Source organism: Eschrichtius robustus, chromosome 18 (assembly GCF_028021215.1).
Source record: "Eschrichtius robustus isolate mEscRob2 chromosome 18, mEscRob2.pri, whole genome shotgun sequence".
Classification (NCBI taxonomy): Eukaryota; Metazoa; Chordata; class Mammalia; order Artiodactyla; family Eschrichtiidae; genus Eschrichtius; species Eschrichtius robustus.
The window spans coordinates 49762708-49834796 of record NC_090841.1 but is presented as its reverse complement, the minus strand read 5'-3'; positions in this window follow the sequence as shown (position 1 = coordinate 49834796).

The window sequence follows — 72089 nt, the reverse complement described above, 5'->3', positions numbered from 1 at the left end:
TTATTTGTAGTGAGTTGGATGGACCTACAGTCTGTCATACAGGGTGAAGTAAGTTAGAAAGAGAAAAACAAATACCGTATGCTAACTCATATATATGGATCTAAAAAAAAAAAAAAAAGTGGTTCTGCTGAACCTAGTGGCAGGACAGGCATAAAGACGCAGACGTACAGAATGGACTTGAGGACACGAGGAGGGCTAAGGGTAAGCTGGGATGACATGAGAGAATGGCATGGACATATATACACTAACAAATGTAAAATAGATAGCTAGTGGGAAGCAGCCGCGTAGCACAGGGAGATCAGCTTGGTACTTTGTGACCACCTAGAAGGGTGGGATAAGGAGGGTGGGAGGGAGATGCAAGAGGGAGGGGATATGGGGATATATGTATACATATAGCTGATTCACTTTGTTATACGGCAGAAATTAACACAACATTGTAAAGCAATTATACTGCAATAAAGATGTTAAGAAATAAAAAAAGATAAATGATAAAAACCTAAAATGTATTGAGTACTTACTCTGTGTCAGTCACGGCGCTAAGTGCTTTGCAGGCATTATCTCCTTTTAACTTCATCACAGACTAATAATGTAGATGTTGTTTTACGTCTATATCGCAGCTGAGGAGCTGAGAGCTACTGAGTCCTGAGGCATTAACCTAGACCCCCCAAGCTTAGCTTTCCTCTTCCCCAAGAAAATTCCTCTCCACGTGCTCTTATCTTAGCACTTATTCTTCAACATATGTCATGGCCTGTATCCAAACCCCCAATGGCAGATTTCCAAAACCTGCTACTATAACTAGTTAACGTAACCTAATTCATTTGTCCACAATCTTAATGTAGCCAGTAGTCTTTTGCATTACCCTTGCTCACCATCTTCCCTTGTGAAAGGTTTATCTTCTTTTTTGTTAATGACAATACATTTTATTTTATTTTATTTTTATTTTTTTGTTAGTAATACAAGGGGTTTTTTAAATTGAAGTATAGTTGATTTACCATGTGTTAATTTCTGCTGTACAGCAAAGTGATTCAGTTATACATATATATACATTCTTTTTTCATATTCTTTTCCATTATGGTTTATCATAGGATTTTAATTATAGTTCCCTGTGCTATACATTAGGACCTTGTTGTTCATCCATCCTATATATAAAAGCTGACATCTGCCAACCCCAATCTCCCACTCCTTCCCTCCCTCTGGTATCTTCTGATAATATAGGAACCACTATCAAACATGATCTCAGTCCTAGAAATTTAACTCAGCCTTCTCTTCCCTAATTGAAATGAAACTCCAATGTCTTATTTAACTTTGTCCTTTGTCATAATACAAGCAACCTGCCCATCCCATCTTCAGAACTAAGCTCCAGGTGTTAATCCAATCTGCTGGACTCACATCCTCATCTTTGTCTCCCACAATGGACCCTTGTGGTATCGCCTGGTCCCTAGTGCCCCCTCTCCCAGGGACCCAGTGAGGTTGGTTCTCCCCCTCTGCTCACTCAGCTTCCGTCCTCACAGAGAAGATAGTCACTGCCTCAGTCTGGCAGGGTTTCCTTCTCCCCCAAGAAATAAACTCTCAGAAATCTGTCTGGCTCCAAACCCGATATGGATTATACTTTCAAACTCACTATTCATTTAGCAGAGGTATTATTCTCGAATGGAAGTATGAGTTTGTGCCCCAAATTGTAATATAATTAAAACTATCTTTCAGCATCCTTTGGTGTCCCCCAAATAGATTACATCTAATGAATCAAGCCAGCAGGGTCATCCTTAGGTATGTAGAGCCGTGGGGAGACGTGAACTCAAATTCCTCAGGTTTCCCCTTTTTCACTTTCTTCCTCTATTACATTCCCTCTCCACAAAAGAAAAGTCCAACTGCTGCCAAACTTGGCACCTGAATCAGGTCTGCCCTCCTTGGGCTCTATACTATCACGTAAACTTACTTTCACTTCTTTATTTCACTCAAACAAGCAAACAAATGAGTCCTAACTTTTTCTCACTCAGCCTCCTTTGACAAACACATTCCAGTGGCAATTACTTACAACAGCTTCATGTTCCATCCTCCTTGATAACAACTGTATATTTAATGTGCACATTTGGAAAGCAAACCCAACCACATAACCCAAAAGAATATATTGCTGGTTCTGAAGTTTCAGGAAATGTGATAAAAGATAAGTTCAAGTCAGGGAGATTTTCTTTATGTGTCTAAATAAGACCAACTGGAAACAGCTCTGTTGTTCGACCTTGGAGTTATGCTTCCAAATTTCGTGAAAAGATACACCATCTTTAGAGAAGAGAAATGATATTTCTTGAGCACTCACTCTATGCCTAAGTATTATGAGTTTTGCATACACAATTTCATTTAATCCCTAATAGCAGTCATTCAACAGGTATTATTATCCCCCATTTTACCGTTGAAGAAATTGGGGCTCGACAAGATTAGTTAGGTCCCACATTTTTCTCCATTAAGTAATAGACCCAGAATTGGAACCCAGGTGTGCCTACCTCCTAACAATGGTCTTTATTCACGCTGCTCAATTTAACCCTGTCCATTGATGGGTATGTTACCTAAATGATTGCTATGTAATCATCACAGATATATCACTGTGTAATATGTTACTTTACGTGGTAAAAGGGACTTTGCAGATGTGATTAAGTGTATGGACCTGGAGATGGGGAGATTATCCTAGATTATCCAGGTGGACCCGGTTTAATCACATGAATCTTAAAAGTGAAGAGCCTTTCCAGGATTTGTTCTGAGGGACAGATGAAGACAAAAGAAGTGTTTAAGGGAGATGCAACACGTCTGGCTTTGAATCTGAAGGAAGATGGGAGTCTAAAGCCAAGGAATGCAGTGGCCTCAAGAAGCTGGAAGGAGGACTTCCCTGGTGGTGCTGTGGTTAAGAATCCTCCTGCCAATGCAGAGGACACAGGTTCTACCCCTGGTCCGGGAAGATCTCACGGGCTGCGGAGCAATTAAGCCCATGCGCCACAACCATTGAGCCCACGTACTGCAACTACTGAAGCCAGCATGCTGCAACTACTGAGGCCTAGGCGCCTAGAGCCCGTACTCTGCAACAAGAGAAGAAGCCACCGCAATGAGAAGCCCATGCACCACAACGAAGAGTAGCCCCTGCTTGCCACAACTAGAGAAAGCCCATGCACAGCAACGAAGGCCCAACACAGCCAAAAAAAAGAAGAAGAAGAAGCTGGAAGAAACAAGGAAGTATATTCTCCCCTAGGGTCTCCAGAAAGGAACATAGTCTTGCTGACACCTTGATTTTAGCTCAGTGTGACCTGTGTCTGACTCCTGAATTATTGAACTGTAAGATCACATTTTTATGCTGTTTTAAGCCTGTACATTTGTGGCAATTTGTTACAGCAGCAATACAAAACTAATATAGTGGCTTAATATTTGTAGAACCAATAAATGAATTAATCCACAGGCTGACCTTGTTTTTATAAACTGGACACCCATGTCAAGGATCAAAAGTGCAAAGATTTAACTCTCCATAGTCTTTTGTGAGTAGCCAGCTTTCCATGGAATTTGCTAAATTGGGAGTTTATGACTCAGTGAGATTTACATCTATTTAATTTTGTTCTACATTGTATATTTCAAACAATGCCCAAAATATATTTGCCTTTGGGTGGATCTAATCAAAGGATCACAGAGGCCCATGTACTGAGAACTATGAGCTTAATTACACTTGTTTTTGCTCTACTTGATCTCACGGTCATGTAAAATCAAGCTTCAGACCAGGCTGATTGCCTTTGTCCTAAAAGAGGAAACACATTTGTTCTTTAATGGTGTCTAAATGAGTCTAAACACAAGAATAAGCTAGAGAGATAGGAGTATTGAAGACTCTTGACAACACACTCCAGTGGACACAATGATCCTCAGATACAATACACCAGTATCTTACATGCCCTAGAAATGAGAGCTCTTTCCTTGCTGTAAAAGGATAGTCTTTTCTAGACTTGGAAGAGTTTGTTGTCACTTTTGCACATTTATTTCTATTTAACCAGAACACTCTAAGTGAAATAATCATTAAAATTTATTCTGGGGTTCTTAAATATGACTAAAAAGAGTTTTAAAATGCACCATTCTTTAAAACCAAAGGAGCACTTATTTGGCAAGTGCAAAACAACTAAAAATGTAAGAAATCTTATCTGAATTCTCAAAGTCAAAGATCAACAGAGAATAAGAAGGAATAGAACAGAAGAATTTAAAGGAAAAAGTAAAAATCATCCAAGAGACTAAGGGGTATTTTAAAGCACTGTATGAGCTTATTTTTTAAAAAGTCCAAGAACGTTTATCTTCTGGAATTCCAGGGTCAGAAGTTTAGAAAGAAAGGAAGAAAAGAAAGAAGGTACAGAGAAGGAAGGAAGAGAAGGAAAAGGAAGTGAAGGGAAGGAGAAGGAAGGAAACAAAAAGGAGGGGAAGAGAAGGAGGAAGGATTTAGGCAGTTGTATTAAGTAAAATAAAAGATGTCTTACATACTTTTTTTAAAAATCTACCTGGGGCAATTTTCTTCAGGAGAATTGCTACAAAGGCTTTTCGATTCACTGTGCTTTAGCGAGTTTAGCACAAAACCTTAATTTATTCTAAAGTTTAACGCCCAATCTTTTTAATACTTCAGCATTTACCACTCTGTATCTATATGACCTATTATCAAGCTGTCTGTAATAATATCGGCTCTATTTAGAGATGATTTCCTTCTTTATTATCCAAAGTGTCGATACCACGCATACATTCCCCCAAATAGGCAGAACCGAATGATTAAGGTCATTGAGGTTTCTCCCGTGGATACTAGAAGGTTACACTGAATGAAAATAAAGGTGATGTTTTTAAGTACAAAGTGGGTACATGGGGAATGATTAAAAAGGAAAGGAGAGTTAACTTTCCTGTGACTAGGACATGGGTAAGGTAGGCAAGTGGCTGTGGTTCTACAAGTGGTGAGAGCCTACACCGAAGTTAAGAATCTCTGATGAGATAGTATGGCACCTGGGTGCTGAAGGACTGATCACAAAAAGCTGAAGCCTTGGAAAGGATGAAGACCCCCAGGTTCTAAAGAAAGGAGCGACCATATTGGATCCTGATGGCTATGACTACAGACAAGCTGCAACTCTGCTGAGCCCAAAGGCAGTGCGCAACTCCACCCCAGAGTTCGACATCTTACTCTTGGTTATTCATCCATTGTTCTCAGTTGGGGTCTTTTTTTTTTAAACATCTTTATTGGAGTATAACTGCTTTACAATGGTGTGTTAGTTTCTGCTTTATAACAAAGTGAATCAGCTATACATATACATATATCCCCATATTCCCTCCCTCTTGAGCCTCCCTCCCACCCTCCCTATCCCACCCCTCTAGGTGGTCACAAAGCACCGAGCTTATCTCCCTGTGCTATGCGGCTGCTTCATTGGGGTCTTCTTGAAGAATATTTCTTAAACCTCAAAATGTCAGTGGTTAAGGATGCTGCTTAATCACCACCCCCACCCCAACAATCGCTAGCTGAGTCAGGACTCTGCAACCCCAAGCTTGAGAGCTCCCAGAAGTGTTACTCCAAGTCCAAACCTCTTCTCCCATCTCCAGTGCTGCCACCCAGGTAACAGTGAAACCCAATGTCAGGGAACCGGAGCATGACCACGGTGCCACTGCAAGATTTCCACAGCATCATGCTCCAGCCATCACATGTTACAGACCTTTATTACACACACACACCTTTCTCTCAGGATGCATGATGCGTCACGGTGGCTGGACTGGAATGGACTTCCCAATCACCTGCCTTGCACTAACACCCAAAACATTTCTCTCCGACACTCAGGTTTGTTGTTCAGTCTAGCTTACTGCATTTAATGCCGTCTTCATTTAACTCTTAGTGGCTTCCATTTTTTTTCTCCCTGAAATTGCATTTCCACTAGGTTCACCCCGACCCATTAGCCAAAACTGCATACGTCCAAACATCAGAGTTCAACGGTGGTGCGGGGTAGTTTCCAGATAGATCCTCAGCCTCCGTGTAAATCAGTGGGTATGTCAGCAGGGTTGGGGGGAGTCCTAAAGTGAAGGTTCATAGAGGTAAAAAAGAGGATCTTGTGGTTCCAGAAGAGTGAATATTAAAAGAAAATAATAGGATTCGAGTGGGTTGCTGAGAGAATGAGTAAGGACAAATTGAAGACAATAAGTGTAGTAACTCATAAGGAGGTTTGCTGCAAAAGGGAGCTGAGAAAACTTTTGATGAGGCTCTGTTTGCCCCCCTGGATCGCTTTCCCTGATGTGCTGATTTACGTACTGGATTTGCTTTATCAGTTTTTACTATTTCGAGGGACTGGAGGTTATGGTGATCGTTAGTGCAATTTACTAAATATTTCTGGTTCTCCTTCAGAGCACACGGTAGGATTGAGCTTGCTTTCTCCCCATGTGACCTGTTGGAGTGATGTGTGTCACCTCCAGTTGGAAGCTTTAAGAATTAGTACAGGGACTTCCCTGGCGGTCCAGGGGTTAAGACTCCATGCTTCCATTGCAGGGGGCATGGGTTCAATCCCTGGTTGGGAAACTAAGATCCCGCATGCCGCATGAAGTGGCCCCCCAAAAAAGAATTAGAGCAGAATTCACTACACTTTTTTCCCACCAAAGAACGGCAAACGACAACCTTCAAAACAGGGTCTGCTCCTTCAGCCTGGGTCCTGGAGTGAGGACGCATGAACCAGGGTCTTCAATCGAGTCCTGACTGGCAAGTCGCGTGCATAAGAAATAAATCTTTGTGGCTGAAAGCCAATAAGATCTCGGATTGTCTTTTACCAGAGCATGACCTAGACTAACTCAACTGACACAAGAACGTATCAAATTTACTTATATTTTTAACAATATATAGAAAACAAAATTTAAAGACTCGATCTGCATTTGTTATCTAAATAAGTCACCTAAAATGAGGTTAACACCATATCTATCCTACCTATTGTAATAAATTACAAATATTACATTCAAATGTTATCTCCTAAAGCTGTGTCATGTTTTATGGATGTTGTATTTCATTAACCTGATTGAATGTAACCCCCATTTAAGTGGCAGTTTTAGGAAAAAAATCATGTTAGTTTCAAAGTACATAATCTTAAGTAAGGATAAGAGTAAAATATCACAGTTGGAAATTCCCTGGCGGCCCAGTGGTTAGGACTCGGTGCTTTCACTGCTAGGGCCCGGGTTCAGTCCCTGTTCGGGGAACTGAGATCCCGCAAGCTGCACAAAATGGCTATATACATATATATGTATGTATATGTATGTATATATGTGTGTGTGCATGTGTGTGTGTGTGTGTGTGTGTGTGTGTGTGTGTATCATAGATTCTGTGTTTTTTTAGCTCCTTTCAGGAACCCCAAGAACACTTGAAAGCCTCTTCTGCCTAAAAAAGACAAGTGGAGTGATCTGTCATGTTTATAATCAGTCACCGAACTGTCACCTTAATCAGAACAGATTCAGATTATGACAATATAAAACTTCCCTGAACCCAGCTTTAAAAAAAAGAAAAAAAGACAATATTGAACATTTTTAGATCATCTTTTAAACACACAGACACAGCCATAATCCTTCACACTGAATAAGAGAAAAATTTTGTCTTTCAGCATGTTATCCATGGACTCATCCTTAATTATGTCAAAGAATGCACACACAGAGACACACACATATCCTTACAAGAATTTCAATAGATTTTCCATTCTCAGCAATGAAATGATGCTCTTCGTGTTTTGTGGTGCCCTTTGATGCGGCATCGAGTTTCTTTAAATCATTCCTTGGCTGGTGTGAAATCATTTCCTTTTATCATTTTTGCATCAAGGATAAAGATGCTCAGTCATCACAACCCCTTTGGGTTTTAAAAACAGTTTCCGTTTATGGTATGAAGCAAGCAGATTCACACCATAGGGGTCTGCTGCTTTTTAGAATCTGAGGGCCTTTGGCGTGGAATGGTGTCCGTTTGCAAATCGTCCGCTTTGTGCTAACTTTCTATCTGCTTAGTTTGTAGAAATTTTCCACTAGGAGACCCAAAAGGCCACAGAACCCTCATATTCTCTCTGGGCGGGCAGCAGACAGAGGAGGGAAGCTGAGCGTGTTTTGGCAGGAAGCCACGTGAAGAGACAGTTCTTGGCTACATTGAGAGCTGCTCTGTATTTATCTGTGATTGAAAGGTGTGTAAATCCTAGATCCCTCAGAAGTGCTTGCACACAGTAGTCGCCTTGTAAAAATGAGTGATTCTCTAGCTTTTATTTGACATTGTTCTTATAGAGACATATGACCAAACTCTAGTGAAAATCCCAACTTAAAACACAGCTGTGACACTTGCTTTTATGCTCTTGGAAAAATCATCTCATTGCTTATCTGACAACTCACTTCCAAGGCATGTGTCTTTATTTTTCTTTCAAGTTTCTCTTTCCTTTAGTTTTATCTTCCACTTTTAAAACTGGAGATCTAGTAGAGAAGAATAATATTCCTTTCTCCCAGGCATGAGATTGTGTTCCTAAGTGTCTGAATGGTGTTTCTTGTTATTATTATTATACTATTGAGATTATAATAGAACAGATAGAGCGTGAACTCTAGACCAAGATTGTCTGGGATCTCTTATTCTCTGTTACTCTCTGGTGGTACAATTTTATCAATTATCTTTACCTCATCTCCTTATGTGTTCCTGTGAAGACAAAACTATTTAATAAATGTAAAGATTTTAGAAAAGATTCTGGCACATAGTTAACTGCCACTTATATGTTTTCCATTGTTACTCATAGAAAAAGTAACAACTCATAGCAGAATATCTACTTCTAACACAATTGGTTGCAAGAAAAGGTAATTATAGTGGTAAGGTTATACTGAGGACCCCTAAATTCCCTAGAATAAAAGGTTCAATTACAAACCAGCTGAGAGAGAGCCACTACTTCAACAGAGAAGTTAAATAGCACTCCTCCACCCTTATAAATCTTTCCTTATCTAGCTAATAAACACTGATCTTTAATGTCCAGATCAGCTTTCACCACAGTCCTCTGGACATAAGGCCAGTGAAGCTCACTGAAATAAAGCCTATATCTGCATAGCCCCATCTAATCACAATTCTCACAGTGTATGTGAAAGGAGGTCCATAACCACCTCTAAGGACCTGTACACACTTGGCAATGCAACAACTCACAGAGTAAAATCAGCAGTTTCTGTGAAGGAAAATGGCATATCAAGTCATTATGGCTGAGCCCTTCAGAGGCCACAGTAAAAAGCAGAATATTGTCATCTTTGGTTCTAAACATCAACCCATTTTATTAAGTTATTTATTCATTTATTAAATTACTCAACTAAAAATAAATTAATCAAAGACAAATGTTGAGACTTCCATTTTCAGTAGGGAAGAACTCAGTAATTATAATAATCTCTCTCATTGAGGAAACTAAAAATTCTGGATAAAATATTTTTTTAATTTCTCCAAAACAACAAAATCTAACAAGATGGTGAAGAATTTTCTGATCAAAACCCACAGAATTGAGAAACAGAAAGATAAGCTAGGCACGCAAAGTTTCTTTAACCTAAGGTTATTTGTTAATTTGGTGGGGTGGGGGAGGGGGAGATCATCAGAACAGAGTTGCACTTTTGCAGGCTATTGGAGCTGTCAAAGCCTAGGGCCCCAAATCTGGACCTCTGATAAACCAGGCCCCAATTTCAACCCCAAAAATCTGAAATTGAGAACTGAATGGAGAGATTTTGCATAGGTTAGACATAGCTGAAGAGAGAATCCATGAACTGAATGGAGAGATTTTGCATAGGTTAGACATAGCTGAAGAGAGAATTCATGAACTGAAAAATAGATAATAAAGAATTATTCAGAAAGTAAACAAATAGACAATGTAGTGAGCAGAAGGATAGGTCTGAGAGAATGAAATAAAGGCATTATTGAAAGATATACTTAATTCCCAGAACTAAGGAGAAACATCAGTTCACAGAGCCAAGAATCCCAAGAAATCACCCACAGGGTAAATGAAAAGATATCCATATTTAGATACATCATAGTAAAACTGCAGAAAAACAGAGATAATTAACGTCATCTCATCTAATAAGGCAATTACAACATAAGAAGTTACGGGTGAGAGTAGGGTATGTAAGAGACATGTTGCCAGCCTTGTTTTATGGTCTGGTTTTGTTCTGATATTGCACAATTAAACTTTACACACAAACCACTTCTCCTCTGTTTGCTTAAATGCAAAAGAACACTTCCACTTTTACTTAGCTCAGGATACAATAGTGAATCCACAGGGCAAGTCCAGCTTCCCTGGTCTCCCTCAGTTCCACAGGGACACTCAGAGCAGCAAATACAAATCTGAGAAATCTAAGAAGGCCTCATCAGTTCTCAACAATGCAAAAGTATCTCACAGCCCATTTTCATGTCAGCATTGAGAAGGGGGAATCTACAAAAAGACCCCACACACATATAATCATTTCTGAGGGAGACACACAGGTGGCATTTCTACTTAACAAGTAACATCCAATGCATTTCTCTTAACAGGACACATTCAACTTAATAAAGAATACATTCAAAATGCATATAATATTGTTACTCCCAAATAGAAAATGAAAACTAAGTCTTGTAATTCCTTACGTATTAGTACCCAGAAGAATGTTCTACACACAAGAAGCTGATTTATAGTGTAGTTATTGTAGTATAGTATGAAGTTTATCATTCTTCTCCAAAACCAATGATTTAATAGGGAGCATCATGTAATGGGCCCAGACAGACTCGAGTTCCAGTGTCAGTCCTGCCATTTATTAGCAGTGTGGTCTTACAAGATTTCATTACCCTCCTCTCTGGGCCTCCATTTCCTTGTCAAGATATTGGTGCAGTAGACAACAGTGGGACTGAGTCTATGACATATACCCCTGACCTACAACCTCAAGGTAATATCTTTCCCCAATTCTATATAATGTTTTCAGTTACTACCATGTCATGTAATAGACTCTGGAACCAGAATGCTTGGGTCAAAATCCTGGTATTTACACTTATGTGATCATGGGCAAGTTAGTTAAACTCCCTGTGCTTTAGTTTCCTCATCTATAAAATGAAGATGATTATAGCATCTAAATTGTAAGGTTGTTGCAAATGTAAATGAGTAAATATCTGTAAAGTGCTTAGAACAATGCTCGGCACATAGTAGGCACTCAATTATATTACTATTACTATTAACTATAATTATTAGATTGAATGATGAAATTGCCATTCTTTCTTAAGCAAATACTGGCAATTTCATATAGTTCAACATTATATTGTATGACCCTGCCACATGTCTCTTGTGGGTACCTAGCCAAAGCTGAGCTAATGACTCTCTTCCTGGGCATTTTTTTTTTGAGTTGGGACCAAGAGAAGAGTAGTTATGCTGAAAGATGTAAAACTCAGGAGCCATTAGCAATAATATTTCCTATCATGTAGAGAAAACCAGTAATAAACAGGAGAGAGAGAGAGAAACTAAAAGTCCACAAGCAGAGCAGCAACGATAGACAGTATCCTGATGGCCTAGAGATCTCATTCTATCCAGCTGTCTGCAAAGCTCAGCTGCAGTCTCACAGCTGGTTTATTCTGAGATGACCCAGCATACTTCCCCCTACAAATTAAGCTTTTGCTTAAACATTTTCAAATAAGGTTTCTCTTTCTTGGAACTAAAGAGCTCCTACAAATATATTGTGTATATAAGCTTAAAATAATCACATCTATCCTGAAGGATTTTGAACTTATTAAAGGAATGGATATAATGTATATGATGATTCACTCAAAGTATCTGACAAGAGAGAAAACATGAATAAATGGTGGCTTTTATTAATTCTATCACTGTAATCTAAATTATCAGGTACACATGTTGTCAAAGACATAGGCCAATACAGAGGGTTAGATTATACCATATGAGATGTAGATGTGATTCAAGACAGTTGGAATAAAATGTTTTGCCTGGCCATTATTTTGTAGAATTTCCAAGAAAGCACATCTCCCAGTTCTAGCTCCGTGTAAGTTTTCCAACTTCAAGCTTTCCCAAGCAGATTAATCACATTTTTATTATGAAATGAAATTCATCCAACCCCAAATTGTGTTTATGTTAAGGCTTTGTTCCAACTCATCTAATCTCCTTTCTTTTTTAAGAGACTTCCTGAGATGGCTGACCTGTTACTTACTTCTGGTCTTTGCCTTCATGTTTCATGTTGCCTTCCCCATTGGCCTGACTCCTAACCACTGGCATTCCCTTGGAATTAATAATTGCATTTAGCAAGGTCACTAGATACAAGGCCAATATTATGTTTCAAAGCAATTTTATGTTTCTATAACAGCAACAAATAAGTATAAAATAAACTTAAGAAATCACATTTATGATAGCAACATGACACATAAAACGTGATAATAAATGTAATTTCAAAAACTAGCACAATCTCTACACAAAGACTACATAACATTTTTAGGAGAAATTAAACAAGACCTAAATAACTTTTCACAATTTGGAACACTGAATCCTCTCCAAATTGATCACTTCAACCCATCTCCAAAAAGAAAGTCCTCAGATTATATTTTATGGAAATGTATAAGCTTCATCTAAATGACCAAGAATAACTGAGATAATCTTAAAGAAGAAAAATGATGGAGGATTTTAAAGGTTTTACAATAAAGCTGTGCTAATTAAGACAGTGTAGTATTAGTGCAAGGATAGAGAAGGTCCAGAAGAGAAATTTCAGAAATAGAACAAAAGAGAAAATCCAGAAACAAACCCAGACATACAAGGACACTTGACATAACAAAAATGGTACTGCAAAAAATGATACTGGGAAAGGATGGACTTTTCAGTAAATGATCCTGAGTTAACTGGGTAATCATATGGAATCAACTGAACATTGACTCCTAAATAAGACCATATGCAAAAGTCAATTCCAGATGGATTATTGATCTAAGTGTTAATGGTGAAACCATAAGGCTTCTAGAAACTAATGCAAGAGAATGTCTTCAAAACTTTGCAATAGGCAAAGATTTCCTAAACAGAACTAAAAACTTATTAACATAAATTGAAACTAAGAAATTCTGTTTATCAAAAGAAACCTTCAAGAGATTTTAAGAGATTAGCCACAGATTGGGAGAAAATAGTGTCGGAAACGCTTATAAACGAGTGACACTTATGCCAAATATATAAAGAACTCCTCAATAGAAACATGAGCAAAAGTCTAAGACACTTCATGAAAGAGGATATACAAATGGCCAGTAAACATAGAACAACATGCTATTCTCATTAGTCACCAAGAAATGAAAAATAAAAGATGAGATAACACTACACTTTCCAAATAAAACCAAATTTAAAGAGCCAAAATTAAGAAGCTTAACAAAACTAAGCGGTACTGAAGATATGGAAGAACTGGAAATTTTGTATACTGCTGGAGGGAATGCAAATTGGAAAACAAATGTTTTGGAAAACTGTATGACAATAGAGGGAAGTAGGAGGAAACTTTTGAAGTACTGGGACTATGCTGTTTCTTGATCTGTGTGGTGGTTATTCATCAAGCTATAGTCTTGTGATTTGTGCAAATATCACAATGTGCAGTATGTATGTTATACTGCATTGAATATATTTTTTGTTTAGTTTTTTTTTTAAAACTGGCCAAGTTCTTTTCACACATTGATTAGGTATTTTACGGTAAGTTGATGGTAAATTGGATTTTATTTCTTATTTTCAATGACAGTATAATCTCAATGATGAAAATTTGATCTTAAAAAGATACTACAGCCAAATTAGAAAAAAAATGCATATACCAACCATTATAATAGATAATATTACTGCATTTTAACTTCAGCAATGTAATCATCCTCAAAAACTACTTCTACAGGGAACCTCTGAGCAAAGGTAAAAACAGTGAACCAAACATGCTCTCTGATCTCTGAGATAGATCAGTCAACAAATATTTATTGGCTCTTTATCATATATAACATGAGATACTATAAAGAACTCAAAGAAACTTGGACTTGATCTCTTCCTAGGAGGTTTGAAATGTGATGGGGAACAAATTGCACTTAAGTACTTGAAAAAAAGCATTTATTAATCCAATGCATTAAACGATTATACTAAATTGTACAAGTTGCCAAGAGAAAGAAAGCCTTGTAGATGGGTCTGGTCAAGGAATACTCTCTGGAGGAGGTAGTTTTAGCAAGATTATGATGAATATATTAAGGGTGCATTGAGTGCTGAAGGCTAATGATTAGATAAGGTTGGAATGCTTAAAATTAAGTCATCATTGAATAAATGAATGTTGGATATAGATTGTGTAAGCCTAAGGAGAGTAGGGAACCACTGAAGGCTTTGAGCCAAGAAATGATATGATTTGCTCCTCAAGAAGAAGTTAATCACTCGTTCCTCCCATAACATGTATCTTAATCTAATTCTGATATGAACTATAGTTTATTCTTCCTATGCTTAATTTGCTCATTAGGTAGTAACTAACCCTCTCAAAGTCAAGCATCAATTAACAGTCATCTCTCTTTATCCTAGAACATCCAGATTAGAGCCTTACACATGGTTAGCACTCTATAGTTGTGTGTTGAGTAAGTTAATCAGTCAATAAATCAGTCAATACTACAGGTAAAATAAAGATACCCATCAACAAACATATAATAAATCTAGAGTAGTGGCTTTAATGAGTTAATTGTGAGGTTATAAAAATGAAAAGAGGTGATTGGAAAAATGAGAAAAAAGCAAAATAGGTTCCTAGTGAACCTAGGAGAAAAGAAGACTCTGAGTTGTCTGGGGGGAATCTGCTAGAGAGCTTAGAAGCTGTCAAGAGAGTCACTGCTTGAAGACTTCCTGGCTCCTGAATTGGTAGTGAGTATGAAATGCTTTGTATATTGGGCACCAGCTCCTTTAGCACCAAGTAGGTTGGTATTTATGTACTCTTACCATAACTGTATTTACTTTCTTTTGGAAATTAATAGATAAATCTAGTATCGTAATTAGTTTGGGAAGTCATGAGATGAAACATGCTCTGTATGAAGAAGCAAATTATATACGTTCAACCACTTAGCTGTTTTCAGCTTCTAATCATTACTACTGAAAATATTCAAAAATAGGCAATAAAAAGAGAAGCATTCATTTTCCTTATAGCTTTTAACCGACTTAATGATCTTTAAAGTGGCTTTTGTTGTATTTAAATGGAGAAGTGTTACTGTGTAGATTTAGCAAAACAGACCTGAGTAAACCTGTCTCCTCGACGATGATCAACTTGCATTTCCTTTTTACTTATCAGTGTCGAAAAGAGCATTAAGTGCGCTAAAGCACAGCACCTAGTATATAGCTAGATCATAGTAGGTATTCAATAAATGTTCATTTTCCTTCAATTATGCTAAACCAGGTAAAACACAAGTTAATACACTATGGATCAGGTAAAGATTTTTTTCCATGCAGATGTTTTGCTTTCAAATAGCTCTGACCCTACTAAGCAAATATTATTGTGTATGTCATTAAATTATTATAATAATTAAATTATATTTGTTAATGAAATTAAATAATAATTCAGTTAACTTATTATGACAACTGAATTATCTTTCATAACTTGACATCCAATCCTTCTCATCTTTATCATCTTTAACTTCTTGGAATCTCATATTAAATACATTCCAAATAGATGTACTCTTTTTGGAAAGTCAAATGCATCATCCTTCATTACCAACATCAAAGCAACTACTACAGAAACCTAGTCAGTCTTATAGAACTAAATTAGCATGGAGAAACCATATAGCTTTGCACCAGGGTTCAAAACTATACCAGATATAATAGGAATCTGATGCAACTCTAGTATCTGTATTACCGTGTAGATAGAATACTGAATCAAATATAAACTTTGTCTTAGTATAATAAAGTTGAGTATGACCAGTTGACTATTGCAGCCAATGTCTAACTGCAGTTACCAAAAAGGGAATCACAGGATATAGTTCCAGCAGAAAACAAACTCTTTCTAGGTTATTGCTTTGGCTCCCGTGGGGCTCAGTGCATTTCTTATAGTCAGTAACTATAAAGTCATAATTGTACAGACTTCTAAATGTCGTAAGTCTAATCTGTACCTCATCTAATTAGCCATCCTGTTAAACTACTTTGCTCATTGGTGTTTTGGTATAACTAAATAAATAAACAAACAAACAAATGAGTTATTAGGACAATAAGCTAACATACCTCCTGGTAAATTCTGAGATCATGTATATGCCGTGTTTTCTTCCAGGTCAAGCATTTCTTTGATGTGTTTATTTATAATATGTATAGCAAGAGCTGCATTTATTATGTTCATTAAACAAGATAGGCCATAGTCTATTAATATATAGCTTTAAATTACAGATTATTTCTAGTTATTAGTAGGGAAAAGGAGTGTTAGCACTACACTTCCTGCCTGTGTTTATATTAGTGCCTTCTAATATGACTGTCTAATGCTGCATGAGCTTTGTCTGAGCAGACTGTCAGTTATGTGGGAGGTTTCTTTTTTTTCCACCTCCTCTCTCTCTTTCCTTGATGACTGTTGTTTGATGGATGCTGTGTGAGGGAGAATGTGGTGTTTGGTTGATGTGTGGTGGGCAAGGAAAGTACTGCATTCTCAAATAAATGACAGAAATTCCTTCCTGACAGAAGAAGTGAACATTAGAAATGAACTCTCTGAATATATCTGCAGTTGATAAACAGACCACATCATATAAGTAATGCCTTGATTTCTCTATGACCACAAGTGTCCGTTAGTTACCAGTGAGAGATAATCCCGAGGTAAGAACAAATCTCGATTTTATGTGCATCCCTGCTGCTACTGAAACTCAAAGCTCAGAGGATGCTTTCTTCTCTCATGCGTGTTGGACCTACAGCTGAAAATAAAATACATGTGTAGTTAACCATATCTGAAAGGTACAACTGTACAGTTTGTGGCACGGTTAGGGAAGCAGGCAAACCTTTCTGGGAAACCTGTGGACTTAGTCCGTAAATAATGCCTGCTTTGAAATATTCATCCTAAAATTAAGGATCATAAGACTTCCTCTACAGGGCATGAATGCCAAGTCAGACTCACAGAGCAAATTTAAATTGCGATGATTGAGTGTCTAAAACATCTTGAGTAATTTTCAATAATACGTAGTGTGGCATATATATAACTTTATGAATTACATGATCCCAGAAAGATTAAACGATCATTCATCTGATTCCAAGGTGAGAGGAGAAATTGCAGAAGATGATATTTGGGAATTAACTGCGAAGGGTCTCAAGATCCAGCCTTCCTTGAATTCAAAAAGGAACCTCCTCTTTTCCCCAAGTTCTTTTTCGGTACATTCCAAAGCACCTGGAACCTTCTAAGATTACGTTTTTTTAACTTTCAAAAACCATGTTTGCCATAGGACAGAGGTGATAGAGTAGTGAAAAAGACAGGAAAGCACTCCCACATTCATACTTGTGTATGAAAGCAGTGGAGGTGGCTGGACGACTGGTATCACTGTTCTTTACTAGCCTGGAACTTTCATTCAGAAAACAGAATTTTCATTCAGAAAAGTAAGGTTGGCATACTCAATATTCAGAAAAAAATTAAATTCGTGATATTTAGAAAAATCATTTTCCTTTTCAATCAGAAAGATGTTTTGCAGCAATGGGAAAAAATATTTAAGTTGGATTTTTAATAAACTAAACTTTTCAGTCCTAAGGTTGTTTCTTTACTTTTGTTCCAGTTTCAGAATTTTAAATGAAATTGCATAGAGCTCTTAATTCTCTTTCATCAATTAAAAAATCTACCTTGTTTTGTTTTTCCATTAAATAGAACCTTGGTAATCCAGACATCTCCTTGGGTTGATAATTGCCCTTTCTCTTTTCTTCTTTTCCCCAACCTCTTTCTTTTGGGGCTTTTAAAGCATGTACATTCTTGGCCTAATAAGAAGGTTTGTACTTAGAAATTGCCATAAATGCTATGCCTCAGAAATTATCTTTGAACTGCTCAATATCCGTTACAGTTGGAGCCAAGAAACACTGGTTACTAATGTCTTGTGAGTGTTTTCAGATTTTTCTAACTATGTTAGGTTACCTAGAATCTAATTGAAGAATTTTCAGAGAACCTTATTTTACATGACATTACCCTACCTTTGAGATATAATCTAGTGATGTGATCTTCAGTTTTTATTTACTTCTTCAAAGATCCTTTGGCATTTATTAAATTTCAAACCGCTTTTTATTTTGTATAACTAAATTTATTCCTTCCATATTTACACAATCAATGCTTCTGTAACCTCGATTTTTCCTCACTTTAAAAAAATAGATTATTTTGATCTATGTGTAATAACTTATTCCAATGGTTTCTAATCACACTTGAGTTTTGACAATGATTATATTTGGTTAATCAATGCATTCCATTGCTTTCCCACCTATATGTGTTTGAATTAAGTCAAATACAATTAATCTTGTTTTGAGACTTTCCACAATACATTTTGACATACCCAGACACCCTTGCATGCAAAAGCAGTTCTTCAGAATTTACTGTTTCCAGTGCTAGCCATGCTGTAGCCTGGGTAATATCTTCCAGATTCAAAAATTATATCTGGATCAGAGTTGACTCCCTGTGCATCCCTAGAATTCTTGGAAAACAAAGGTTATGGGCACATAAGAGTTTAGATTGAGAAGAGATTGTACCAAACCCCTCATCTTTCAGAGGAGCAAACTGAGCCCTAGGCAGTAAAAGGACATGTCCAAGGTCCAGGTTCCCGTTCACAGGACCAGGAGCCAGAGATTTGGGTAGTGTTCCTTGCCCTGTTTCTGAGTTGAAGACTAACAAGTTAGTCAACTTGTACCATAGCCTCTTTACTTTAAAATGACTGGTTCGTGCCTCTTAGGGAACATGTGTCTCATGAGGAAACTTTAAAACAACTTCATTCGCTTAGAGAAAGAAATAACTGAATATGTGCTAATGTGAAGGGTAGGAAAAATGGCAGCTAATTCTTTCTTGCCAATGGTTTGCTCATCTTTTGCTAATTATATAGTTTTGGAGCCTCTGTTTCCTCTTTAGAGAAATGAGACTAACAAGTAATACCTGATTTGTTTTTTGCTGGCATTTACCAGCTATGAAAATAAGTGCACTGTAAAAACATAAAAGCACAAGCTAAACCTGTGATACCAACCATATACAGAATTAAATGATCACATATAAAACTATTCCATATTTCATAATTCCATATGAAAAAATAAACTATCCTATGTGAACTTCTGTAGAATTTTCATTCTAGACTATTCCACATGAATTTCCATATCAACTATATTCACCTTCAAACACACTTCTCCAGAGGCAAAAATATATATGTATGTGAGAGTGGTTGGTAGATAGATAGATAGATAGATAAACAGATAGATAGATGATAGATAAACATAGATAGATACGCATACATACATATACAGAAAGGGAGACTCTTCAACTTGACCTACACAAACTGTCCTACAAAAAAATTGTGGAATGTTTAGCTGATCTCCAAGATTTGTAGACAAGTATCTTGCATGTTTTATAGATAAATATGATAATTATACTACTACCAGTCATTATGCTTTTTCTCCTAGCCTCGTTTTGCAAATTCAGTATAACTCCCACTGGAACATGATTCAAAAAGTTCATTCACAAAATGTAGGGTTGCATTATTGTGAGGGTAAGAGTTGTTGGGTTACCTCCATTCTGGTGATATTCACTCGCCCTCCATTTCAGCAGCTCACTCCCCTAACCCACACTCTGCCTAGGAATTATGGACTGAATTGTATCCCTCCAAAATTTGTATGCTGAAGCTTTAACCCCCAATGTGACTATATTTGGGGATAGGGCTTAAGGAGGTAATTAAGGTTAAATGAGGTCATAAGGGTGGATCCTAATCCAGTAGGACTGGTGTCTTTATAAGAAAAGGAAGAGACACCAAAAATGCCAGCCTACAAAGCAAAGGCCATGGGAGGACTTAGAGGGAAGGTGGCATCTGTAAGCCAAGGAGACAGGTCTCGGGAGAAACCAACCCTGCGTGAATCTTAGACAGCACCTTGATCTTGGACTTCTAGCCTCCAGAACTATGAGAAATAAATTTCTGTTGTTTAAGCCACGTAGTTGGTACACTTGGCGTGACCTTTAAAACCATAAAGTTCAAACTGTTCTTTTACCACAACTACCCATCCTTCCACCTTACTACTTTACAACCCCAATACTCATCTCTCTAAGCTCAGTGAGAACTCCAGTCCCCAAACACTGATTTTCATCTCATGTTAATCTCTCTAGAGCTGTTCATAAGCTAGGTCCAGTCAGTAGGAAGCACCTTTATCCATCAGGTGACAGTTCACAACACATGTTAGTATGTGAACCCCTGTACTAAACTTGTTCTTTCCAGCATTACTAATGATCTCCATATTACATTCAAACTCATGGGTATTGGTATGATCCTTACTTCACTTGACATCTCTCCAGAATTATCCTCTAGATCACTCCTTCTTCTGGAAGCTCTTCTCTTCCCCATATTTTGTAACACTACTCTTCTCTACGTTTTATTTTTCTTCCGTCTGAACATTTTTTTTCTCTCTTTTCCTTTCTGGACCCCTCCACTCCAGCTGCCCCTTAAATGTCAGTGTTCCCCAGGCTCCCAGTCAGCTCCCTTCTCTTCACATTATTAAATTCACTCTTTCATTGGATGATCTCACCCACGTTCATGGCCTCAACAACAATGCAGATACCCACATCTTCCAGTGTGCAGCCCCATCTTTTATCCTTGATTTCTCTTCTGACCTTTAGATGGAGGTATAATTGTCTTTTCTGTCTAGATATTTCAGGAGCATTCAAATGTAACTTTTGCTAGACTAAACCTAGCATATATCCATGAAATCTTTTTCATCAATCAACAAACAACAATTCATCCATTTATCGGGATCAGAAAGCAATCCACAAATTGCCCTACCTAGAGGTTTCCATTTTCCCTTTGCTCACACTCTCAATCTCTCTCTCTCTCTCTCACACACACACACACACACACACACACAGACAGACACTTACCCCTTGCCAGTACTGTTGAGTCTATCTCCTTAAAATTTCTCATATCTATTTACTTTTCCCCAGCCCCACTACCTGAGTTCAGGTCTCGGTTGTTTCTGTCCTGGACTATTATGCTAGCCAGCCATGCTGGGTACATTTTTTTCCCATCATCTTCCCACCTCAAGATACTTTCTCTCCATTTCTCTACCCTCCTCTATGCCTCAAGAGGCTAACCTCTACTTACTGCAACTCCCAGCTTTCCTCCTCTGCGGCTTCCCATTGGGTTCAGCTTCTGGTAATAGGAATAAGTCAGGAACAGCTTCCTACCATTGTGGTTCCCTGGGTGCTTCACCATCCTTTGTTAATTCCCTTAACCCTGCTCACACCCCTGTAAACAGTCCCTCAGTAATCTCTCTACAGTTAAGACCTTTGAAAGTGCCATCTCTTTCCTGCCAAGATTCTAACTGAAACTTGGGCTAACTCATATCCCCGGTTCCAGTCTGTTCCCACCCATCCTATGCTACCACTAGACTAATAGAGCTTAGTCACAAATCTGATGATAGTTCCTCAATGACCTATAGTGGTGTTCAAGTTAAAGTCCATATCCCTTGGCTTAGCCCACAAAGCCCTCCATGATTTGATCGTATCTATGATCTAGCCTTATCTTCCACACTGCTCTTTCCTTCCATAATGGAAAACTATATGCTTTTCCTCAAACAAACCATGCTAGTCATTCCTCCTTTTCTTTCCTTTCTGTTTTCTTTTAATAGAATTCTTTCTCTCTCTTCAGCTAGCTAAATTCTATTTTGTAAAAATTCAGCTCAAATGCCCCCTGGGATCTTCCAGTCTCGTTGAGATGCCCACCAATGTGTATATATATATTATATATATATATATATATATATATATATATAATATATATATATATATAATATATATATATCATATTTTTATCTGACTTCAGTAGTAATTATGGATTAATGTTGTCTCCCCCTCCTGAGTATGAAACATCTTGAGGGCAGGGTACGTGACTTCTTTTACCTTGTAGATCCTAGAAAGATTTGATCCAGAAACTTACCTATAACTCAGGCATGTGCCCAGTGACCACACACTCGGTGTTGAAACTCTTGAATGGTATGTCCCTCCCCTTAGCAGAGACAAAATAAGAAAGGGTTCTCTCTCCTTTCTCTCTCTCTCCTTTCTGATCACTGTTAAAAATGCTCCTAAATCTCTCAAAACTCTAATCTAGGGCCTTGAATCCTCAGTATTACTCTACATAATGGGAAAATGATCACTAGTTATTCTTCCCAGACCAGAGTCTGAGAAATAATAATAAAGGAATCTCTCTGGAGATCATATTCTCAGCAGCCACTCCTGCTCTTGCAATGGATCGATTAGCCTCCTTCCAAGGAACATGGCTAAGAATGGGAGTCTGGGAGGACTCGGAGGACAATCCCAGCTGAGCAGGCTTTGCACTAGACATGGATTTCCCAGTTCCTCCCTATGGGAATTTATAGGGTATTTTTGTGTGTGTGGATTTGCTTGTCTTTAAGAGACCAGAGAGTCAAGTTCTTCGGAGAGCTGACACGAGATTCTTAAAAAGACAATCATGGGACTTCCCTGGTGGCGCAGTGTATAGGACTCCGGGCTCCCAATGCAGGGGGCTCGGGTTCGATCCCTGGTCAAGGAACTAGATCCCACATACATGCCGAGGCTGGGAGTTCGCATGCCGCAACTGGGAAGCCTGCCTGCCGCAACTAAGACCCGGTGCAACCAAATGGATAAATAAATATTAGAAAAAAATAAAAATAAAAAAGACAGTCACACCTGTCATCATCCTGGTCCTTGTTTGTAGTCCTAAATTTAAGAGAAGGAGATAGAGAGACACAGACAGACAAACTGACAGACGAAGAAAGGCAGACAGACAGAGAGGTTGACACTCATTAGTAATGTGATATTATTGTCATTTCCTGAATGACAAATCTAATCGTGAAAACGTTCCTCTTTTTACAAAAACATAACCTTCCCCTACATCAAAAGTTTCTGTCTCAGGCAGTAGAAATGGACGCAGAGGGGGTGCAGGAACTCTAAACATCGCCCTATTACTTTTTCTCAGTCACCGAAATCTCCTCACATCCTCAAATTACACACTTGATTTTGGTTTATAAATCACCATGGTAATAAGCACGACACAAATAACTCTTAGAGTTCAATCAGAAAAACACTAATAATGAAAATGAATGATGAAGTAAGGGCTTTGTGCACTAGTTCCAACTACACTGCTCAGAATAAATAAAGCACTTGTGCTTTCTTGAATCTGTGGGTGCTGGCCCTTTTTGCCTAGAGAGAATAAGGACAGAAGAAGTAATAGAGAGAAAAATGGATTTACTGAGTCAAACATAGTTTAAAAATAAGAAAGATAAAAAAATAAATAAATAAATAAGAAAGATAGCCTGAAGAGTTAACAGGGGAAATAAGAGCACCTTCAATAAAAATAAGCTAAAGAAAAACAAAAAAAAATTTTTTTTAATTTTTAAAAGAAAAACATCTCCCAACAGGTTAGAGTTAAATATAAAATGAGTGACTAAAGTGGAGCCAAACAAGCCTAAGAAATGGTTAATAATGTTTTGTAAGTTGAGTCATGATAGCATTAACTAGGAAAAGTCTGTCTTTCAATATTTTGGCAAAAGCCTGAAAAAGAACCAACAGGGGTTTTCACTCAGCACCTTAAAAGCCTGTCTTTTCCTTGGGGTTTCTGCAGCCAATGAAAGTTTGTCATGATGATGTAATGCTCCTGAGTTGTGTTTCAGCACCGAGTGTGTGGTCACCGGATACCATGCCTGAGATATAGGTAAGTTTCTGGATCAAATCTTTCTTTCCAGCCTGTTCCCCTGCTTAAACTAATTTCAGCAGAGATCATTTGTTTCTCTTCTATTTTGCTATCTCTGAACAATTTTTTTAATGTGGGCTAGGGTGATTATAGGATTGTAAAGACAGCTGGTAAACAAAATGATGGGATCTTTGAGTCAATTTTCCTCTGTTATTAGTATGAAGGTTTTTACCCCTCAGCAATTTATCATCACCTCAGAGGGAAAGAGCAGCAAACAGCGTTATGTTTTATTTGTTAAGGGAATCCTAGTCATTTAACAAACGTGTTTTACTAGAAAGATGTTTTCAGGGAGATGGAAAAGATTTCTTTTTAAGGATCCAAACTTAATTTGACTTATATTATTAAGTGAGCCCCATAGAACTGTAAGCAAAGAATAAAGTTTCAATGTTTATTATAAGTAGAGAATATATAGGTCCTGCCCTCCCAAAGTTTAAACCCGAGAGAGAGAGAGAGAGAGAGAGAGGCAGCACACTATTTTTTCTCAATTTTTAATTTTAAAACAATTTAAAAAGAAAAAAAAGCTGAAGATGAGTGACCTGTAATAGTCTAATAGTTATATGAAGTTAAATGGAGAAAAGTTAACTCTAAGTAAATAAGCCAATTCCAATACCTGACTGTGCAGATACTTTTATATGTTAGCACCATTTTAAAATTTGGAATATTTCAAAAATTTGAACTGGGTAACCAGCACAACCAATGAAAATGTAGTTCTTTATTTTCTTTCCATGATACCCTCTGTAAATGTGGAGATTTTAAAAGAACTCTTACTGATACCAGTCAAGCTACGTATGTTCAAGTAACGTGAATTACAGAAAACAGTTATCCAGATAATTCAAGATTTAAAAAAAAAATTCAAGAGTGCTACTGGGGAAAAAGAGAATGAGTCGGGGGAGAAAGCCCCAGGGAGGGTAGGAGTTTAACAGTGTGTTACAAGAGACACTGATTGAATTATCCAGATAATTAGTCATCTTTCACCTTAACTCTGATCATATAGACACAGACTCTGAGAAGAGCCTCTAAAATAAAAGTGTGGAAAAGAATTATCCTCAGCCATGAGGAATGGCAGAAAATGTTAAGTGTTGTAGAATTTCTAACGGGAAAAATATTTTTTCTTGTTTTGTAGAAACTGATGTCTGATGGGTACTGTTGCATGTTTTCTTTTATTAAAAACTTCTCAACTTTCTACTCTGAAAGCTACTCTACTTTCAGCTGAGTTTATCAATTACACATCACTTTCCACTGAATTTTCATTCACTTTTCTTCTAAAGAACTTGTCATCTCTCTACCATACTTCCTAAATTGTTAAGAGAGACTCACCCCTTACATTAAATTATCCTCTTCTCTTTTCTTCCATGGTTAATTCATTTTTCTCTCAACTTAATAACTGAAATCCCAAATATTTGTTATTATAAAGTAAACCTTATATAAATTTTAAAAAGTATTAATCAGCATAGTGTTAAATGACTCATTTTCCTTTTTTAACCATAATTTTCCGTATTATTGCTCTGGTACAGTACTTGGTACTGACACGTGGGACTTAATAGATGAAATTCCATACATCAGTAGCATCTTATGCTTTGTTTTCTGCACCATCCGTTCTGAACAGGGAGCCAATATGGCAGCAAGAAGGGGTACAGAGTCCCGCTCTAGAATTGAGAGAATGAGAGGTGCTTTAGAAGGACTGATAGAAGGAGAAAACATTTCCAAGAAAGAGAAACAGAATGGATAAGGTGGAGAATAATGAGAACAACAGGAGATGACCTGGCTTCTGATACAGAATTTATTTGGTTTGGGGGCCTTGCTCTATGCTGAAATCCCAGGCCTTTATCACAGAGCTTTGGTGTGGCAGGCTTAGCTCATCTGACTTGGGCTCCCAAGTCTCCCAGCACCCAGCTGGAAGCAGAAAGGGCATCCATGTGGAGTAAAGCAGGCTCATTAGTTGTCAAGTGGGCCTTTGGAGAGGCCCAGAAGGAATCTACTGGAGTTCTGCTTGATCTAGGGAAACCCTTTGATCCTTACTCTGAGATGTAACCATGCAGAAAAAATCAAGAATTTTTAAACTCTGTCTCATAAGGAAGATATTGCTTCAGGGAAGACTTGAGGATGTGATCTGAGCACAGACAGGGACCAAGAACATGCCCTTGTGATTCATTTTGAGGACAGAGTGGACCTTGGAAAAGACTATCCAGGGTAGATCTCTTTGTGCTCATAAGGTCAGAAGGTTTCAGTCCAATTCCAGCATTCCTGGAATCAGAACGTTTTATCTATTTGAAAGACAGCCTAGAGGATTTGTAAGTTCCCAAAGTCCGGTAACTCAGAAAGGAAGTTTTGTTGGGAAAAACCACTAAAACTACCATAGTACTCCACAGTATATAACAAAGTAGGTGCCATTTGATTTTAAGAACTATCTTTTAAAAATACCTTACTTTCTATTTCACCCTAAACGCATTATTTTTATTTATTTATTTATTTAAATTAATAGCTACTTTATTTATTTATTTTTGGCTGTGTTGGGTCTTTGTTTTGTGCGAGGGCTTTCTTTAGTTGCGGCAAGCAGGGGCCACTCTTCATCGCGGTGCGTGGGCCTTTCACTATCGCGGCCCCTCCCGTTGCGGAGCACAGCCTCCAGACGCGCAGGCTCAGTAGTTGTGGCTCACGGGCCCAGTTGCTCCGCGGCATGTGGGATCTTCCCAGACCAGGGCTCGAACCCGTGCCCCCTGCATTAGCAGGCAGATTCTCAACCACTGCGCCACCAGGGAAGCCCCCAAAAGCATTACTGCATTAAGTAATAGCATCTTCCATAAATAGAAATGGTCTAGGCTTATTTAGTTTTTTACCTTACCCATCTGTACAATGGGGAGGGAGGCACATTGGTGCCACTGTCAGAAGAAAAGAATGATGATAAGCAAGGAGAAAAGGAGTTAGCTATACCTTCCCCGTATGAATATTGGGAGCTAGGGCACTTCCTAAATACATGGAAAATTTAAATGTGGGAGCGTATGTGAGGAGGAAGGATAAAGAATTTAATAGTCATGCTCAATTATAATTACACAGTGAAGGTCCACGGGGCACCTACCATGTGCCAAGCATGAAATTAGATGCTGAGTACACAAAGAAGACACCTTTTCTATACTCCAAGAGCTTTCAGTTTTCCTTGAATTGTTAAGTGTTAAAGAATAAAATCGTTTTTCATCAAGCACAGAAAAGTAGAAGTGTGTGATAACATGAGGATGGCCATACATCCCAGTTTGCCAAAGATGGTCCCAGTGTATGCCTCTTGTTCTGGCATAATTATCAACCACACTTCTGTGCATTTTCAAATGTTCCCTGACTTGTCACTAACAGATGAGGAACCATTAAGAGATTTAAAATATGAGTTAAAGGAGGGGGACCATTAACCCAGGTGAGATATTCGGAGGCCCTGACCCAGGGCAGTGGTCATGGTGATGGAGGGGAGCAAACAGCATCCATTTCTCCTTCTTTTAGAAGCAGCCTCCCCACCTCCTTTGGGAGACTGTCTCCTGTCCCTTTATGTAAATTAAGGGCACTCTGCTTTCTCCAAGCCAAGGGGTGGCATGAGACCAGTGAGCCAATGGGACACTCTCTCCTGGAACTCTGCCCCTTGAGCAGAATGAGGAGATGAGAGAAGACCAGAGGTGAGGGGGAGCTTGGAGAGCGTGCAATCTCGCAGCAGTGCACTGACTCAGTCTCCCCATGTGGTTCCTGCTGCAGAGACCCCCAGAATGGCATGGGCCCTGTGGTCTGGGAGTCAGTTTCTTCAGCCTTTCTTTCATTCTGTGAGTTTCCTCATAGCCTTCCAATCAATATCTTTTTGGTTTAAAGTAGCCAGAGTTCGGTCTCTGCTACTCACAACAAATGAATCCACACCCATCCCGGTGTTGTCAAGAGGCCGTACTTACAGTTGGAGGGGAAGAGGGAAGGAAAAGTGATACACTCACTAGCCAGCACTTTTCTTTTTCACTCTGTATCTTAACCATTATGTTTGTAAGTGAATGCCATGCCATAATCTCCCTCTATCACTGTATCACTGTAAAATGCTCTATCTACTTCATTGCTCATTTTCTATTATCTACGTATATGTGCACAAATGGGGTGTGCTTCTTAAAAAAGATAATTGTTAGTACTGAATCTGAAGATCTTGCCTCTGCCACTGAGGGTCCGCTAGCCCAGGACTTGTTTCCTTCCCTCCTGTGATGGTTCCAGTACTTCCGCAGGGGCTGCAAAAACAAAACGCTAGGATTTCACTTAAAACAAACAAAACTTACTTCTCAAACAGACCTCTTCCTGGAGGTTATTTGTCAATGAAACGAATGCGCATGGGTGACCTGAAGGAAATTTTTATTTTGGCACTGTTCTCCTTTAAACCATTCGAGGCACGGAGTGTTGCCTCTGCGGTTCTAACGTGGCTGGAGGGTGCTGAGCCGTGATCTAACACGGGCAGCACACACTTGCTTCAGGTAGGGGAACAAATGAAAATTGGGGAGGGCAAGACTACACACTGCGATTGGTTGGATTTTGATGCAGCAAACACGCTAACGTCCTGAAATATGGGATGCAGGATGTCTCCACAGAGGCACTGTGCTACAGTTCTTGAAAGGCAGGAACAAATTTAAACTGGGTTTTGTAAAAACAAATGACATCATTTCTGCATACTCTGAAACGCTGCAGCCCCAGTGGAACATTTTCTCATTTTCCCCTTTGCTCCGTATGTGTCTTGACTGCAGGGCTTCAGGTTTTGATGCTGCACGTTTCACTGGCTAAATCTTGCAAGGAATAACCTTTCATCACTTGCCTCTAAAAATAATCAAATCCAAGAAGAAAATATAGAGGCATGTAAAAGTTCATTTAAACTCACATTTAATCTCCATGCACTGTTATCTAGAGACATGACAGCACATGGGAAGAATTCTAGGGATTTGAAGGAAACAATAACAAAATGCTGTTTGGGGGACTGTCATCATGGAAATTATGGCACCGATTTATCTTGGATGGCCTTCGTCGTACAGCGTGTGGTGTGGGGACTTGGAGGAGTAGGATTTCCATGTAGGGATTATTCTGAGTTTGCACTGTTAGCTGCAAAAGTAATCAGGGATCTGTTATAGTTACGGTAGTCGGTTAAGAGCTATACTGAAATACTGTTCCTCGTTGTAGAGTTCTACAAAAAAATAAAAGACGTGCAAGTTCAAAAGTTTTTTTTAAAACACAGCAGAGTTAGCTGACTTTCAGAGCGTGGTTTTTTTTCATCTTCAGAAGCTAGACACCTAGAAATGTAATAGTGAATCATCAACATATCAAAATGCGATGGAAATTTTCTCACCAAGAAAACATTTGTTTCATCACTGTCTTTAGCCAAAGGATGTCCCAGGAAGCTCCCTATTTGTCAATGTCAGTCCTGTAGGAGCAAGTGAATGGGCAAGAACAGTGAGAACCCACCAAGGCTTGAAGCCTACCTGGTTTTCTCAGTTCCATCCCAAAACCCAGACCCTACTGTTCACCTTCCTAAAACCAGTTCCCACAGCTAATTCTGGAAACTGCTTTTCTTTGTTGAGCAGACTATTAAAATCTTTTTAGTTCAATTTTCTTCAATATTATGATGAAATGGAAAACAAGAAATGAATTTCAAGGTACAAAGATGAATTTTATGTTAAAAATTACATTTAGTGACTTCCGAACTGAGGTTTGACACCATATACCCTCAAACTTAACGGTGATTTTTTTAGGAAGTAGGGGCAATATGATGGTTGCCTTTCTCTCTGAAATGAAACCAGCCTAGGGAGAATCTTCAGGAGAAATGTAGAAACAAGTCCATACATACACCCCTGTCCTCCCCCTTGAATATTAATTTTAATCTCTGTTCTCGGTTCTGCATATACTCCCTTTGACCTTCAAAGCCTAGAGGTCATCTTTGAGAACCCCACTCTTATTTATGCCATTATGAATCAAATGATGGCTACTGTGTAGACCCAAATAAAGTCGTATACCAGCAATCAGAAACAATCTCTAACTAGAGTTACATTCACTAGTGAGGAAATGCAATAGACTATCTGATTAAATAAACATTTCTTTATTATTAAGGATGATACCATTTATTTATTTCCATTGCCCTCCTCTTCAAAATTTCCCTCTCATTCTGAAAGAAATTTTTAAAAATATTTTTCTGCATCGGTTTTTCCATTCAACTGAAATTGTTTCCACTTTAGAAAGAAACCCAACTAGGTCTTCTTATGGAACTAAACGTGACTTCCTCTTGCTGTAATTATTTTTCCTACTAGAGATACTTTGTACATATAGGAATTCTGCTTTATTCTTCCCAGTCTGGGAAAAGGAAAAGAAAGAGCTTTCTAGCATTTCTCTCTCTCTTTCTGACCTTCTAGTACCTCTCTTCCTCTTTCTTATTTTGTCTTTCTTTCACCTCCCCTGAACTGCTGGAGCTGAAAACACAGAGCTAGAAACTTAGAGCCATAGTGACTGCTCTTGCCTAAAGTCACCAGAGCCTCAAAATTTTTTAAAAAACATTTTTTTTTTAAAGAAGAAGTAGAAAATAGGAAGGACACGACAATTTCTAAGTTCTACTCTCTCTGCTTTGAAGTCCCTCCCTGGCATGCACATGCTATTGGAATTTCCTTTCAAAATATATCTTACTAGCACTTAAAACTGAGAGTTTATAAAAAGGGAGGAAGTATTAGGAGATGTGAAGAAACTTAAATTTAATTTGCTTTTGCTGATAATTTTTGTGTAACCTAAGACAAGTTGATGGTATTTAGAATACAATGGAAATTCTACCACTAATTAAATTTACCCAAATTTTTATAGAAAAGAACCCCATGATGCTGACATCATCATGTATATGTTCTACTCCAGTGTATAAGGCAAGTGAATAAAAAGGTATTGTGAGAGGCATATATGGGGTGCAAGGACAGAAAATCACCAGAGAAGCGCTAGTCAGATGCTATGGCTCTTCTGTTCAGAACTTTCCACGGCTTCCCATCTCTTTCTGAAAAAGCCCAGTGCCCTTGCGAAGGCCTTGATTTCCTTCTGCACTCTGCCCCTCCTTCCTGTCTGACCTCAACTTCTCCCCTCTCCTTCTCATTCCTCAATTCCAGCCACACTAAACTTCTTGTTGTTTATTGGACAGTCCAAACATATGTCAGCTTCAGGACCTTTGTATAAACTAATTCCTGTGCCTGGAGCAATGTTTGTCCAGACAGCCAAGCGCTAGCTCCTGCGTTTCCTTCAGATCTCTGCTCCAATGCCATCTTTTCCATTAGACTTTCCCCGACCACATTATCCGTCAACAGTACTTGCTACTTCCAGTATCTTGATCCCCTGTAGCCTTCTTTGTTTTTCCAGAGCACATATAAACATCTGACATTCTGTGTATTTGTTGATTTGTTTATGATCTACCCTACCCCTTTGGAAAGCAAGCTCCATTAGAGCACGGACTTGGCTTTGCTCTCTGGTGTTGACAATCATGCCCAGCACAGAGAAGGGACTTAGCAAATATTTGTTGAATAAATGAATGAAGAATGAATGAACTTCCAACTTTGAAATACTGAGATAATATAATATTTCTAAGACCTCTTTATTTTTGTGTCTTGGCAGCAAAATCATACTTATCTTTGTTGCTGAAGCTTAAATCAGTGATGTTGGAATCAGACATGTTTAACATTAAAATATAAACTCAGTTTTTTTTCATATTTAAAATTATACATTGAAGTTAGTGACATTTCTTTCTAATATAATCCGCTTTTGTTCCTTCACTGTTATACATATTGCCTTTTCTCTTCTTTCGTTGCTTAAAAACTAAGACAGTATTGCTCGCTGGTCTTTCCAGTAAATTCTCACGCAGTAATTTCCTTGATTATGTGTTTCATTGGGCTCCGGCTCAGAAAGCTCTCCTCCACCTTCTTTTCATTCCTAACGTTCCCTCCATTCCTGTCCGTGTCTCTGAAGCCCTCGAAACTGTGAACTATGAAACTATTCTCTCTCAATTAATTTTTTAAATTTCCTTCTACCTTGGTCCTCGCCTTACCCGCTACATTGCCTTGTCTTTCCCTGCTGGGAACTCTGCTCTTTGGGGTTCCTCTGACTATAATCTTTGGGCAAATACAGTGGACTGAGAGCTCTCATGGAATTGAATTCTCATGAAGCTTTTGAGGAAAGTAATCCCTGATTTCAATGAGTCATGTAAAAGATGGGCTTCAAAACAAGCTGGCTTGTTCCTTTCCTTAATAGTAATAAGTTGAGAAGGAGAAATACGTTAAATAAACAGCTGAAAGTTAACGTAATTTTTATCCTGTGTTTCCGCATTTCTTTTTTTTGCTTTTTTTAACTCATCAGCATAAAAATGTTTTTTTCTATTTACTGTCCTCTGAATATTTTAATTTCTTGTTTTTAAAATTTTTTAAATTGACGTATAACTGACATACAAAATTATATTAGTTTCATGTGTACAACATAATGATTTCATACTTGTGTAGATTGTGAAACGATCACCACAATAGTCTAGGTAACATTGTCACCGTACATAATTACAAAAATTTTTTTTTCTTATGTTGAGAACTTTCTTAAGCAACTTTCAAACATGCAATACAGTATTATTAACTATAGTCACCATGCTGTATATTACATCCCCAGGACTTATTCATCTTATAACTGGAAGTTTGTACCTTTTGACCCCCTCATCCATTCCTCCCAGCCCCCAACCCAACCTCTGCAATCATTAATCTCTTCTCTGTATCTATGAGCTTAGTATAAAACTCTTTATAGTGTTCTAAACTGCAAAAGAATTTAGGACATTATACTTTTCCATCTTACATAACTTCACAAAGTAACACTTGCCAATAAAATCCTGCCATTTTAGCCTCTCTTCTTTTTCCCTACGCCCAACTCTCACATGGATCTGAATTTGTGTAAAAATATTGCTGAACTTTCTGCAATGATGGAAACGTTCTATATCTGCAGTGTTCGATACACTAACCGCTAGCCACATGTGGCTAGAGCATTTAAACATGGCCAGTGCAACTGGGGAACTGAGTTTTTAACTTCCAGAGGCATCTTTAATGAAGATAAATTTCACCACCAAACACGGATATAGTGGATGACACGCAGCCAATTTACAATCTACGTCTCTAGTCACCTGCAAACCCCATATCCTTATCTTCTCTCGGTCACGGTCACACACTTTATTACTCCCAATAGTTTTCAGGCAAATTTCTTGGGAAAAATAAAACTGCCAAACTACTTTGACAGTCAACCCTCAGGTATCTGTAATGAGAGAGTACATTTATCAATAATAAAATGAAGCCAGGACTTCACATTAACTTTGGGTTTAAAAATCTTGTGCATTGACTCTGCTACTGCAATTGTAGACTATAGTTAATTTCATTCCTGTTGACCACACTGTACGGGTAGTTATAGGCCATGATTTCCAGATGGCAAAATTCAGAACAGAAAGAGAAAGTGACATCAAGACCTCGAAACGAGACTTCTGAAATATCACAGATGTTTGATTATATATAACATTTAAATTCTCCCATTTTTGTCAATTCACTATTATTACCTATGATATTTTGACATGAGTTGAAAATGAACAGTGTTCTTCGCAATACCGTGGTTTTAAAACATAAAATTTCAGGCTTATCCAAGTGAACTCATTCAACTTAAAATGTGTTTATGATACTCTAGAGGATTCATTTGATTCTTAAATTTTCAATCTTTATAATTAGAGAACCCTTCTATATCATGGGTCATACCAAAGTTCTCTTTACCTTTGCCTCTTTGTGTTTTTACACGGGATATCTTTTTTATTACTCTCTAGACATCAAGTCTGCACTGAGATGCTACAATGGTGCCACACCAGTGAGTAGGAGCTTAGCCCTCAGTCACACAAAATATATTGAAAGTCCAGGGGCAAAAAACACTTCCCCAAGTGCCACAGTGCCTACTCTGCAGATCAGTATTTTTTAGATAACCCCTAAACAAAACAAATCAAAAAGACAGCAACTGTACTATCCCAGGAGAGCCATGATAAACATTGACATAAAGATTCTGGAAAGTCCAGTAGCAAAGAAACCTATAGACTTTTTTTCAAACTCAGTGCTTTTCTGTGACTTTAACCTTTGAACACTTTATCTTCTCACCTGACATCTCTTAATAGCCTATGGAACTAATGTTCCAGGGAATACACTAGGCCTTAAGGTATTTCTAAGTATCAATTTCCTGTTTCCAAATATTCTGGCTTATTCTAGATCTATATGCATTCAACAGGTTCAGAAACCCTATCAATTCAACAGAATGCCAGGTTAAGAGGTTTCCAAGAGATCGATAAGACCATTAGATAAATAAATAAACTAATAAATAAATAAATAACTTCCACTGGGTATTCCTCTAGTCCACACCGAGAACTTCTCTGACAGTTCACAGTTGCTTTGCCAAGAGGCTTCAAACATATCTGGGATCACAATTGCTCTTCAAGCTACAGATTTGTCATTAATTGTAGATGCAATTGACTGCATGATTATTGCCTATAAGCAGGCTCTTGTAGACAAGATTTCCTCTATTGAAAATACCTAGAGGGTCTGTTACAAATAGCAGTTCCCCAGACCAGATAACACACAGTAGTTTTTTATGACTTGCCTTAGTTTTAGCTTGATTTCTTTGAGACAGCAGGAAGGAACTCTCGTACATAATTTAGTTTAGAAAATTATCTGTGTGAGGACTGCCTATGAAACTACTATGTGGTGAAAATGAAAAGTATCTTTGAAAGTCAAAAAGGCATCATTAAAATGGTTTTCCCTCAGGAATAAGACTGCTTAACGGCTTCTTCAAAACAAATAATAAGTGAAAAGGAAAGGATTTACAAGGTGTCCAGATTTTAGAATTTTACAGTTCTGAGCTATGTTTTATCTACCTAATAATTACTATCTCCAAACCACTTTAAATATGTGACTCTTGCAGAGAGTGCCTTTATCTGTGTCTAAATTCTTCTCTAGGAAAAATTTCTATCCATGCTTTTAATCTATATTTGAGAAGAAGTTGAAACCAGGCTATGGAAGCAGATTGCATGAGATAGTACTGTGTAGAAGACAAACTGAAGTCAGAAAGACATAGGTTCAAATCCCTACTCTAACAATTGTAAACTGTGTAACCATGCAGGATATTTACCTTTTCTGAATGTCAATTTCTCTATCTGTGAAATGGATATCACAGCACCCTACAACAAAAGATAGTCAAGAGAATCCTATGAGACAGTCAAATCCCTACTCTAACAATTGTAAACTGTGTAACCATACAGGATATTTACCTTTTCTGAATGTCAATTTCTCTATCCGTGAAATGGATATCACAGCACCCTACAACAAAAGATAGTCAAGAGAATCCTATGAGACAGTGTATGTAAAGCATTTAAAATCAGGCCTGGAAAATAGTAAAATATGTTAAAATATGCTAGAAAATGGGGATTATTACTCTAAACTATTATTTTGGTCTAAGAGAACTTTCAGAATTATTTTTTTCTATGTAGTTTCTGGAATATAATATTCAAGCATCCATTTCTTTAAACTATGTACCACATCGATTCCCTTCCTTTATTAAACAAATGCTCAAGTCACGAAGGATCAGGAGATAAGAGAAAGTCCTGGCCACTGAGAGGTCACCATCGAGTCGAGAGACAGCTGAGGCCCACATCCTGGCAGCGCATCACAGCAAGTGCATAATGGGAGAGGTGTGATCACGGTGCTGTTGGAAGACAGGAAGAGAGTGGCAAGCTCTGCCCAAGTGTGCAGGCTCTGTCTTCTTAGGGAAGAAAGAAGAGAAGCTGGACCTTGAAGGACCAAGGGGATTTGCCAGGTGGAGGAATGGGATGGGTCTTTCAGCAGATGCATGGGGAAATGAGATGTTCAGTGGAGCTAGAGAGTGCATATGTGTGGCTTGTAGGGAGTGGAGGAAAGACAGGAAGAAAGAGTTTCAAGAGTGTTCATATAAGGGGCTTGAAAAGCCAAAAGTGGTCAGACTGGAAAGAAAAAGGAAAAAATGGTAATTAAGTTACTGAACACCTACTATGGCTGGCACCGTATCAGATACTTCACCTACGACTTTGCATCTAAATCATAGGACGACATTCTGAGATAAGCGGTATTCTCTCCATTGTGCAGATGAGGAAAGTGTGGCTCTCAGAAGTTAAGCAAGTTGCTCAAAGTTACAGAAAAAGAAATTGAAGAAATTCGGATTCCAGCCCAGGTTTGTTGAACCACAGAGACGACGCCAACCTCTATTTTAAGCAAGGGGAACGAGTGGGGGGGTCTTTAAAAAAGGAAGTGACCTCATCAAAAAAATGTTTTTTGAAAGGAAAGTATGGTGACAGAATATAAGATGATGGACTGGAAAAAGAGAAGGCTGGAGATTAGATCAGGTCGAGGTTATTGCAGCTTTGCAGGGGAAAGATGAGGGAGGTTTCAGCGAGCCAGCTCCTGTGCAGATGGAGAGGAAAGAAACACTTCTTAGAGAGACTCCAAAAGGCTTGGGTACCAACTGGATGTGAATATACCTAGAATAAAATCTCTGAACTTTATGATAGAATGTACGCAAGGGAGAATAGTGAACTGCTTTATTTTAAAACGGTATGTTAATTTGGAAGAGCAGAGTCAAACACGCGGCATTATGTCATCTAAACCCGTCCTATCCAAAGTGTAGTCCACAGGCCAGCACATCGCTACACCCAGAAGTTTGTCGGAAATGCCAGATTTCATGCCTTGCTCAGGACCTTTTGAAACAATCTGCATTTTAACAGGATCACCATGTAAAAGCAGCACTAAACTAAAAGATCTAAAATTGAGGGTAATAGAGGAGGAAGGTGTCAGAGAAGAGAGGTAATTTTCTTTAAAAATAGGCTCTAAACCCTGAATTTTGACCATGAATCTATAATCTTTCAAAAGCATTCTGGTTAGCAGTGATCTTATTTCCTATTACTTTTATTATGTTAAGAAGTTTCTAGAAGAAGCAGCCACAGGTGCTGACATAGCCAAGATGTAAAAGGCAGATGCTCATTCAATTCAGTATTTTATAAAAGACTGCCAAATCCAAGCTGTAACCAAATGATTAGGTGGCATTTGATCTGCCCATTTGGAATGTCAACAGGGATAATGCTTACATAAGCTCTGTGCTGTCTTATATTGTCCTTCAGTTACCGGGAAAAGAGAAATCCTAAGAGTATATTTTATCATCATGACTGACTGAAAGGGGGGCAGAACGGAAAGATCTTAAAATATTTTCTGAACTTTCAATCCATTCATTCAATACATGTGTGTATTAGAGTGTGTGTCTGTGTGTGTAATGTGGAGAAGGTCTTGAATGCCATCCTGAATTTATTTTTCTCTCCAACTGTTATGGATCCAAAGTCTGTAGATTGTACCCAACGATTAATGAGAACCAGAGCCAAGACAGATAGGTTCGGTAGAGCCTGGAAGGGAAAAAAAATAATACAACTCAGAAAGGTACACCAGCTAAAATTCTTCACCCAGGATTTGCCCTGGAATCTCTTCTAAACCACCGGCCCAGTGATTTGTACCAGCTTTCTCCCATTCCATCTACCCTGATGAGCACTGGTATCCTTTGTAAAGAATATTGGGACTATATATTCTCCTTGTCTTATACTTTGATCCTTTAGCTGTGATGGGCAAATTTAAATATTTTGTCTTGGCTCAATAAGAAAAGTTTGTATACAGTTTAAACATTGGCAAGTGGCCAATGCGATGTTTCCTCTCTGGTCCTTGCATCCTTATCCCTGTAATGGCAGTATCCTGAAGAGAGTAGGGTTCCATTGCTCTTTTCATCGTCACTGTTGTTTGTTAACAGACTTTTCTGAGAACTATGATCAAGCACTGTTCTAGGCTCTGGGGCACAGAGGTGACCAAAGCCACTGCTCACACACACCTGACATCCAGGTGAGCAAAACAGTTAATGAACAAATGGAAAATACAACCATAAGGTAATGTTTAGTAGTGATAAGTGACAACAAAAAAAGCATAAATGTGGTGTCATGAGGAAGAGAGCAATAGGGATGCTGTTTTAGACAGGGTGTTAAGTCAGATTTCTCTGGGGAGCTGAGACCTGAATAAAGTAAAGAGGTCAGACTTGGGAGGAGAGGAGTTCCAGGCTAAAGGAGCTGCAAAGGCAAAGACCTTTGGGCGGAAGCGCGTTAGGCATGTTTGGGAAATGGCTAGAAGGTGAACACGGCTGGAGCAGAGGGAGAGGGAAGAAGAGTGAGAGAAAATGTTCAGCCAGGTGCTATCATGTAGGTCCTTGAAGGACATTGAAGGTCATAATAGAGTTAAAACAAAAACAAACAGGCAAAAAAAATCTTTCATTTACTGAGACAGGCACTACACTAATAAGACATATATATGTTAGTCTAATCCTCACAATAATCCTATATATGAGTATCATCATTATCTTTCAAGAAAAAATGAGATTTAGAAAGATCAATCAACATGACCAAGGTCAGACAGCTACTGAGTGTTGGAGCTGGGATTTGAACCCAGGTCTGTCTGATACCAGAGGCCATTATACTTTCCACAATGCTGTTACGACTGCTGGATCTCTGGAATCAAAATTTACATGCAGTTAATTGATGGAAATACTGTGAAATTCAAGTAAAATAGACATGGCTGTGATCATTCTAAGTTTAATGAAAGGGTAGAATTATATTCTCTAGTCTTGACCACAATTAAATTTTATTTTTGGCCACGTTTTTCATGCTCTTAACACAGGATTCTCACTGAATGATCAAAGTCCACAATAATTTTGTACAAGCATTTATTTAAGTTATAAGATAATCAAATCTTTATAACAGCTAGTTAACCTCTCATCGGACTCAGCAGACAGTAAGCCATCATACACAGCTGTGAAGACATTTTCATTTCAAAAATATTTGATATTGGGTACTGAATTTGAGAGATGGATGTTCAAAATATATAGTAGTTTCTACTTCTTCCTAATTTACATCATCATTGCTAATTTGTGCACCTGCTTTTCTAAATTTAGTCTCACAATACATATATCCACTCGAGGAGGTCTGTTCTGTATGTACCCACCCTTCCCTGTCTCATTCTCCCAACCAGAACTCTTGTTCTTAGAACTCGTTCCCTCTCTGCCCATTAAAATCTGCCTGTTCCTTTCATGCCCTGCCCTTCTCGCTGGTGCATTTAATACACTGCCCTGCCTGTGTGATGGATTAACCTTCCTTAAATACATTCTGCTTCAACAACTGGCCATGGGCGGGTGGCTTGACTTTGTCTTCTAAGTCTCTGAGGGCCCATTCATAGATTATGAGACTTTAGGAACAACAACCTTTATTTCTGGCTTCCCAACCACACTTGTATCTTCTGTTGACCAGAATATTTATTTGACTCTTTCGGTTAGTTGAATAATCCCTAATTCATACAGAGCTGATTTATCTGATTGTCACCTTCCCTACAAAGTAGTGTGGTTTTCAAACCTATTTGCAGGCATTTTCCTCGGAAAAGCCCTAGAATCTGAGTGACCTGGACACACATTTTAACGACACAAAAACCTACTTGATTTTAAAAAATAAAATCCACTTAGGATAAAAATAAGCCAGGTAGGTCTCCTTTCCTCCAATACCTTCTCTCCTACAAACTGCTAAGTTTTAGAGCTAGTTCTCTTTAGGAAGCTCTGCTCCATGGGGCAATAAGTTTTTGTAAGACAAATGGTATAATTTTGTTTTCCATTAGGTCACTGGTGACAAAATTAAGCTTAGTAGCACCTTTCTATGAACACTTCAGTAAAAGTTCTGTTCATGTAGTTCTTTTTTAAGCAAAAAGCAGTCTTTTCTTATGCTGATTTTATACTGAAAATAGACCTGATGTCAGAGGCCATGTAAATCAGGTATAAATTATAAAAGGTTTTTACTTATTTTCAGGACGACAGTGTTTAAAATACGCTAGGTGCTCCAACAGTTGGTTGACGTGCAGAAGCTGCAGAAATTCTGGGCTTGTAAAGAAACTGCAGTGTCTAAAACTCTACAGAAGCACTCAGAATGACAGGGCTCTTAACCAATAAAATGTGAGATTCAAGGAAAACATTGTCACAACTCAGCAAATAATAAGGAGCAGGTATAAGTATGACATCATTGAAAAACACTCTCATTGGCGGTTCCTCTGTGTACGGTTACTGTTCTATTTGTGGAAGCAGCAGCCTTATTCAAATTAACCTTTTCACGCAGAGGGGAGGAGGGAGGTGGTGAGTAAATACGCTGCAGTCCTTTCCGTGAAGGTGGTGTGCTCTCAAATTCACTTTACATTGCCTGTGAGCAGGCAAAATAAAAATAAATTCAGCTGTGGCAGTGTTTCACAGGGATAATAGCTGCTTGAATTAGATCAGGTCAGTGAAAAGGAATGGAATAGAAGTTGTTGCAGAGTTCAAACAAATTTCTGAATTTTCTCTTCCCTTTTATTCCTTCCCCCCACTTATTATTTCTCCGTGTCTCGTTCCTGGACTCAATTGCTACATAGACTAAACTTGGTATCCCTCCAATCAGCCATTCGAGGGAGGGATTTCTTTGAATACTAATACCTCCAGCCTGTGCTGCCTAGCAGACAGTTCAGATCAATGGATAGTTCTCTGGCGTGATAGAAATACTCAGGAGTATGAAGCTGATGAGGTAATTTAGTCACATTTACTGTAGTCAGCGAGGAACTGTCATTTTCCATCCTATCCCTGTTATATAACATAGGGCCTCCAGCTACCTCTATGATACACAGGAGAGCCCACTCTGTTTTCGACTTGGTTCTTTGCTTTAATTTAGGAGCGCTCCGATGCAGGGGGCATTCCCTATGTCTGGTCCCAGTCTAGATCGGCTTCTAGTACTTTGTACAACTTTGCTCAAATGAAATGCTTTGTGTCTTTGGCTTTATTTCTTTTACAACTTCAAATTTCAGTTTGACTCTCTCTTGTCATCTGTGAAGACCATTCAGGATACAAACCATGTAAAATTTTGAATCCTGCTTTAGAGTAAACCTGCTTTGGTAATTTCTTGTTTCCGATATTTCTAGTTTCTTCCCTTCCCTTGTCGCCTCTTCCTTCCTACCTCAAAATACCTCTACTTGTCAAGACAAATTTAAAAATGCAAGTGACAAAGGTCTCCAGAAAGTTGACAATCAACCTGTGATCTCTACCACAATATGGGTTGTCACTCTGTTTGGGCACTCTTAACAAACTGCCACAGACTGAGTGGCTTATAAATGGCAGAAATGTATTTCTCACAGTTTGGGAGGCTGGAAGACTGAGATCAGGGTGAGGTGAGGGACCTCACTAAGTGCAGATTTCTCCTTGTCTCCTCCTTGGGTCCTCACACGGTGGAAGGGGCTAGGGAGCTCTGTGGGTCTCTTTTACAAGGGCACTAATCCCATTCAGGGCCCCACCCTCATGACTTAAGCATCACTCAATGGCCACCTGGGAATACCATCATCTTTGGGGGTTAGGATTTCAACGTATGTATTTGGGGGTGGGGGGAGACACAAATATTCAGACCAAACATTAGGCAAAAATGGTTGTATTTCAGGTCAGAAATAAGTTGCTACAGGCAAAGAGCTAGTTCCCACTGCTCCAAACATGCTGCACTATTGCATGTCCTTAAAGAGGTGTTAACCTCTGAGATCTTCCCTTGCTACTCCCCTAAAAATATTAATAATCTTGTCATCAAACGTTAATGACAATGGCACCAGCATGATACCACATGTTACAATCTCATTTGGACTGTCTGTACTTGTTTTGCCTCTGTAACTTACAATTCTTTTACATTTATCTGGGTCTTGTAGCTGTTACCGTGTTCTGAACAAAACTATACAGATTTAGAAAATAGTAGCTTGTGTGAGGAAGGTAAGAGCATTCCGATTTCATCACTGCTGAATGAATAATGCAAGAGAAGGTGAACCGAAGGAGCCCTGGGAAGATGGTTGACCGGTGGGGAGCAGGTGTGCGCTGAGGCGAGGGGCGGAAATGAGGCAGGAAGGATGGGGCGTAGACTAAGTCACTGTCACCCTTACGAACTGGTCCTGCCCAAGCCCTGTCAGTTTTCTGCCAGGAACCACTGAGAACTATGGGCTCTTTCACGGGGAGCTGCTGAAATCCCAGGAACCAGGTGTCTGGAGCAGTTTTCAGCACAGCTCTCTGTAGGTCGTTGAAATCCAGCACTCCTGTGTGCCCAGCTTTTCATTTTTTGACTTTTTGCACCTTTCCCTGCCTAATCCCAACCCTTCCTTTGAAAGGAGACCGTTCCACGGCCAACCTTGGCAAACCACTCCAAGAGAGGAGCTCAGAGGTCGCCGGCTTGACCTGGCGCACCACGCGTCCTCAGCTTACGCCGCCTGAATGCAGCATTGTTCCCGTGCTGAATGAAGTTTTAGAAAATGACTTTCAGATGTTACATTCCCATTCTGGGGCTGTTTTACCCCCTTGCCGTTTATAATCGCGTAAAACTCATCACCTTTGTTTGGCTCTGGACAAAAATGAAAAAAAACTCATAAAATAGCATCCTAGATGAGAGGAACTGATACCAGCTGGCAATGCTTCACCTTAAGACCACTACCAAATAATTGGATGATTGCCCTTCCACTGTATTTACCTTTTTAGTTTGTCTATTTGCTTCTTTTGCTGTACCTGTCAAATCCACTGGCTTCTTTTAGGCAGTGCCCACAAATGACTGTGACCCTCTTTATCTCAACTCTGATCAGAAAGCCGCCTAGTTCTCCTCAGGTTTTTTTCCTCCCGCCGCCCCCCACTTCAAACCAGAAAAGTAGCTGCTGAAAGCAGAACAGTTGCTATGGCAACCTCTTGGCAGCTTCCTCAGTGAGTAACAGTGTTGATTTCCCGAGGAGGCCCGGTGGGAGGGGGTGGAGCTCTGAGGAGGGAAAGGAAGGTTACCGTGCACTTAGTTAATATGCAAAACCACTTTCGCAGTGCTGGATGCGCCGTGAATAAGCGCAAACAAAGCCATGCTTGATCAGCTAACACGGACTTTGCACACTAGTTGATCTGTCCAAGGATGCAGATGTTGGCTCTGAGAGAGATTTTGCCATTGGACAGTAAAGGGCACAAGAGGTAATCCGACAAGAGGTTAAACACTATTTTTGTGATGGTTGGCGAATACGGAAGAAATAAACAGACCTGAGGTGTAATTGCCTTGCTCCTCTTTGCTTTGTTCAAAGAAAAACATAGCAATCTAAATCGCAGGGATGGTGTTTTCTCAGAAAAGCTAACACACTGAAGTTCAAGTTTGCATCAATTAAACTCTATGTAAGATAAACCAATATGTTCAGATATAAGCAAGTATAGCATAATTGGGTTTGTGCTGGAACAAAACATACGGCTCAAGTAGCATCTTTCACCTCGGAGTTTTCAGACAAAGAAGCAGCATATAGTAACTTGGGGCAGGGAGTAGGGGCGGATACTATTGGTTCTCTCCTCTCTCCGGCTCCCCTCTAACTCTGATGCATCCCTGCTTGTTTCCTGGGGGCTGGAGAGGTTGGAAATCAACCCCCGAGAGAGTACTACGGTGACTGAGTGCAGTACAGTCCTGGCAAAGGTCACCTGCAGGAGAAATTAGCAGACTGTCTGGGAGCAGGGGAGGCTGGTAGCCAGCCCCTTACCTCCTGGCCTGCAGCTTTGCATGTTAAAGAAGAGGTAGGTGGATGGAGCCTGCAGCAGTGAGCTGAGGTCTGCCCAGCAGGTGTCACTAGGGATTTAAAGCTTACCAGGCCTTTGGGACAAGGCCTAGGAAACAGCCGAGTAATGATTAATGAAGCTTACTTTAAAATGTTTTTGAGAGGTGGGATGTGAAACAATTCCAAGGAGTTCTCCTTCCAAGGGACGTTAAAACGATAGCTACAACTTGGTTTAAATGATTTCTGGACCATTCTCTCCAAGGCTCTATCTCCATGTCTGAGCCCCCATTCCAAAAACCAGACGTGGCCATAAAACACACTGAATCGAACACAGTGGGGAAATTACACAGGCAAAGCGAAAGCAAGTGCAGAAAATCATTATTATGGGTAGATTCCCACTTACAAAATCAGCTTCCATGTCCTAACACCATAGATGTTGATTTTGTGAGTCATCTCAGGGTTTAGATCAGAGTTCACTGTAAAAATGCAAATGTCCCCAGGAGTCACTGTATATACGTGAGGTCAGTTTGTATTTTATCAATGGTTAATATTTGTTAACAAAGCCATATGGAGACTATCTCTACTTTTGAAAAAACTGCATATAAGATGTTATCCACCTCTTAATTTAGGCAACTAGGAATATGCATATGATCACTTTTTTTTCTAAGAATTAAGAGTGGGGAAAATTTGTCTCCCCTGAATACTTCTTTGCTGTTTCCCTCTTTGTCTTTGTCTGCCTGGAAGCTCACTATTACATTTCATCATGAATTTCAGTAGCTTCCCAAGCTTAGATTTTCTTGTATAATTTCTCCTCCATTCATTTTACACTCAAATAATGGCTTCCTACCTTGTTTTAATCAGCTTATAGTCTTAACGCATCTGTACTTTTCACTGTGTATATCAACTCACATCCATTTTGGTGTGACATACCCACTTAGAAAGAAGGGAAGGAGAAGAGTGAGGGAGAGAGGAAAGGGAAGAAATAACATGACTCCGTTATCAACACTCAACATCTTACGATGAACCTGTTAATCACATTCATCTTCAGTTACCTTTTAGAAGGTGGAAAGAGGGAGCTAGAGTCTTGGGGGAGCTGAGCTTGAATGTGCACAGGAGGCTCCCTGTGCCTAAGAAGAAAACTTATGGACTCTGGGCATCTGAATTGGGAGCAGAGGTGTGAATGCACCAAGGAAGTACACCTGCTTCAGGGCTTGGCTGAGCATTATCAGGGAGTGTTTATAATTCTTTTCGAGCACTTTAAAAAGCATCATTATGTGCAGTTTTACTTGCAAGCTAAATGAAGTTTCTGCCAAATAGATATAATCCCACCCATATCACAGATGAGCAAAACTGAGGTTCAAGGAAGTTGTCATGTAGTCCAGGGCATTAGGTAACAGAGTCAGGACGAGGAACCAGCCCCCTGCTCACATTTATGCTAACTGATGCTAACTCCAGCCTGGGAAGAATGAAACAAAACCACAGGACATGCAGGGACATCATGAAGAAACCCTTTGTTTTCTGTTCTTTCTCCTGGGGATGCCCCATCGCACAATATCGCCAAGAAAACTCTCCCACAAATAAAAACACCAGTCTGCAGTTATGCAATTGGAATGGAATTTCATTACCATCTTAGCCAGTCATTATATTTACTTCTGTTTTATGAGGGAAAGAATAAATGACTTTAGCAGTGTTGATGTCTACAGGCCCATTTTCTAACCACAACTCTAACCATTCTCTAACTTAACTGATGTTGTTTTAATGAGAGCTATTGTTATTATGCATTATTAACAAAGGACCACCATTGCTATCAATATCACTTAGGGAAGATTCTATAAAGAGATTTGAGACTGCAGATGCAATTAACAAGAAGCCAAATTCTCCATGGTGTGAAAAATATCAGGTAGGGCTGGCGACACATGTTGGATCTTATAAAAGTGTTAAGGGGGTGAGAAGTGGATCTCACGTGCCCACAAGGAAAACCGTGAACCCCAAGAAGATTGATGTATGTGGTAACTTGTCCTCCTCCATAGAGGAGAAAGTTGATGAGTTGAGAGGGACTTTCATAAACCTCTGATCTCATGACCATGACAATGGAATGAATGAATGTAGTATGTCACATTTCAGGGAGTTTGGGCTTGCCTAAAAGGTCATATTCATAATGGGTGAAAATAAACATATTTACACTTTCAAGTAGGGATGTTGGATGTTGGATAATTCTATGACATATTCTAAATATACTGTGAAGCCCATCATTCTCATGGGCTTCATAGTATATCTGAGAGCTGAGACCACAGGAGTGGGGCAAAGGCCCCTTACCCATGTCCTGCCTTCAATCATATTCCCTCTGAAAGGCCCTCCCCTGGCCTCCAAAGCTGCCATTGCTTACCAGGCTCAGAGATACAGGATCACTCTTTTGTTGGGGAGGGATGAATTAGAAGGAACTTCGAATTCCTTCACAGCCAGAAGGAACAGAGCCTCAGTCTCTGAGTCTCTTATCCCGTAAATGGGAAAGGAAGACTGGGCTGTGGTCCCCTCATCTTCAAGGTGAGGATGGAGTTCTGCACGCTAACAAAGGGATGACCTTAGCGGAGTGAGCCAATTGACTCACCATCCTGGGAACTCTGTGTTCCACAAGAAGCATCACACTACTTTACATTTGTTCTCTGAGAAAAGAGGCTTATTCCACAGTGCCTGAGGGTTACATTTGGAATAACAACACTCTCACATCCTCTTCTAAGGCTTTTTCTTTCTGTGTCTGTTTTAACCATTTGCCAACCCCGGATTTTTTCACCTGGCATTCAGCCTCTTTGTGTGACCAAAAGGCCCAGGTCAGCTGGATGACCCGGGGGCATAAAGGGTAAGTCTATCTGCAACAAGATCATAGGCAGACATGAGCATTTTTAAGGGTTCTGAGAAACTAACAAGACTTTTAGGCATGCTTTAAGATTATATTTTTGCTGAAAGCCTCAGTCTCATTGAAATACCAAGAATCATGTATTTTTACTGGGAATACATAGTCTTTAGCACTTTTAAAGTCTATAATTTAATCTCACATTGATCAAGTGAATATCATTATCCTCCTTTTAACAGATATGGAAATAGAGGCACAAGGCTTAAGAGCGGAGAAAGTCATAGAGTAAAAAAAAATGGAAGAATCCAAAATAAAATCCAAATTCCCCTGACTTCTAGCCTAATGCTTGGTCTACTCATTAACATATGCTCTCTTTTTAATTAATAAAAACTCAAAACACCTGTGAAGGAGTGTCTGCATGGAAATGTAGTGTGACTCTTTAGTTTATGCCTCGTCTGGAAGCATTGATTTTTCTAATTGATTAATGCAAGACTCTTGGGTTATTCCATTGGACTTATTTGCATTTTTACTTGTTTTGTTCTTTTCCAAATTATGGCTCAGCAGGTAAAAGCTACAAGGCTTTCACAAAAGTTTTGGATTATGCCAATAATATCTTCCTAGTAGTTTTATTAATCAAAGGAAAACATCTTGTTAATGGTATAATATCCACGAAGTAACCATTGGAAATAGATAGTAAGTATTGAAACAATATAGTCTTGAGTTTTTGGAAGATACTTTCTAGCTGGCTTAGACGATTTACACAGGTAGGATTTTTCTGTGCAGGTTGTAGTCTGTGTTTCCTCTGGAATCTCCAGTAGGTTAGGTTGGGAACTAATGTGCATATTGTTAGTTTTTAAGGTAGAAGAACTTTGTGAATTTTAAGTCTTTTTTTGGCCACTTTTAAACTAACGTTCTTGTTAAATCATTATAATACGTCATCAAGAATCAAGCACACTTGTGTTGTGCCGTAATAAACCCTACGAACATACTGAAAGTCAAAATATGAGTGTAGAGACAATCGAATACTAGGATGTTAGAATTATAAAATACCACATGAATCATACAATCAAAACACACCCAGGAGAGAAACTGTGACCCAGAGAAATTAAGTTCCTCACCCTCAGTCACACAGGATTCAGGAACTGAATTCAAACCATCATCAAGGTCCCCAACCTCTGGGACTCATCCCTGTGTCATTACCCTTCCTACTCATTCTTGGTTCTTCGGTTCATTTCTATTCTTTGGTTCACTTTTTCTCCTCCTCCATGAAGTCATTATTCTCGTATTTCCTTTTCTGCACATGCTGTTGTTCAGTCACCCAGAGATGTCAATTCGTATCACACTGTCTCTCAGAAGAGTCACCTCCATCACACTGAGGTGCCAAGATCTTAACACTGTCACCCTGTATAGCCCTAGGGAACCTCGGACCAACATCATGCTTTGCCCAACTCCTGCAGGATGACTCCACAGGAAACACTGACGATAATGTGTGTTAACATGGAGGGAATACAGAGATCCAATTGCCCAGATTCATACACCACATATACGGCAAACAAAAGCACTGGATTTCAAAGTCTTGCCGCCAAGGCAGCATCTTAATCACATACCGCCTGCTTAAATGTGCAGAATCTTAAGGCTGACTTTTCTACTAAGCTGTGAGCTCTGAAGACGAATATTAAACTAGGATTTGGGAAGGAGAGTGTGCTCCTTCATAGAAAAGCACTTTGATTTTAACGTTTAATTATGCAGCTGCCCCACAGAGAAGCTCTGAGCTTGTTGCCATTAGAAACTGAGTCATACTTGCCAGGGCTGTGGTCAAATTGCAAATCCCGCCCTCACCTTCCGCCAGCGTCCTCCAATCATTGACTGACCTTCCTAAGGTTGACTGGGCTGAACTTTGAAACGGTCCCAGGTGTCCAGTGGCTGAGCTGCGCTTCTCAAGGTGCGTGGAGAGGACATTGTTTTGATGGCAGAAGGGAGCCCTCGCTGACAAGAATTTCCAAGAAAAGCTTTCAGTTGCAGAAGCTAGCAGTGCTTAGCAGAAACAGTTTTACATCTGCCTGAAGAAAATATCGACAAAGTTTTCATTTATTTCAGACTGTTGTGAGAGATATTGAATTATTGTGCAGGAAAAAATATTTTCCATGCCCACCAAGAAGATTGCAACAATCTTCCAAAATGGGGAATGTCTTGTAACCAAGCACATAGATCAAAAAGTGATTTATGTGAGCCGCTGAGTTTGTACATATTTTGACACTATTCACTTTTATAGTCTTATTCTATTACCTTGACAGAAGAAAACTCTCATCTGCTTCTAACTTAGAGTCTAGCTAATTTTGTAAATGCATTTACAGTTTTTATATAGTTAAAAGCAGTTTAATGTATTTTGCAACAAAATATATAACCTTGTGCTTATTTTATTCATACTTATCTAAAACAGGAACTGATTTTTTTTACTAATAACTATATTCATATCCAATATTTAAATACCTTTCATCCCTACTTGTCATGCCAAAGTACTTTCATATTCCATATACCTTAATTCTTGTTGTCTCAAGACTTTTTTGTTTGTTTGTTTGTTTTCAATTATTAGCACCTTTAATTATTTATTTATTTATTTGGCTGTGTTGGGTCTTCGTTTCTGTGCGAGGGCTTTCCCTAGTTGCGGCAAGCGGGGGCCACTCTTCATCGCGGTGCGCGGGCCTCTCACTGTCGCGGCCTCTCTTGTTGCGGAGCACAGGCTCCAGGCGCGCAGGCTCAGTAGCTGTGGCTCACGGGCCCAGTTGCTCCGCGGCATGTGGGATCTTCCCAGACCAGGGCTCGAACCCGTGTCCCCTGCATTAGCAGGCAGACTCCCAACCACTGCGCCATCAGGGAAGCCCTGTCTCAAGGTTTTGAGGGGAAGAGGGACTAGAATAACTTTTCAACTTTTCCTCTGATGACGGTCACTGCAAAAGTACTTTAGCATCCCAGCGTGGAGGGCAAATAGCACCCCCAGCAAGTGACATTTCTACCTGAACAACTCATGAAGTGTGGTGAGAATTGTGTGTGGACTTCTCCAGAAGAGACTTGGTAAAAAAATAAATACACAGATAAATAAAGAGGAAAGTTGTAAACATCATCCTTTAAAAGGAGAAGGTTAAAAGAAGGAAAACTGGGCAGAAAAATAAAATATAGCAAAATATGGACAGCCAAGAATGGGGGAGGTAGAAGTCTAAGAGAAGCATGACGACCAATTAGTAATAAATTACAGATTTTACTCACTGTCAATTAGTCACGGGAGAGAATACCAGATAGACAAAAAGTAGTGACTATCTGATCTTGGTTTCAGAGAAAGTTCATATGTTCTTGAATTTATTTTCTCTCTTTTTCTCAGTTTTTATGGCTAGAAAATGTGAGTGTGATTTCTATACACAGCTAGATATATTTTTCTCAAAAGTCAGTTAGGAAAAAGAGTAGATAGAAGTGTTCACAAAACAGCATTTCCTATGATTCTCTGTTATGTCAGACTGTTAGGTCCGACCCCATCCACTAGGGCACTTTCTACCATCAACTTGCAGAAATCTAGGGAATGTGGCCAGAGATGGGGTTTTGACCCAAGATCCATTTCCTCACTGTGTCTCTTTCGTTAGTTTCTCCCACCACACTCAGAGCCGTGCAGTTTTCGCTACCATGGGATACAATCTATACAGACTTGTAAACTTACAGTGCGCATTTTATTGTACTACAGAGTAATCAGGTAATAGTGCAAGCCCACTTCCCTGACCACACCTTTATTAGCATTCTAAGGAACAGAATTAAGTTAAGCCTGTTTCCAATTGTTTCAGTGACTTCAACATCGAGGGGAGCAGGGAGGAAGCAGTTCATCAGTCTGTCTACCCAGAAAGAACATTAGACCATACCAGGTTTCAGTCCTGGTTCTGGAAACTTGGACTCCTTAACTGCTCTGAGTACCTGTTTCCTCATCTATAAAGGAAACATGAGAATGACATATAGCTTTGTGAGGATTGGTAATTATTTCTATGACACACGGTAGGAATGTAATAAATGGTAACAATTACTAATCTGCTCATCAACCACGCAGGATCAATTTTAAAAAGATTCTCATGCGCATTTTCAACCCTAGGGGTATCCCGCAGTGGATTGTAGCAGGAAACATTACTGCTAAAATCCATTCCTTGTTCTGTTGTCCACACTGATGACATTCAACCCTTCCACTGTTCTGAGATTAAGATAACATCCTTGTACACATCACTCCTTTCAGAGACTCTCATTTGTTTCCATATATTTGCCCAAGCCTTAGATTCTCTTTACCCATGAGAATTAGTTCAAGCTTCTTAACATGGAATTTAAGGGTCCTTAAAATCTCAGCCCAAACAAGCTTAACAACACTTGACAATGCCCATTATGTACTCTGTGCTCTTTCTCTACTGAGCCCACCGTGAAACAGCCCTCTGATGTATTTCCCTGTGTGATGTGTTTTTGTTCCAGCTAAACTCTCCGGCTGTAATGCTATCCACCCTTTTGTTCATTGGTTACGGACCTGATGTTCCCGTCTCTGTGCTTGTTCAGCACTTTGATTGTATTCCTCAAAAAGCACTGGTGTCCAAAGAAAATGTCAACAGAATTTCTACTTATTTCAAACTATTGTGAGAGATACTGAATTATTGTGCAGAAAAAAATATTTTTCTTACCCACCAAAAGTTAGACCACACTCTATCAATGTGAAGAGTTTGTTTCAGAATGTTAGTTAACATTTCTTCCATGCAGAGTCCTAGCCAAGAACCTAAGCACAAATATATTCCTTTAGATAGAGCTGTCTAGTAGCAACTAAATTAAAGAGCACAGTGGGACTTCCTATCTCCTATTATGGTTTAACAACCTAACACAGTGATGAAAGAAACTCTCCCCAAGGGGATTTTTTTTTTTAATAAATTTATTTATTTATTTTTATTTTTTAAATTTTTTTAGCTGCATTGGGTCTTCGTTGCTGCGCGTGGGCTTTTTCTAGTTGCGGTAAGCAGGGGCTACTCTTTGTTGCAGCGCGCGAGCTTCTCATTGCGGTGGCTTCTCTTTTGCGGAGCATGGGCTCTAGGCATGCGGGCTTCAGTATTTGTGGCATGTGGGCTCAGTAGTTGTGGCTCACGGGCTCTAGAGCGCAGGCTCGGTAGTTATGGCGCATATGCTTAGTTGCTCCACGGCATGTGGGGTCTTCCTGGACCAGGGCTCGAACCCATGTCCCCTGCCTTGACAGGCAGATGCTTAACCACTGTGCCACCAGGGAAGTCCCTCCCCGTGGGGATTTTAAGGGCATGTATGTCCAAGAGGAAAAGAGTTTAGTCTAGAAGTTGTTTAGGCAGAGAACCCTGACCCACCAATACATGCGAAGTGGCACAAAGGATATGAGCTGTCTTCAGTTTCACCAATCAGTGTTGATACCACCATAGCTTCTTTGGTAGCAGTGGGAAAAGATGTACTGCCCCCTTCTGGAGAAAGCAGCTAAAGTGATCTCCCCACTATAAAAATATAATGATCCAAAGAATAAGCATTCCTACTTAACCATTGTTATAATATAGATATGTAACTGGATATTAAAATGGGATTCTCTATCTCTGTTTTGACTGAAGCATGAAAATAATAGATGCTACAATTCAAAGTGAGACTTGAAAAAATTAGGATGGCGGACTTCCCAGTTAGGAATCCGCCTGCGAATGCAGGAGACACAGGTTCGATCCCTGGTCGGGGAAGATCCCACATGCCGCAGAGCAACTAAGCCCATGCGCCACAACTACTGAGCCTGCGCTCTAGAGCCTGCGAGCCACAACTACTGAGCCCGTGTGCTGCAACTACTGAAGCCTGCGCTCCTAGAGCCCGTGCCCCACAACAAGAAGCCACCGCAATGAGAAGCCCGCACCTGCCACAACTAGAGAAAGCCCGCACGCAGCAATGAAGACCCAAAGCAACAAAAAATAAATAATAATTTAAATAAACAAAAGGCTAAGTTATGAAGGTTTCATTTTTTAAAAAAGGGCTAAAAAAAATTAGGGTGGCAAAAAAATTAATTTTGCAGCACCTGAGATGACAGCACGTCTTTAAAAAGTTAGGAAGAGTTGACAAAAGTGAGGAGAATTTTTGGAGAGATCTATATGGGGAGGTGTGGTATTACCCTCTGCCTCAAGTCAAGAGACAGAGTTTTAAAGTGACAATTGGAAGGATTCAATATATGTTCTTATCTGTTTGGGGGATACAGTGGACTGATGCCTGATTCTTGCTTGGAAATCTAAAGTATAAGAGGTGGGCTGACAAGTTCCTTTGTAGAAGAGTGAAATAGTTGTTGCTGAACTAAGATCAGTATGTAGACCCAGAATTTACTGAAGTAGGGTAGCCGGGATGAGGGGGAACAGTAGGCAATGAGAGCATGAAAGTTTCCATTGGACCAGATGTAGTGAAATAAGCAAAAGAGCAATTATCTGGGGTCATCTTAGGTCTTGACCTAGAAAGCTACCCAAAGTAAGAACAGACTCACCAGAGAGAAACTGGCTGTATCACCAGATTTCTAGGGCTGAGTGAGCAGGAAATAGCCAGCCCGAAGAAAAATAGAAATCCTCAGTTACTGGTTGAGGCAAGGGAAGGGATGCTGGGAAAGTAAGGAAGCTGGAGGAGGGAGAGGTTCCAAAGAACCCATGAGGGACTTCCCTGGCGGTCCAGTAGTTAAGACTTCACCTTCCAATGCAGGGGGTGTGGGTTCGATCCCTGGTCAGGGAGCTAAGATCCCACATGCCTTGCAGCCAAAAAAAAAACCAAAAAACAAAACATAAAAATAAAAGAAGCAATATTGTAACAAATTCAATAACGACTTTAAAAATGGTCCACATCAAAAAAAATCTTTAAACAAAAACAAACAAAGAACCCTTGAGAGCACCTGTAATAGAAAGTACCAGCATTAAGCACCCACCAAGACCAGAGAACGGCACTTCATGACCCATAACAGTAGTCACATAACAGACCTTAAGGATTATCTTGCCCCAACCTCTCTCTTCTCCTACCTTTCTCCCCCGCCAACTCTGATTCTGAAGGAAAAAGAAAATACTATTAATAGGAGGAGGTGGAGAGGTCGAGGTGTAAGGTGGGGAAGGAGAAGCCATCTTCTCTCTATCCCTCAATTTCAGGTGGTCAGAGATGCCTCAACTTCACAGCAAGGCTGAAGTTGTGTGTGACATTCCATAGGACATATTCTAATTACCAAATTGAGAAAGGGTTTTGTGCCCTAAGAGTGGATTTTAGAAGTTATAACGCCTGCCTGATTTTCATCCAGGAAAAAGAGAAGGACAGGCCCTACAGAGCTTAGTTTAAGGGGCTCCAGGAAAAAAATCACAGTGGCTTCACGATTCCAACCCCCGAGCCATGTTTGTTTTAATATATTATTTTTATATGCCTCTCTGCCCACTTTGGTATCCCTGATGGCAGCTACTCTGTCTTGCACTTGTCATTTTTGTACTCTCAGTACCTAGTCTAGTAACTGGCAGATAGCACTGAGTATTTGCAGGGTAACACAAGGGAGAATATCATGGCTACCTGGGAAGAGATAAAGAGAATTACAAGGGTGTGAATGAGAGAGGAACCACATCCTGTTGGATAGATCAAGACTTCATGGACATGGTCATATATGACATGTAAGATTAATATCATTCCACCAGGTACTCATTTAGACCAACAGAATTCAAGAAAAAATGCAGTAGCAGGAGAAAAAGTATCAAGATGAAGAGATGCAGTTAGCCTTCTGTGTTGTAGATGGCAATGTGAAGATATGTATAGTCCCTTTATAGTAAATGAGAACAGAGAGTAAGAGGAGAACCACAATGAGATTGGAGAGGCTGAGGCCATCAGGCTGCTGGCAGGTCCCCAAACAGAAACAGACGAAGCTTATTTTAAGAGAGTAGACTGGGAAACCCACCAGAAGCCCATCAAGGGCACTGCTATGTCCATCGTCCAGAGGATACTGCCAAATCAGGGGTCAAGTTCAATGAGGAAGGCAATGTCTACCTGAAGTTTATAGAGCAGATTCATTTTCCAGACATAAAAGGACTTGGCTTCTCCAGTCATCAGCTTTGCAAATAAAAGAGAATTAACTCACCCTAAGTGCAGGATTTAAAGGTAAAACCATGAGGACAAAAGACTCAGCTCAAGTATAGAGAAGAAGCCAATGGGAAGAGAATGAAGTGAAAAGATGGGTTTGGCTGTGTCAAACCAACTGGGTTAAATAAGATTGACAGTTATCTATTCTGTACATAGTTTGTTATTACCCCCGAATTCCCTAACTCGGTTATAAACTTTTTGTTTTTGTTCATTCAAATGGTTGACTCTAATGTCTTGCTGAGATGGATGCTACTTCAGATAAAACGAGAAGGGCAAGGCTGTTTTTCACAGTGGTGAAATCTTTTGAGGTGAAATCAATTCTCCCCATTGATGGAAAGAGAAAGTTATTTCAATGAAGTGACATGATAGAGATCATTGGAATGCCTTTTTTGAGAAGTTGTCTTCTCAAATAATGTTAATTATTTATTAACGTTTTTTAATGATTTAAAGAGAATCATTTTATATAAGACTGAGAAAATAGATGAAAAAGTAAAATGTAAAGGCTCTAGAGAGCCAAAAGTCTTTGGGTACCAGGTAGAAACATCATCTACTTTTCATCTTGGATCTGCCCTGGGAAGATGAAACATAGACTCCAAGGTTAGCAGGAAAATATAAATCACTAGAAAAGTCAAGAAATAAAAATGTACTGAATGACTATTTTGTGCTATCTTCTACATAAATTCCCTCATTTAATCTCTGTAAAACCCTCTAAGGGATTATTACTATCATCATACCATTGAGGAAACTAAGACTCAAACAGGTTAAGTAAAATTTTTTTTTTAATTAATTAATTTATTTATTTATGGCTGTGTTGGGCCTTCGTTTCTGTGTGAGGGCTTTCTCTAGTTGTGGCAAGCAGGGGCCACTCTTCATCGCGGTGCGCGGGCCTCTCACTATCGTGGCCTCTCTTAGTTGCGGAGCACAGACTCCAGACGCGCAGGCTCAGTAATTGTGGCTCACGGGCCCAGTTGCTCCGCGGCATGTGGGATCTTCCCAGACCAGGGCTCGAACCCGTGTTCCCTGCATTGGCAGGCAGAGTCTCAACCACTGCGCCACCAGGGAAGCCCAGGTTAAGTAAATTTTAAGGCAATATAAACAGCAGAACCAAGATTCAAATCTAGAGCCATTGAAAACCAAGACCTTGCTTTTTTTTTTTTTTTTTTTAGTTCAAATGTAAGCAGCAAAGAAAATAGAAAAACACTAGTCCTCCACATAATGATTAATCATGAAAAAATTATGTTTTATAATACTGAAATCAGGTTTAGACAAATAGCAAGGTATCTTAAAAAACTAAAATAAACTTAAGAAATGTGCAAGACCTAGATGTGGCAAATTACAAAGTTTTACTAGAGGACTTTAATGAGGCTTAAATTACTGAAAGACAGTATTGTACAGATTTAAATTCTTGCTCAAAATAATCTGGGTAGTTAATTCAAACAGCCAAAGCCAATAGATTTTTTTTAACTTGATAACATTAAAGTTTATATGGGAAAAAAACATGCCCAAAAAGAAGCAAGAAAAATTTAAGAAAATACTAATAAAAAGGAATCTGCCCAACTAGATTTTAAATATATGTTAAGGCACAAAAGTAAAACAGTATTGTATTTATGCAAGAAAAAGTCAAGAGACTAAAGCAAACACAATGAAAGTTCCAAGTATATATTAACTCTAAGTACACATAAGAATTTAATAATTTATACAAGTTGCATCAAAGAAACCCCACAAGCTTCTATCTCTAGGGAAAAACAAAAAAGATTATTCAATAAATAATTTGAAGTCAACTGATGAAACTAGAATGGAATAAAAAATAATTCTGTTAAAATGCAAGTCAAGTCACATGACTTTGGTGCTTAAAACCCCCAATGGTTTCCCATTTCCCCCAGAGTAAAAGATGCATAGTGACCTTGAAGGCACAGGGCCACATGGCCCGTATTTTCTTCCTGACTTCTTTTCTTTTTTCTCTCCCCCCTTTAATCATTCTGCCTCAAACATAGTGACCTTTTTACTGCTCCTCAAACAACACAGAAAGTTTCCAGTTACAAGGTGTTTGCATTTGTGGTTCTCTTCTCCTGGAATTCTTCTCCCCAGAATATGACTATGGCTCCCTCTTCATCCGCTTCAGATCTTTGCTCAGATGTCACCTTCTCCATGATGCTTTCCCTATTTCTCTGAAATTATAAAAGTTCTAAGAAAGAAAATATATGTGAATATTTACATAATCTTGGGGTGTGAATAGGCTCCTTAGCAAGACTCACAAATTACTGGGTAATAAATTTTACTACATAAAATTAAAAACATCTGCTGGTTCCAAATATGACAAATAGAATAAATAGCAAGCAACAAGTTGAAGAAATATACTCGTAATATGTGCCAACTAAAGGTTAATTTCTTGCCTGTAAAAAATCTGTCACATATGAGAGGAACACCAACACAAAAATGGGCAGAGGAATGAAAAAGAAAATTCTTACACACACATAATAATAAATTACCAACATACATGAAAAAATATTCCACCTCAATGATAAGAAAGGTGAAAATTAAAATAGTGCGACACTAAAATGTCAAAGATAAAAGGAATGATAATTGGCAAGGGTAAGAAGAAACTTTTGTTTCCTACACAGCCAGTAAATGTAGAAATAAACGCAATCTATCTCAGGAGCAAGTTGGCAATATGAATTTTAGAAAAATTTAAAATGTGCTTACATTTTGACCCAGGACTCTCACTCCTGGAAATTGGTCATAAGGAAATAATTAGGAACAGGTGGGAAGATTTAACTACAAAGATGAAATAAAACAGTAATGTACCACCTTAGAAGGAATAAGGAATGTAAGAGGAGGCAAGGCAATTTTTTTGTTGGTGTTGATGAGGGCAGAGAAAGGGGATCTCTGAGCTGATTACATGTAAATAAGCTTCAGGTCTTTTTTTTTTTTTCTCTAAGGACCATCTGGAAGTGGCAGCTGTATTGCATCTTCACTAAAGTTAGAAGAGGAAGTAGTGGGCTTAAGCTTTCACATAGGGATTTAGGTTAACTATAAGAAAGTATTTCCTTACAAGAAGATTTGTAAACATCGGTATTGGGTAAGTAGGAGGCGGTATATTCACATTCCCTGGAGGACTTTACCGCAGAAGAGATTTTTGTCAAATTAAGATGATTTTTGGTGTATGCCTACAAGAAGCAGGTTTGATGTTTAAATTCATGTTCAGTCTTCTATTTTTAATGATATTTCAATGTCTGATCGGTCTATTGTTCATTGTGTGGTATGGGTTCATGTTAAAGTAACTGTCACCTCATCTCATTAAAATAATACTTGGAATTACTCCTTATTATCCAAATGAAATAGGTTTCTCAGTAAGAATCAGGGTGGGGTACTCTGTCTTCAACCCACCAGCTGCCATGCATTACATAATCTCAGTAATATTTGAAATCCTTTGGGTGATCTTGGCTTTTCCCAGAAAGCTGTAAGTCTGAAATCAATTTATCAACCCTCTGAAAGGCCAAAATTATTCCAATTTTCAGTTATAGTGGGAATAAGTTTTCCAGTTCACGTAACTTTAAGTTTGTCATTATTGCTGTCAGAGTATTTTTACTGAGCACTAATCCCTAAAATTATAACAAATATTAGACACAATTCTATTAGAATATAACGGATTTGGATATAACCATTGGGAAGATCTGCTGTAAAGGGAAAATTTCACAAGTATGAAAAACAGATTTGTACATACTCAACAGAAAAACTGGGTATCAAAACTGTTACAGGAATAGGTTAACAGTAAGTCAATTCTAATCATTTTTTAAGCAGTACAGATACATTTACCAAGGAAAAAAATGAGCCTAAGAAGAAAGGAATATAAATTGCTTATGTAGAAAGTAGAAGGGCTATTACTGTATTATTTATTACTTAAAGAATCATGTGTTCATATTTAATAAACTTCAAATATTCTCATTTTTTCAGACAAAATCTGACATCATTTCTCCAGTTGCATCATAGCTATATGCCACAGAATAAGGAATTCTGTGATGACTACCTAGTGATTATTTCTATCTTTAGATTTTTCCAGGCAGGAAAGAAAAAACTAAAATGAGCACTATTTGAAATTATACTAGTAGAGCACACCCCTTCCAAAAGGAAAAAGAATACTGCGTTTGTGGTTTCCCAGGCTCATTCGACCCACATTGCTTCATTTATTTTAAAGCAATATATGGTCCTTCCCTACATCCCAACCTTTACAGCTTGTCTATCCTTTTTAAAATTCACTTTTACCTTTATTCCTTGGTGACACCTAGTTTATCTTGCTCAGAAATCCAGGTATGTGGCATATCAAAGTTTTTCTGTCGACATATCAGACCCCTCTCTTGGCTTCAAAAAAATTTTTCTCCTCAAATTGCCTGAATTAAACCTGACAATATTCCTTGAATCATTCACTCTCCCTTCTGGACACACACCTTCACTCTAAATATTTATGATTGAATTTTTCAAAATATCCTTTATTCCTTTTTTAACAAAAAATATTCATTCATTCATTTATTTATTTATTTGGCTGCATCGGGTCTTAGTTACAGCATGCAGGATCTTCGGTGAGGCATGCAGGATCTTTCGTTGAGGCGCATGAGCTTCTCTCTAGTTGTGGCATGTGGCTTTTCTCTCTCTAGTTGTGGTGCGTGGGCTCCAGAGTGGGTGGGCTCTGTAGTTTGCGGCACGCAGACTTTCTCATTGAGGCGCGCGAGCTCAGTAGTTGTGGTGCGTGGGTTTATTTGCCTTGCGACATGTGGGATCTTAGTTCCCTGACCAGGGATCGAACTCGCATCCCCTGCATTGGAAGGTGGATTCTTTACTACTGGACCACCAGGGAAGTCCACATAATATCCTTTATTCCTGCCTCCCAATTGGATAAAGAGTTCCTTTTGTTTCTTCCAACTCTCTACTCGCACCTTCTCTAAATATTCTGCCTTTGTCACTTCCTAGGTCAGTGTTAACCCCCGAACCCTATCCTCCTTTCCAGAGCTTCACACCTAACCCCTGCAATCTTGTCTTCAGGCCCTCATGTGAAGAGATATTTCCTTCTCAAAAACTTTAATATGACAGCTATCTTACTTACAACTTATAACGCTTAAGTTTGACACAGTAGCACTGCGGGTTCTCAATCCACACAGTTATTTTTAAGATTTCCTATACTGCCCTCCCAATTTGCTCTTCAATGGAAATCCATAAGATTGACCAGTGGTATGAATCTCCATCAAAGGAACATAAAGGAAGTCTAAATATTATCCTACATGAAGATTTAGCCATTAAACAAGTACTGAATTGAGTATCCATCTATTAATCAGCTGTTCAATTGGTAGAGATATAAAATAAATCCCAGATTAGATAGGAATTTATTAGATAAGAATAATTACAAGTAGCTCATAAAAGGTAGGGAAAACAACTCTCTAATTTTCTTTATGACTCTGATTTTTATTTGTGATGACGATGTATGCAGCAAATAAATGAACTACATTCCCAGACCCCCTTGTAGCTAGGGTTGTCAAGGAACATAGTTCTGGCCAATAAGATATAAATGGAACTCAGAGGGCATTCCATAAAAGCTTTTTTAAAGGAACTGACTACACTGGCATGAGTTCTTTGCCCCTTGCCCTTTACCATTCTTCCTCGCCAAAATGTTGGTTGCCATGCCCATGGGGGCAAGAGTTATCTTGCAATAATGAGGAAGAGAGCATATATTCTGGGGAAAAGTTAAAAGGAACCTGGATCCCTGATGACATTGTGTATACCATACTTGGCCTGCCTACTACCAGACTTCTTTCACACGAGAGAAAATTTAACCCCTCTGTTTTACGCCATTGTTTTTTAGGTTCTTATGGCCAGCAGTCTAACACATCCTTAACTGATAGAGTTGGTAAAAAGTTTGATATGAAATTTTAAGCAAAGATATTTCAGGAAGTGGCCTAGGAGTAAAATTTAAATTATTATTATGAATGGAGTTCATTAATGATTTTTTCTTCAGAGTTTCTTCTGCTTCACAAGTGTCTGTTCTCTGTGATATGAAAATACAAAATGTTCCTACTATTTTTGGCTTTTTTACTATTTGTTATAAGTCTGCTTAGGGAAGAAAAGAAAATGGAACGATTAGAGGCTTCAGATCAATGTCCAAAGCTTACCCTTAGTTCCTACTAAAGCTTTAATACGGTTTCCCTCTATTACTAATTCTATCTATCAAGATGTTTGATTGCAAACAACAGAAAGGTGTTTTAACTAACCTAAGAAAAGTAGGAATTTACTGGAATCATTTCAGGTGTGCAATATCATGATTTATAAGAAATATATATTTGGTCATCAGATGACTAAAATATATTACCCATGTATATTTGGTGTTCATCCATGGTGCCTGGCTCACAGCTCCAAAAACCCTTGGAATCTCCTAAGTGATGAGAGCAATAAAGATGTCTTTTGTTATGCTAATGAGGTGATTTGGGGACCACACCTAAGGATGGGGACTGGTTGCCAGGAGAACCGACCATATGATTAGAGGATTCAAACTTTCAGCCCCACCCCCCAACCTCTGGAGTTTGAATCAATCGCTAATGTCCAGTGATTCAATCACTCATGCCTATGTAATGAAACCTCCATAAAAACCAAAAAGTACTGGGTTCTGGGAGTTTCTGGTTGGTGAACACATGGAGATTGGGGAGAATGGTGCACCTGTAAAGATCATGGAAACTCCAAGCCCTTTCGTCATACCTTGCCCTTGAAAGAGACCAGCTTCTCTTTCATCTAGCTGTTCGTGAGTTATATCTTTTTAGAATAAACCAGTAATACAGTAAGTAAAATGTTTCTCTGAGTTCTGACAGGCCACACTAGCAAATTAATCTAATCAAACCCAAAGAGAAAGTTGTGGGAACTTCTGATTTATAGCCAGCTGGTCAGAAGCACAGGTAACAACCTAGGCTTGCAGCTGGCATCTGAAGTTCCGGTTGTGGGGGATGGGCATGGAGGGCGGCCTTGTAGGACTGAACCCTTAACCTGTGGAATCTGATGCTATCTCTGAGTAGATAGTATCAGAACTGAGTTGAATTCTTGGACACCCTGCTGGTCTCTAAGAATTGTTTTTGGTGTAGGGAATTCCCCCTCCTCACACACACTGGAAATTGGTCTCAGAACACCCCCCAAAGGAAATTGACAGGAAAGCTGAATGCAATGAAATTCTGAGCTTAACTGCCCAGAATTAGGTCAAATTTCATGTTAAGGGCACAGTCCACCACAAGACTCCCCTCTCTTCAGACACCAGTCACAAGCTCCAGGGTTCCCAGGCCACCCACATTTCTCCCCATCTGGCTAAAAATTCAGAGGTTCCTATTATTCCCTCAGGTTAGATAATTCACTGGAAAACTCACAGAACTCAGGAAAGTGATATACTACTTACAAATACAATTTTATTTTAAAGAATACAAATCCAGACCAGCCAAATGAACAGATGAATATGGGATCTGTGAAGATCCAAAACACAAAGCTTTCATGTCCTCGGGATGTTTCACACTCCAAGCACATGGCTGTATGATTACCAACCAGGGAAATTTACTAGAGTTAGAGTGTCCAGGGATTTTACTGGGGCTTCCTTCCATAGGTGTGATAAGTTGAATCACTGGTCGTGTGATTGAACCAAATCTCCAGCTCCCTTGCCTCTGTGAAGGTCAGGTTGATATCATGTAGCTCAAAGCACCAAACCTCTAATCACATGGTTGGTCTTTCTGGTATGAGGGCCTGATCTATCTCATTAGTGTAAGCCATCTAGGGGTCTACCATCAGTCTCCTCGCTAGTATAAACTATCAAGTGTGGTCTGAAAGGCCAACCATGAATACCAGAGACACTCCATTACTCAGGAAATTCCAAGGGTTTAGAGGTTCCCTCCAAGTGACCAGGACAAAGCCCAGCCAAATTCTATTTTATACAACACTGAGGAAAATCAGGACGTTTTCTTCAGGAAATCAGCAGGAAGCAGGATTCCAGTCAAGACCTCTCCACTGGAATGGCTGTCTTAGGACACACCTGCCACCTCTGCAGACTTCCCTGGAATTCTCCACTGACATTGCCACAGCCAGCACCATACTCACTACACCCCAACAGCACTGATGACACCTTCAAAATGAATGGATATGGTCTAGCTCCTTTGCATTATTTCTAGTTTCAAAACTCCTCGATATGAGCCTTTCGCTATCCAAGTTTAGGTCATGTGCACACACCTAGCTCACAGATAAATAGGAACATTTATCCCATGGGGGCTTCTAAGGTGGAAGTATCTAATCCTTATTTTGAATCTCCAAATAATGAAGGAATCCCCTAACTTAGGAACTTGAGACCTTGGGCAGCAAAAATATGCCAAATATCCCTATACTCCACCTATTTCACTAACTAAAATCCTTATACACCCTTCTTCTCCCCAAAATCTGCCTCTGTAAAATATAATACTATCACTTGTATAATTAAAACACACTTTTCTACTCTTAGAACATGGAGACCATCCAAAGTCCTATTATGTGCAAATCCAACTACATGCCTCAGATCTTTGGGTAGCATCCTTCCTTCTCTAGTTTTGCCTCCATTCCACAGAAATATCCCATATAAATACTGTTCAGCCTCTGGACTAAATATGCCCTGTATATAATAGTGTGTGCAAATGAGCAGGAAACCAAAGATACATTAGTTAAATATGTAATGTATATATAATATATAATGCCATATACACATGGAGAGAGAGAGAGCAACTAAGATCATATAAAAGGGACTACAGTCCCTGTTTATACAAAACCATATCAACAAATATGCCTCTTCCACTACCCACTGCATGTTCTCTTTGCCATCAGGCAGCACAAAAGCTGGTTGAGTAAAGTTACCCTAGGATACTTCATACCTTTATTCCTAAGAGTTCTCTGTCCTGGATGATCCTACTGTATAAGATTGAAGTCACCTTTAATCTTTTTTTTACTTCTAGAAATGGCCATACAAAGATCTCCACCCCTACCCTCAGCTTAGTTGGTTCTGTCCACATTCTTTTCTGTCTCCATTGTGAGGTAACAACTCCATTTTTCCTTCGGTGTCAGGATTAATCACCCCAGACAGCACCATAATCCCTCTTTTCGATATATTCGACTCATGGTGAAGAACCCAAAAGGCAAGTGGCTGTCTCAGCTTCCAACTCAAAAGAACCCTTATTACGATGCCTTGTGGGTACATTCATCCCTTGTTTACCAAATCCTCGAAGCCAGAAGTGTTGGAAGTTAGCACAGTTTTCTGGAGTACATTATGAGTAATAATGAGTAATCTTGAGTCACACCAAACGTTCTGTCGTTCACTCTTCCCTAGACTCATCTATTCCATCTATGAGATAAATGGGTCCTCATATTGCACTCCTGAACATGCACTCCGATCTCACACACAAGATCTCCTGGCTGGGACCCCAAGGGGAGCCTTCCATAGGCCGCGCAACCATTCTACAAATGAGCTGCTTTAGGATGATGGCTACACGATAAAACCAATAATCCCATGAGCAGCAGCACATTGCCTCATTTTATTCACTAAAAACCAACTGTGTGGCCAGAGAAACGTGGAACACAATCTTCTGATGAAGTAAAAGGCATATGTTAAGTTCACAATCAATGGTGCTTTCAGAAGTATAACAGGCAAGAAAAGCAAATCCATGTACTGAATGTTTATTGGAAATTGCCCAAAGTAATCAACCTGCCAGGACTTTCACCCATGTCCTAAGCCCTTTGCTCAGCGTGAACAAAGTCTACTGGAAAATGGAGCCCTCCGCAATGCCAGCAATAAAATAAGCCTAATGTAGAGAAGTCCCAATTCTTGGTATATTCATTCCTTAAGTGCCGTAATAAATTACCACAAACCTCGTGGTTTACAAAACAGAACTTCATCTCTCACAGTTCAGAGACCAGAAGTTAGAAATCAGGGTGTCAGTAGGTCCTATTCCTTCTGAAATCTCTAAAGGAGACTCCTTCCTTGCCTCTTGTGACTGCAGGTGTCCCTTGGCTTGTGACTGTATAACTCCCATCTCTGCCTCTATATTCGCATGGCCATCTCTGTGTCTGTGTCTTCTCTCCTCTCTCGTAAGGACACTTGTCACTGGATTTAGGATCCACTCAGATAATTCAAGGTAATCTCAGCTCAAGATCCTTAATGTAATTACATCTGCAAAGACCCTTTCTCAAAACAATCATATTCACAGGTTCTGGGGGTTAGGACAAGGATATATTTCATGGGAGCAACCAACATTCAACCCACTGTAATAAATTCCATCACTATCACCATTGCTACACCACTCATGAGACTACTAAGTCAACACTGAGGAGAAGGAGAGAGGAAGCTGACTGACATTCAGAGAGTAGATCATTTTATCTATTTTGACCTTTTAGAGAGTCTTGATAATCATTTAAATGGTATACTAATATTTTCCCACCTGGATCCATCCCAAAAGGCTTATCTACATACCTCTACCAAAATAGTCTTCCTACTTTCAAATTTCTGACCACCTGCTCACACCACTAACCACTAACTATTGGTTTGTTTTATTACTTAACTCAATCCATGACTTCTTCCAGGCAAATTAGACAGGATCTACCTCCCTTTAGAAACACCACTGAAATGAATGGTGCAGTAAGGTAGCATTAGATCCACCTAATATTGGTCCCAGAACACCAGGAAGAAATGAAGAAATGTGTGTGTGTGTGTGTGTGTGTGTGTGTATCTGGCTTCTCAAGCTGCTAAGTGGTCGTGGGAACCCCTCCATGAGGTCATTCCCATGGTATTGAGAGAAAGCCAACAGTGCAGCAGGAAGACACCTCTGCGGAGGACACACATCCTCCTTGTACAATTTAACTTATGCATTCAAGATTGGCTTGGGTCCATTCCTTATATGGATGTATCCCTGAATGTATATTCCACTTGATGGACTACACTGGGTATGCCTCGCTTTATGATTTGGTGGATAAGCTGATAACCAGTTCATAATGGGAAGCTCAGTTCACAAAATCAGGCATTGAGGCTCTACTGAGATCCAGTAACAATTCAAGAGTTATTTCTCAAAATAGGAATAGTTACTTGCTGAAGAGGCCATAGCTTATATTTCAAAAACAATAATAGGGATCTTACCTGTGCATTTACTATTGGGGCTCCATAAGGAACCCCAGTCTGCTACAGACTGTTCAAGTTTCATTGGATCTGCTGGGTCCTCTGGGCTGCCTGGTAGAGCCAGTTGCACTGCAGCCTGGACTGATTGCCAGGGGCTGTATTGATCTGAGTTAGTAAGGAAACAACATCTGGAACAGCAGCTGCACTTGGAGGCTTCACCTAATTAAGCTTATGATAATCCGCTCTCATTCTCCAAGACGCATCTGTCTTCCCCATCAGCCTAATTGGAGAGTTAAATGGAGCTGTGATAGAAATGACCACTCCCTATCTTTCTAGTTGTTGATGGTCGCACTAATCTCTGGGATTCCACAGGAATGTGGCATTGCTCTTGGTTTGCTCTTTTAGTGAGGAAGGTGAGATCTAGGTCTTCCATCCTTGGTCCTTCCCTTCGTAATAATTCTTATTCTGAGTCGAGAAGCAAGTGTCAATATCAGGCCGTTGCCTAGGATATCTTTTTCCCAGAATACACTCAGGAAATGGAGGGGAAAAGAAGAGGGTGGGTCTGCAGGCCCCGCTGTGCCTACTGTGTGCTGTACTTGGCTCAAGATTCCATTCATCACCTCACCACCAAAAGCTTCCACTCTGACTGTTGAACCACAGTGCCATTTTTCTTTGCCAGGAATGTGTTATTTTGGATCCATTATCCAAAAATAGGTGAAAGGTCTACTTATATTCCTTTCCTCAGAGTATATTTACGCCAGAAAATGACCACAGGTCTAGAAATAGAGATAATGACTGTCTCCCTTTTGGTGAGCTCTATCAAAAGACATGGATTTTTTAACGCAAATTTGTTAGGAACTTTGTGAGTTGCCCATACATTTCCATAGACTCAATGATCAATAAACCAATGTGAAATACCCATGTGTCTATTAGAGAAAGCACAACTATCTAGCCTCTGGAGGTTAAGTGCCTGACTTGGTTTCTGTACCTGCCCACCTCCACCAAAGAATCTTCCCATCTCTGTTTTAATCAGGCAGATCAGTTCAATATTAGCGTCTCCCAAAAAATATCCTTGAACTACAAGAAAAACCACAATCACACTTTTTAAAGATACCAGTGGTTCCCTCTTCAAAGTATTTCTCAAGGCTTAATAAGGAGAGGGTTTTCTATGCCTATTTAAGGAACACAGAAAGTATGTAGGATTCATATTATAAATCTAGTCTGTTGATTGCTTTCTGTATATTTTGGCAAATCATTTATGGCATCTTAACCTTCTTAAGCATAATCACCATTCAGTACAGCTTTCTGTCAGTCAACCTACCTAAGAATTAAAACTAACTTGCCTTCTCAATGAATGCAGATAATTGCACTTGTGTTAAAAAAAAAAAAAAAAATCAGGTTAACCTAAAACTATACTTTTTCTCTCTTTAGCATGTTTGGAATTTAGTCCCATATATTTTCCTCTATGTATGTTATAATATAAATTGCTAAATATATTTATTTCATTTTTATTTATTTTATTTTATTTATTTATCTATCACTAAGGTAAACAACATAGTTGAATGTTCTGAAATCTAACTCTTGTTACCAATTTGAGATGAAGATTGGGGAAAAGAGGCTTAGGACCTGAGGAGAACTGGCTCAAGCGAGGGAGGACTAGCCCACTAAGACCAAGAAAAGAATCTCCATGAGCTACTTTGGTTGTATTCACGGGCAAAGGAAGCTTAAAGAATCTGGGGTTTGTGGATATTCCAAGCCCTTCAAATCCTCCCATAATTCTTATTTCAATATTCTGGGCCTTACTCTGTCCCATTAAATACTTTAACTTTCCCAGAAGAAACCTGGAGAGAGGGCATATTAAATAATGTGTTAACTTCACAATCCATAGCCAGCCTTTTCCTTTGTTTGTTGGGTACCTCAGCTCTGCAGCTGTAAGAGTCAAAAGATTCTGCCAACATCATCAGATAGAGTCTCCTGGGTTTAAGTTGGCGACTTGAGAGTTTCATATTTAATCTTGTTATTCTCTTTTTTCAAAGCCACCTAGTGTGGCTAAAAGCAGCCACTCCCAGCCCCACTTGAATTCTTTCATGTTGTTACATAACAGCAACAAGTTGATACCCAAAGCCTTATCTTCAATGTGCATTTGATTCCAAGTGACAGCAGGAAAAGGAACTGTTTCACCACTGCTTACCATAATCTGTCACCTTTCTATCGCTGACAAAGACTGCACTTTCACTAATTTTAGCCCAGTTAGGACAGGTAAAAATCCCAGATTTCCTTCTTTTTTCAGAGGTCTGATACAATAATCTACTCCTGGAAACAAATTCCATACCACTCAAGGCTCTTGATTGCCCAGAATACAAACGTACATATTTGTTAATATGTAGTCTTTACATGTTACTTAAAGATGGAGACTTATATATAGTCTCTTACATGATATTTTGCCCCTTTATCACTTCCTTTATTATCTTTTTTTTTCAGATAGCATTCAAAAAAACCTAGCAGGCTTCTACCCAATCTTGTTTGACTAGTAGGGGCAAATGAAATTGAATGCTTAAGCCAAAGTACTTTTTATTTTGAGACTTAAGAAAATTTTTAGGCTCTGTTTAGAAAATATGTGCATATATATATTAAGGAAATTGAGTCCACAAACAGATAAAATATATAGATGTGAAGACAATAATATTCTTATGTTCTGTCTATTCTCTAATTGTATATTTTTACCAGGTAAACATAACACATTTCAGAGTAATTTTCCTTGTACAGTGATTATTGATATTATTCTGTTAAACACTAGGTCTTTTCAAAAGTGTCTGTTATTTTAATGCATATTGATCTAAACTGATTAACTTGTTTTGCATTTTTAAAATTTAGTTTGCTTTGCTCCCATCACCTATTTTTTTTTTCAGAACTAATGACTGCAAATCTTGTGCTTGCTTTTGCTCCTTAAACTAATTTGTTTTTTTTAGTGTGTCTTAAGACCAATTGGCACACATATCCCAATATTTTTTATCTTTCCAAGCATTCCCTACACATTTAGAATGTGTCTATTTTCAGTAACTTCATTATCCTTCCTAATCACAGGATATATTTCTTCATTGTTTTTCTATTTGAAACCCGATTTTATTACTTAGGCTCTCTCCTGCAATTAATTTACTCTAGTTGAATTGCTGTACTTCATCTGGAGAGAGCAGCATGCCTCTGGTGATCCAAGTTATCTCTTACCAAAGCATGCAGTATGGGGCCTTGGAGTCATCAAGTTAATTTATTTACAAACATTTGGAAGCTCCTACTGTATGAAGTACATTGCATATAGCACTCCAGAGGGGATACAAGAGAAATAATCTCCACTTTTAATAGATTTGTAAATTCATGAGAAAAACACCCAGAAGAGGTAAAATCAACCCTTCTTTAAAATGTGAATCAGCCCCAAATGGCATAGTTTATTCATACAATGATTCAGCAAATTTTAATCAATGCCTACTATGTACCAGTCCCTGGTCCAGATTCTAGGAATGCAGTAAAATCATGGTACCTGACCTCATGGCCTTTGAAGTGTATCCTGGAAGGCTGGTGGTGAACAGAAATTACAAATTACAAAGGACAAGCATTGAATGATCTGGGAGCAGGCAATATGGAAATCGAATCTAATCACGGGGCTCAGAAAAGGCTTCCTTGAATTAATGCTTTTTACACTAAAAAGATTAATAATGTTGGATAGGTAAAGGGGAAGGGGTAGAATACAAGGGCTGAGTGGGTATTGACTAAAGGATTTAGTGCAGAAAAGACCTTTGGAAAGAGATAAGCCCTGAGATAGTATGTAAATCAATCTGGAAAAAAAAAATTTTTTTAAAGCATTAGCTATGTTCTCTATAAAAAAGTTCTGTGTACTAGGAAGAACACAGATTAATGTAAACCACTGATGAACGTATTCCAAGCGGAAGGAACAGCTTAGCAGAGAATGAAAGGCAAAATTATGTGCATGGATTGGCTTGATCATACAAGGAAAGCTGAGGAGTAACGTGAAATGAGGTTGCACAGAGATGAGGAAAGTCAGCAGAATATCTTCTAGAGCATATTTCCTTCAATATCTAAAGAAATATGCTCTAGAAGATAAATATAAAATAAACGAGAGTATGAAGAATTAGAGGCTAGAAGGGGAATCCTTGGAACAATGGGAGTATTCTTGCCTGGATTAGGGTAGTACGGCAGATGCTCTTGGTGCCCTGCCCAAATCACTTTGGCATCACCAATCCCGTCTCCACACACACCACCTGCTCCCTACCACAAGCATCTGTGACTCTCTGCCCCAGGGCTTTCTCTGGTCACAGGAGCATGCCTGGCCTATCCAGGGTACGGGCCGGACGTTTTGAGGAGTTCATGCTTGTAAGCAGGACAGGATAGCAATGTAGTGCATCAGTACCCCGGTTCTCTCGCTCCAGCAGAGGGGGCAGCTCCAGGGCAGGTTGTCCTCAGTCTTCCAGACTGCCAGCAGAAGGGAACACTGAGTACCTTCTGGTAGCTTTCTTCTCTGTGTTACTTCCCCACTCTCCTACAGTCTCCCTGGGATCCCATGCAAATACGCTGCTTGTACCAAATCCTCATCTCATGGCCTGCTTCTGGGAGAACCCAAAGTGAGCTGTCAGTTACTGAGGAGGCTGAGGGAGAAGAAGTGTTTGGACATGGTGATAAAGAGATAATCCCTTATTGGGTATCTAACCTATGAATTAGGTGCCCATCCCCATAACCTACAGACAGCTCCATTTTCTCCTAGTAACAAAGATCTTCTAAATCGCACTGTTTATCCACTAAGTGTAGAGTTGTGGATCACCAATGCTAACAGTGACAAAGAGACATGATCCTTAATTTACACAAATTTACAAAAGTATATTGTTTAGTGCTTTACCTAATTCTGTCCCGGTTACTGATCTCAGGTTGTTTTGGTTACCACCCCACAGAGAATGAGCGCCCATGGAACCAGGACATCTCTGCATTAATAAAGACCTAAAAGACACGTAGTTGGAACACTCATTTTACAGGTAAGGCAACTGAGGTTCAGGGAAGAGAAATGTCTTTGGCGAAGTCACGCAGTCGGTGAGTGGAGACCTGTGAATAAGATCTAGTTTCTCTGTCAAGTGCAAGCAACCCCACAGCTGTCTGCCATTTGGGGGTGTGGGCAGGGGGGAACCTTCAAAAATAATAGGAAACTATTGTTTTAGCATATACAGGGTAACGGACTAGACAAACTGTTTGAAGGCAGTTGTTCTCATAAAAGAGCAGATTTTAGACACAAAAATGACGATTCATAAAATTCTAAAACTTGTCCTTTTGCCACATATGGTTTTTTTCCCCCTGACTTGAAAGATAATAGAAGTCAATGTGTAAAAGAAGCAGTTCAGTACCCTCAGGTAATGATAAGGTATATCTCTAAGTGACCTGTGTTATTTAATACAAACCAGACTGTTCAACTAAGACAGAGAGTAGCTGTTAGTTACTTCTCAAAACACCACTGACCAGAATTCAGAAATGAAAATCAAAAAGGGAAAGATGGGATCGAGCTGAACGCACCTAGAAAAAGGCAACAGGGCGCAGTGGCAACTGTGGTGCAGTGGTTAAGAATCCACCTGCCAATGCAGGGGACACGGGTTTGATCCCTGGTCCGGAAAGATCCCACATGCCGTGGAGCAACTAAGCCCGTGCGCCACAACTACTGAGCCTGCGCTCTAGAGCCCGCGAGCCACAACTACTGAGCCTGTGTGCCACAACTACTGAAGCCTGCACACCTAGAGCCCGTGCTCCACAACAAGAGAAGCCACCACAATGAGAAGCCCGTGCACCGCAACGAAGAGTAGCTCCCGCTCGCCGCAACTAGAGAAAGCCTGCACGCAACAACGAAGACCCAACACGGCCAAAAATAAATAAATAAATTTTAAAACAAACAAACAAACAAAAATATGTATATAGAAAAAGGCAACAAAGGTACCCAGTGCTGCACTGGAGTCTGATGGATGTTAATACAGTCGCCCTGTGGAAACTGATTTGGGTCCACAAAATCAGACATATAAGTGCATCATTTTTATTAATCTGTAACCAAAATTGCTTTCCATATGAAGTTCACAGTCTCCCAGGTGACAAAACTTAATTTCCATCCAATTATGACCTTCTGCCAGGGTTGCATCTAAGTTTGTACAGGCAATGGGGGATGGGGTCTGACAAAGTACCAGAGCATCACTGGAAGTGAGTGGCCGGTGAGATTTGGATCTTGGTTATCGGTCCGCACATTTTCCTGCATCTGCCTCACACTCACATCAGCCTACACGAGGCCGGCTGGCTTTCTGTGCAGATTTGCATCACTCT